General features: G+C 48.6%; 1 protein-coding gene and 1 long non-coding RNA gene across 2 annotated transcripts; both read right to left on the bottom strand.

The window, feature by feature from the left end:
- Nucleotides 1-13,276: 13,276 nt before the first annotated feature.
- On the bottom strand, nucleotides 13,277-35,122 carry LOC144888300 (nuclear receptor coactivator 3-like). The gene is made up of 3 exons (XM_078765963.1): nucleotides 35,023-35,122; nucleotides 15,081-15,170; nucleotides 13,277-13,483 (listed from the first exon to the last, which is right to left on the bottom strand). Exons 1-3 carry the CDS (start codon nucleotides 35,075-35,077, stop codon nucleotides 13,299-13,301), a joined length of 330 nt encoding a protein of 109 aa, XP_078622089.1. The 5' UTR covers nucleotides 35,078-35,122; the 3' UTR covers nucleotides 13,277-13,298.
- Nucleotides 35,123-38,362: 3,240 nt separating this feature from the next.
- LOC144888299 (uncharacterized) lies at nucleotides 38,363-69,761 on the bottom strand. Its single transcript, XR_013620893.1, has 3 exons — nucleotides 69,650-69,761; nucleotides 67,846-67,941; nucleotides 38,363-38,375 (listed from the first exon to the last, which is right to left on the bottom strand). It is a non-coding gene; the product is annotated as an uncharacterized LOC144888299 (long non-coding RNA).
- Between the last annotated feature and the right edge of the window lie 2,328 nt (nucleotides 69,762-72,089).

The following is a 72,089-nucleotide window of genomic DNA, read 5'->3' as shown; positions in this document are numbered from 1 at the left end:
CAGAGAGATTCGCTTTTACAAGAGACTGGAAGAGTTGAGCTTTTACCAGAGACAAGACGGTTGAGCTTTTACAGAGAAGAGAGAACCCGTCACACCAAGGCTCCACCAAGCTCCGTGTTGGCTCCACCAAGCTCCGTGTTGGCTCCACCAAGCTCCGTGTTGGCTCCACCAAGCTCCGTGTTGGCTCCACCAAGCTCCGTGTTGGCTCCACCAAGCTCCGTGTTGGCTCCACCAAGCGTTCACCTCCAGCCATCCACCTTCTGCCATTCCTGGCATTCCCCGCGTGAGTCAGAGTTCTGTTTGTTCTGTCCTGGGTTAATTAAGTCTGTATAAGCTAGTATTTTCCCTGTGTCACCTGCGTCTTATGTGCTTGTAAATAAACGTGACTGCTTTCTTTTTGCTTGTGTGTAAATAGTCAATAAATTCAGTCGTATTTCCAAACCTTTCTTTGCCTTCGTTTTCCTCTTTGCATTGCGTCGTTTTCGTCTTTTCCCTCATTGAGCAGCTGGGGTGCGATACGGCCAAAGTCTGGGTGAATCGGGTGAGTTTTGTTAGGTCGCGGTCTTACACCACCGCTCGGTCTATAACATCTGTCCGCGATCTATAACAATATACATATACAGGGTGAGTCAAAAGTAGCGCCCGATTTCTATTTATACATATATATATTTCTGTCAGTTGATTGATTGTTTGCCATTTGTATTACAGTGTACAAGAAGGTAGAAATAAATGAATGGCATGTTTATCTAACCATTTTTTCTTTGGAAAATTATTACGGAAGTGTACCAAGCTGTTTTACTTGCAATTTTCAAAGTGCCCTCCCTCGTGATCGATGCACAATTGCAGCCGAGCAGGCACAGAGTGGCACACACGCTTGCAGAGTTCGATATCAATTTCCTCAAACCTTGCAGTGATTTGAGCCTTCAATTCCTGAATGGTACGAGGCTTTTCACGATAAACAAGGTCTTTCATGAGCCCCCAAAGAAAGAAATCTGGAGGTGTAAGGTCTGGGGTGCATGCCGGCCACTCGATCGGACCGCGGAGGCCGATCCACTCTCCGGGAAAGTTTTCATCAAGCCACTGACGAACATGACGTCCATAATGAGGTGGAGCTCCATCTTGCTGGAAATAACAGTCCTGATCTTGTACCCTGGGCCAAAAGAAGGTTTGCAGCATATCCAGGTAAATTTCTGCAGTGACAGATCCCTCAAAGAAAAAGGGTCCAATTATCCCTCATGGAGTTATAGCTGCCCAAACTGTCACGCCAGGTAAATTTACGGCCTTCTCAACTGTCACTCTTGGGTCTCCGCAGCCCAGTAGACACAATTGTGTCTGTTAATTGTGCCGTTAAGCTTAAAACATGCCTCATCTGACCACCAAAAGTTGTCTAGCATTGTGTCCTCTTCGTCAAGTTTAGCTAAGAACTCTTCGCAAAATTGAAGACGGCGGTCGTCATATCCATCATGAAGGGCATGCAGAAAGCGTGGAATGTAAGGTTTCCAGTTTTTCTGGTGAAGGATACGGATAACATTTGATTGGCTCACTTCCAACTCTGCAGATAAACGGCGAGTTGACTTTTGCGGACTTGTTCCAGTCTCCTGATGGCTTCTTCAGCCTTAGCTACATTCGTTGCCGTTTTCGGACGACCGGACTTCTTTGCAGTGACTACTGACCCTGTTGCTTCAAATTTCTCGACAATCCAATCGTATGTTTCTTCCCTGCGGTGGGTTAATATCGAATTCCTGTGCCAAATGGTGTGCCACCATCGTTGGTTGTTCATTACATTTGTAGTAATGTTTCACGGCCGCAATGCGTTGATTCATTGAAGGTAATTCATGGTTCAATTTGGTGCAAATTCAGTAAATTTCCAACTCTCAGCAATAACCTGAAAAACAAAATAAAAATAAACAAATTAAGAAAATTAATAATTCTGCAAGACAATTATTAACAACATGACATCCCAGAAAGAATCTGACAGCCGAAAAACAGAAATCGGGCGCGGGCGCTACTTTTGATTCACCCTGTGTGTGTATATATATACAGACTTGCATTTAATATGGAATTTTTTTTTTGTGGGGTGAACTTACTTTCAAGATGTCTTAGAACCAAATGTTCATTGGAATTATGTTGAAATTATTCTAGATTTTGTTAATGTGACCTTTAAAAGAAACAAAAACCACATTTGACATTTCGAAACAAATAAATTGATCCTTGAAAGTGATGTAAACTGATATCGAACTCAATTCATGGACAGTACTGTGTTAAACTTCTGTACGTTTTGCAGAAGTATCTCTTTATTTTGCACATTAGCCAATTTTGTTTTAACAAAAACAAAAGTTAAATTACGACTGGATTACGGACAGTAAAATTACAGTTCAGTACTTCGTGTAACCCCAACGAGCATTCAGGAGAGCACGTACACGTTGAGGCATGCTGTTCACGAGATTTGCCAAGGTTTGGACAGGAATCGCTTGCCATGCAGTGACAATAGCCTGCTGCAATTCACGCACAGAGGTCGGCTGCTGGTCCAAAGTGGTCGATTTGACGCATTAATTCTGCCCACAAGACTCTATCGGATTCATATCCAGGGACGTGGCAGGCCACTCCATATGCTCTACACCACGGTCAGTAAGAAAGTGTTGGATCATGCGAGCACGATGAGGCCGTGCATTGTCATCTTGGAAGACAAAGTTTCCTCGAAAGGCTGCACGAGCAAATGAAGCAATGTTTCTTCCAGAATGGCCCTGTACTTTAACTGGTTCAGGTTTCCATTCAGAACAACCAGGTCAGTTTTGCCACCTGCATGAAAAGCAGCCCAAACGGTCACCCCACCACCTCCAGCTTGGACTCTTGGCACTATACAATCTTTGTTGTAGGCTTCATGTACTTGTCTGCACAACTCGGACGCGGCCATCTTGACGATAGACCAGAAATCTAGACTCGTCACTGAAGATCACATGATTCCAGTGTCCTGGCTGCCATTGAAGGTGCGCTCTGGCCCACTGCAATCGGCGCTGGCGGTGTTGTCTGGTCAGGCGTGGCTTTCTCAGGGGACGCCTGGCACGATAGCCTGCTTGAACCAGTCGTTGGTTGACTAGCCTTCTGGATACAGGCACATTTGTCAGTTGCTGCACTCAGCCCTAAGCCGATTAGCTGACTTGGTACGGCCATTGCGGACTAACCGGTGCAGCTGGCGATCATCCCTCCTTGTGGTTCTGTGGGGACGTCCTGGCCTCGGTATTGGAGTAGGGACACCCCTCTGAGCATTTCGTTTCAGGATCTTTGACACCTGACCTTGAGTGATGCCATACTGCCGAGCAATAGCATGCTCTTTCATGCCGTAATTTCGTAAAGCCACCACTCCATGACAAACAGCATTGCCGAGTTGACGGACCATCTCCAGAGGAAGCGGCAATAACTTTTGGAGACGTGCAGCAGTTGTTTTCCACTAATACAGAACGCAACAACCATTGTATACCCGACTGTGAAGCTAATTGTCAAATGCACCTGTCCGTACATTTTGCCATGCCACCTGTGATATAATCCTGTTGTTCTCTTCTTGCTGCGACAGACAATCAGTGACATGGTTCTTTTAACAAATAAATCACCAAAGTGTAAAAGAAACTCACCAGATTGATATACTGAGTTAAGAAAGTAAACCCAAGTCAAGAAAAAAAATATATTCCATATTAAATGCCGTCTGTATGTATATTATATATATATATATATATATATATATATATATATATATATATATATATATATATATATATATATATATATACAGTGAAACCTTGACTTACGAGTGCACCAACTTACGAGTTTTCCGAGATACGAGCCGTCGCTCGGGCGGTTTATTGCTTTGAGATGCGAGCCGAGATCTGAGTTACGAGCTTACGCCACCGCCACCAGGTGGGTTCCGGTCACGTGGTTATCTTGCCGTGCAAGCATCTCTGCCGTATATCGCTGCTGTTTTGTTTTCGCATTTTGGTTATTTTGGAGCTGACGCCACCCGCCACCAGGTGGGTTCCGGTCACGTGGTTATCTTGCCGTGCAAGCATTTCTGCCGTATATCGCTGCTGTTTTGTTTTCGCATTTTGGTTATTTTGGAGCTGACGCCACCCGCCACCAGGTGGGTTCCGGTCACGTGGTTATCTTGCCGTGCAAGCATTTCTGCCGTATATCGCTGCTGCTTTGTTTTCGCATTTTGGTTATTTTGGAAAATTTCTTAGTTTTAACCATGGGTCCTAAGAAATTGAGTGCAAGGGCAGTAGAGAAGAAGAAGAGGATGATGTGCTTGGATATAAAACACGCAATCGTCGAAAAACATGAGCGAGGTGTGCGTGTTGTCGACTTGGCGAGGCAGTACGATCGTAGCAGTACGATCGAAACATTTGAAAGGGAGGAAGAAACAAACCTCGTTGGACAGGTTTTATTGAAACGCCCTGCAAGTGAAAGCGAGGAAGTGTGGCGAAAAAGGCAAAAGTCATCTCCTCCACCTCCGCCAGCATCTTCGTCTGATCTTCAAGGTAAATACACTTAATAAAACCAGTTTATTTCTTTACATTGTGGCGGACACGGAAGCTCACTGCGTGGTGACATCATTCCGCGCACCAAGTGGGCGGGGGCCACGCCGAGGGGTAGGCGTGGCCTCAGGATATACACCGGGCGCGCAGCCGGAGCGCGCCAGTGTTACAGTGAGCTCTTGAATAAAGACTCTTACAAATTACCGCATTGTCCGCTTCCTCCTTGTTTACAAGCAGCGCGCGTAACGCCGCTTATTAGTTATTAGGTACAGTATATACGAGGTCGTGCTTGTTTATACATTATTTGTTATTTATAAAGTACATTTTTCTTATTTAAAAACACGTAACAAAAAAAATTGGTGTGGTTTTTGGCGGGCTGGAACGGATTAATAGCATTTCAATGCATTTTAATGGGGAAATTTAATTTGAGAAACGAGCAAATTGAGTTACGAGCTCGGTCACAGAACGAATTAAACTCGTAAGTCAAGGTTTCACTGTATATATATATATATATATATATATATATATATATATATATATATATATATATTTATATATATATATATATATATATATATATATATATATATATATATATATATATATATATATCTATATATATATATGTATGTATGTATGTATGTATGTATGTATGTATGTATATATATACTGAAACGCAAAAGAAACTTACCACCTTTGAAACCTTTAAATATCAACAATAACACTGCGTGTAGTAAATGTGTGAACTTATTTGTGGACAATAGTGTCCTCACTGTCAGACAAAACGGTCACGGATGGTCACTTGAACCTTCAATGGTCACTTCATAGCACAGCTGTTGAACAGCCGTTTTGACTGTCAGTGATTAGCCAAGGGGTACGGGATGATTTTAATGAGCTGCACGTGATGTCTTGATATTGGCTTGAAAAAGGCCAGTGCAAAATGGGCATTTCAATCAACATGCCACGATTGTCAAGGGATCAACGGCAGCGTGCCTGGGCATGCTGCAAGGCGGACTGAGCTACCGTGAAGTGGCACGTCGCCTTGGCTGTTCACACCAGACGATATCGGCCCTGGTGGTCAGAGACACCCTCCACAACTCTGCAGATGACAGACCTCGATCAGGGAGGCCAAGAGTCACCACTGCAAGGCAGGACAGGCAGATGGTCCGAAGTCACCTGCAGGATCGATTCCATCCAGCATCCCGCACTGCGGCAGAAACTCCGGGGCATGCAAACCCACGGATCTCCAATGATACTGCACGAAGACGACTGCATGAGTATGGTCTGACTGCCAGAAGACCATACAGAGGCCCCGTGATGACGGCTGCCCATTGCCGCAACCGACAGAGATGGTGCCAGCAGCATCAGCGGTGGACCTTGGCGCAGTGGAACGAGGTCGCTTTCAGCGATGAGTCAAGGTTCTGTGTGGACAGTCCTGATGGGCATGAGCGTGTCTGGAGAAGAACTGGCGAGCGATATGCCGATTGTTGCGTGCGTCAAGCCAACAGGTGGGGTGGCCCAAGTGTGATGGTGTGGGCCGCCATATCAGGCTGGTACAGGACGCCACTGGTGGTTGTGGATGGGAATCTTAACGCCCAGCAGTATGTGGATAACATCCTGCGACCTCGTCTGCTGCCATTCCTGCTAGACCACCCAGAACTGAGAACCTTTCAGCATGACAACGCTCGTCCCCATGCTGCTCGCTTTACCACTGCATTTCTCCAAGGCGAGAACATCAACACCATGCAGTGGCCTGCGCTCTCCCCTGACCTGAATCCCATAGAGCACCTGTGGGATGAGCTTGGGAGACGCGTAGTTGGCAGGGCCAGGACACGGGCAGAGCTGCTTCAGACATTGAGGACTGAGTGGGACAGAATCCAGCAGCAATCCATCCAAAGACTGGTAGGCAGTATATGCCGACGATGCACTGCCTGTATCCAAAACAATGGTGGCCACACACGCTATTGAAAGGGGACTGACATTGCACCCTGTGCTGTTCTGTACTGTAGAACAAACTGATGAGATGGTGTATCTTGGTCAAAAACTTGACATGTCATCAATAAAATGCCAATGTTTCAATTAGCAATTGTTGGTTTGTTTTATTTTGAACAGTTACAATTTTATTACATTTCAAACAAGTGATAAGTTTCTTTTGCGTTTTCGGTCTTTTTGAAGTTGGTCAAAATGGTCAAATTTTTCGGTCAAAATGCCCATTTTGCACTGGCCTTTTTAAAGCCAATATCAAGACATCATGTGCAGCTCATTAAAATCATCCCGTACCCCTTGGCTAATCACTGACAGTCAAAACCGCTGTTCAACAGCTGTGCTATGAAGTGACCATTGAAGGTTCAAGTGACCATCCGTGACCGTTTTGTCTGACAGTGAGGACACTATTGTCCACAAATAAGTTCACACATTTACTACACGCAGTGTTATTGTTGATATTTAAAGGTTTCAAAGGTGGTAAGTTTCTTTTGCGTTTTCGGTCTTTTTGAAGTTGGTCAAAATGGTCAAATTTTTCGGTCAAAATGCCCATTTTGCACTGGCCTTTTTAAAGCCAATATCAAGACATCACGTGCAGCTCATTAAAATCATCCCGTACCCCTTGGCTAATCACTGACAGTCAAAACGGCTGTTCAACAGCTGTGCTATGAAGTGACCATTGAAGGTTCAAGTGACCATCTGTGACCGTTTTGTCTGACAGTGAGGACACTATTGTCCACAAATAAGTTCACACATTTACTACATGCAGTGTTATTGTTGATATTTAAAGGTTTCAAAGGTGGTAAGTTTCTTTTGCGTTTCAGTATATATATATATTGTTGCGGAAATGAGGATTGTGTTTTTTTATTGTGTGTATTATTATTATTGCTTTATTCTGAGCCCTCCTTGCTCCAGTGTGTATGAAGGTCAAAAGGGCGTCCCGGTAGTTAATTCCATAAAGCATACATTGAAGGACACTATAATATCCCTGTTCAGTAGTTTATATCCTTATTATGTGTTTTAGGGTAAGGCCTTGTCTTCCATTAAAATGACACTCCATTGCACCAAGTGAAAAAGATAGATTCCCTTCATTCTTCATTCCCATTCCCACAAACCTCCATTTCCCCTTTCGTCATGGCCAAGCCTCAATCTGCCAATTACATCCCCTCCAAGTCTCCATTGCCAACTGCACTGGGCAGTTGGCCAGTTTGTTACAGCTGTGGGTTGTTTTCGCCCCAAAGCCGCCATTGAACATGTGCTCGGGTTGGGGAAGAAAGGCGTGCCCGCCCGTCGTCATCAAGGGCGGAGCCAGAGGGTCGCGCGACCAACCAGGGCCGAGTTGATGTAGGAACATGCTTTAATCATCAAAATTTATGCCATGAGCATGTTTTGATGGCATAAATTTTGATGATTAAAGCATGTTCCTACATCAACCCAATCAAATTGTTAACCGTAACCCATTCATTCATTCATTCATTCATTCACCCATTCATTCATTCTACCTTTGTATGTCATTTATATAAATATATAAATATATTATATGAATATAAATGGCATATGAATATATGCTTGTATGTTTATGTATGTATGTATCCCTATATTTGTATATACACGTGCACCGGAAATGTAACGCAAACCGTAACTGTAAGCTGCGCTTCACTTCCGTTGAACTTGGGGCCGGTGAGTGAACTTTGGCGTGGCTCTCCCTTCTGTATGCAATTTTTTACTCACATCACACATCTCACACACATCACCATACACACTTGACTGATATACATGCCTGCTGTTTTTGTAGACTCAGAAGAAGACCTTTGTTGGTCGAAAGCTTGTCGAATTAAAGATCGAAGCCCTGAAGCTACGTCCGCGTCTTATTCAATCTCCCGATTATTTATTCAATGCAAATGAGACGCCCTGCTCGTACTGTGGAGTTTCTACTATTTCTCACAGTTATATATATATCAATATATATCATATATATATATATATATATATATATATATATATATATATATATCAATATATATATCAATATATATATCAATATATATATATATATATATATATATATATATATATATATATATATATATATATATATATATATATCAATATATATATATATATATATATATATATATCAATATATATATATATCAATATATATATATATCAATATATATATATATATATATATATATATATATATATATATATATATATATATATATACTGTATATATATATATATATATACGACCCGCGATATATACGATATATATACAGACGGCATATATATATATATATATATGTATATATATGTATGTATATATATATATATATATATATATATATATATATATATATATATATATATATATATATATATATATATATATATATATATATATATACAGTGGAACCTTGACTTACGAGTTTAATTCGTTCCGTGACCGAGCTCGTAACTCAAATTGCTCGTATCTCAAATCAAATTTCCCCATTGAAATGCATTGAAATGCTATTAATCCGTTCCAGCCCGCCAAAAACCACACCATTTTTTTTTTAAATATACAGTATATATAAAAATATCTCGCGCTTTATATTTCACCTGTATGCAGCATACAAGTTGGCAGGATGGCCTGGACTGGAGGTACGCACACTTGACTCTAAAGTCTAAACTGTCCAGCCTGGGTTTGAATCCCGACCCAGCTATAACCTGTCATGGGTGAATCACAGGCAGGGTGATTCATCAATGTGTGTACCGCTAAACTGGGCGCCCCGTTTGCGTCCCATTAGTTGTTGGATGTTAAGGATCTCACCGTGTTTTCCACAAAGAGAAGGCGAGCTATCGCCGGCATTCTGAACAAGTTGTGGCCTGGCATGCTCTTCTCCTCTGCCGTTATATACGTCCTCCTCGACACCTCGCTCATGTTTTTCGACGATTGCGTGTTTTATATCCAAGCACATCATCCTCTTCTTCTTCTCAGCACTGCACTTGCCACTCACTTTCTTAGGCCCCATGGTTAAAACTAAGAAATTTTCCGAAATAACCAAAATGCGAAAAAAAAAATGCAGCGCTGTACGACAGAGATACGTACTGTACTTGCACGGCAAGATAACCACGTGACCAGAACCCACCTGGCGGCGTGAACTCGAAATAACCAAAATGCGAAGAAAAAAAATGCAGCGCTATACGACAGAGATACGTACTGTACGTGCACGGCAAGATAACCACGTGACCAGAACCCACCTGGCGGCGTGAACTCGAAATAACCAAAATGCGAAAAAAAAAATGCAGCGCTATACGACAGAGATACGTACTGTACGTGCACGGCAAGATAACCACGTGACCAGAACCCACCTGGCGGCGTAAACTCGAAATAACCAAAATGCGAAAAAAAATATGCAGCGCTATACGACAGAGATACGTACTGTACGTGCACGGCAAGATAACCACGTGACCAGAACCCACCTGGCGGCGTGAACTCGAAATAACCAAAATGCGAAAAAAAAAATGCAGCGCTATACGACAGAGATACGTACTGTACGTGCACGGCAAGATAACCACGTGACCAGAACCCACCTGGCGGCGTGAACTCGAAATAACCGAAATGCGAAAAAAAAAATGCAGCGCTATACGACAGAGATACGTACTGTACGTGCACGGCAAGATAACCACGTGACCGGGTGGCGAAAGCTCGTAACTCGGATCTCGGCTCGCATCTCAAAGCAATAAACCGCCCGAGCGACGGCTCGTATCTCGAAAAACTCGTAAGTTGGGGCACTCGTAAGTCAAGGTTCCACTGTATGTATGTATATATATATATATATATATATATATATATATATATATATATATATATATATATATATATGCCAGGGGACGGCACTCCCGTTAGCAAGGGGGGGTTAATCCCCTTGTCCTGTTAAGCTGGCCGTCTCCACCGGTCCTGGGGCTATGACGTCACTCCAGGTCAGCGCTGAATAGGGTAGTAGGCCAATTATTCCTATGACCTAATTACCAGCGCCCTCCGGTAAGCGAGGAAATGAACCCCGCCCGAGCCGCGGCTGTAATGGACACGCCGAGCGAAGCGAGCCACGACTCAGGCCGTTAACAAAAGACTAAACCCGACTATAAAGCGTTTGGCCAAATCGCGCCACAGGTATTCAATGGGAAGAAGGGACTAAAGCGATCGGGGGAAAGAAGAAGCCAAAGTAAGGAATACCAGATATTTATTAACTATATACAAAACCAAAACCAAAGAAGAAACGAAAGGTAATGTACAGTGAAGAAGATGAAGACACAGGGCAGCCTTAAGCAGTCTTATATTATTCCTCAGGACAAACAAACAGACTCACATGACAGGGAATGGCAGGCAGGAATGGCTGGAAGGAATGAGAAGGCCCAGGCAGACGGTAGGCGTCGAGGTCCGGCTCCAGGAGTCGACTCGCGTCGTGGCGGGAAATCCCTGGCAGGCAGCGAGCGCGTATCGTTGACCGCGAGCGGACATTGCATATAGCGATGGGACTGGGATGCTCCGTATATAATAAATGGCTCGTGTCAACGCTCTCTCTCTTGAACAAGATGGGGGAGATGCCAGTTCGTCGCGCACTCCAGCTCCTTCTCTTCTCATCTGTCCCTTCTCACTCGTCTCTGCCAAGAAGCAGTCCCTCGAAGCTGCTTTTATTGCCCATGTAGGAATCAAGCTGCCGGCTCTGATGACACACCTACCGGTTGGCCGACAAAGGGCTCGCTGACTCCACCTCTGATGATGCGTCGACGTGCCACACCCTGTTCTTGTGGCTCCGCCCCCTTCTTCCTCCGCTTGACCGCATGGCTTATGGCGGCGTGGTGCCAACAAAAACAGCCCAATGCAACGGCGGCGAACGCGGCTGGCAAGCGAAGTATCACAATTTGGAGAGGGAGAGCAAAATGGACGGAATGGGGCCTATCTTATTTGATTAATGCAATGCAGATTCAACTATTGGGAACAGATCCTTAACTGAAACACATAATAATGAAATAACTACAAAGAGGTCCTATGGTTCGCTACATGTTGTACATGGACTAACTAGGGTGCGATCTTTAACAAGCCAATTGATGGGGATATTTACAGGAGAACATTTATAAGGGAAACATTTACTAAAATTTACTAGTGAAGGTTCTAAAAACCGTAACAATATATATATATATATATATATATATATATATATATATATATATATATATATATATATATATATATATATATTGTTGCGGATCTGCCGCCGGCCTTCTCCCCTTATCAAGGGGGGATTAGTCCCATTGTCTTTGCCTGACCTGGCACGACCCGGGACCTATTACGTCCCTTCCGGACAGCGCTAAATAGGGCTTCAGGACCAAATTTGCTGTTACCTAAGTACTCGCGCTGCCCTGGAAGCGAGGAAATAAGCCCCGCACGAACCACGTGTGTTGGTGATACGCTGAGCGGTTGCGTACACGTGATCCGCGCCGTTATTACTTACTAGACCCGATTGGAGCGATCTTATTCGTACCACGCTTAGTCAATGGCGAAATCACAAAGATGATCGAATTGGAAAGAAAGGAAGAACAAATGGTTTAATTACTATCAGACGTATGTACAGTACAGGATGAAGAGACACAGAGCAGCTTATACAGTCTTATTCTTAATAACCAGGACAAACGGGCCCGTGTCACACACACACTCACACGGGGATTGCTGATGGGCAGGTTGATGTTCACCAGCATGTCCAGGGATGGCTCCCGTGCAGCTCTCTCTGGCCCCCGGCACATCCCTTGGAGATGGAAGTAGGTGAAAGCAGGAGCTCGCTGCGTGTCGTCTGAACGGAGCAGGTTATCACGGGGCGAATGGTAGGGAGCGGACTTTGGCGCGGCTGGCGGTTATTCACTTGCGGCTATGGCTGCGCTTACTCGCGTGGCTGGAAATGCGCTATATGCGTTACCGGCGCGTCTGGCTGCGCCCGCGTACTTGTACGGTTCAACGCCTCTTCTTCTCTCTCTCTCTGCGCAAGTCCTCAAACAAATCCTTTACGAGCAGGTCCTTTTGCCACTGCCGTGTGCACGCGAGTCCTCTTATCAAGCTCCCTCTCTGCAAGTCCAAGTCCTTTTGAGGGCTTTTCCCAGCGGGTTATATAGGCAGGCACGCCCGCGAACCTTCTGGAACTCACCAGACGTGCTTTACCACGCCCTCTCACGCCATGCCGCTAGAGCTCTGATTGGATGGTGGCTCTTACCGTCATCGCCTCTGCCGCTCCCGACCTCAACGCCGCCCCCACCTTTTTAGGCCTACCTTGTGTTAGCTTGACTAGGGGCCAGCCAAATGGGGCGCGGGATGGATTACGCCCATAGAGGTAGAATTGGAGGTGGGAGCAAAATGAATGGGGCCTACTCTCCTGTCTTTACACAACGCAGGTACTAAGAGGGGAAATGGCCTATTCTTACACATACTAAGACATAACTATACTACAAATGGGCCTATATGTTGCTCGTGTGACTAACTATGGGGGGAAAACCTTTAACCTTAAATGCCTTCAATGTGCCAATCTCAAAACCGCAGCAATATATATATATATATATATATATATATATATATATATATATATATATATATATATATATATATATATATACACACACACACACACACACAAACATATCCAGTGCTTTTAGAAAGTATTCACACCACTTGACATTGTTCACTTTTTTTTTTTTTAAAGAAATATTAACCCATAAACAACCAATGTCTCAGGTGCTGCTCAGCTCAGGTGCTGCTCAACAGCTCAGTAAAATGAAAAGCGGAACAGACCTGGCCATCGAGTGAACTGCAGAGGTGATGCCATGTGGCTGTTGTGCATTTGGATGCCGCAGTAGCCAGCTCTGTGGTTGAGGAGAGACCACGTTCTTGTCGGCCACGTGGATTGTGTACACGGGGCTTTGAGTGCCACCACCCAGGACCACTGTATGGCAGAGATGTGTGCACATGCGAATGCTGTACATGCAAAGCTGTCTGTGAACAGGATATCTCAAAGTTTTGGATGGATTCAGAATTAATTTGGTGGAGAGGTTGGGTATGTGACAAGGTCGAAATGATTTGATTTTGGTCAAGATTTGGATATCAGAATTTTTTAAAGTGATTATTCACCATTCGGAGATAAGGCCAAAAACGATGTATCGCAAACTATTTCAAAAAGCTGTGGACGTATTCTGACAAAACAAAGTGGATAAGTTGGTTAGGCGACAAGAAGAAGACAAATCGATTTTGGTTAACGTACGAATCCAGATCGGGCCTGCCAGTGATATACAAAACGTAAACTGTTCAGCCTGGCGGAGGTATACACTCTACCGAGTGCCATTCTAGTTTGTTATTTCTTGTTGCTCTTCTACGAGTCTGGTCTTTGTATCCAAAAAAGAAAAAATTGACAAAGGAGAGGCTCATTTGGCCCATCATGCTTGTGCTCCACTAAGCATCACCCCATAAATATATTCTATCAGTTTTTTCTTTCGGTTGGCAGGATGGCCAAGAGGTATGCACACTTGCCTCTCAGCTGTCTCGCCTGGGTTCGAATCTTGGACCAGTTATAAATTGTCATAAAAACGGCCCAGGTGTTTCACAGTCAGTGTGATTCACCAATGTGTGCACTGTCCCTAGGATTGACATTAAACTTGGTGTCCTGTCTGTCGGCATTAGTTGGTAAACAATAAATATCCAATGGTGTCCTTTGCGAAGAGAAGGCGCTGGTACCCTGAACAAATTCCAAATTCCTGCCCTGACCTCCCTGTGTCGGAGTGGCGACTTTCCCAGGATTGTAACCACAGCCAAGAAATTGCCTCGGCAGCCCTATGCACCTGACGGTATGAGAAGGATAATGCATTCATTGTCAAAGAAGTAATTCAAAAGCTCTGTGTGGTGGCACAGTAGCATTATTGTTTTTAAAACAAACTAGATTGCACACAGACCAGTGTTTACACCCTGGCATGCAAAGAGCAACACACGCTTGTTATGTGGCATATGAAGCTTCGAGAAAATAACCCATATTAGACACCTGATTGAGCGCACTTACCTCTGCACTGTCTGTCTTGTCAGGGTTCGATTCACGATCAGACTATTGGCGTTTCGCATGCAGGGTGAGGCATCAATGTGTGCACCTCCCTCAGATGGATATCAAACCAGGTGTCCTGGCAGTCAGCATTAGTTTGTGGATGTTAAAAATCCCACAGTTTCGATCGCGCAGTTTAGGCGAGCTATCACTGGCACCTCGAACAAATTACTAATTCCTTCCAAATATGTGGGTGGTCTGGTCTGCACAGTTAGTCCTTGACACCGGGTTACACGACTCGTCATCTCAGAGCGTGGTTTCCATGGAGGGCAGCAGCCCCTACACTATAAACAATTTTTCACAAACAGGTGTTCACATTCATAGATGACCAAGCCATCTACAGCTATGAAGGGTAACCATAATTTATTATAATCGAATCAAAAGATGCAATATCAAATAAGAACATGTGACTGGACCCTTTGCACCTATTGGCAGGCAATGTGACGAGTTTGATCACCTTTCATGTCCTGTTTGCTGCCGAATGACAGCTGTGCTGCTCTTGCGACGTCAAGAGGTCTCACCACACACATCAGGCATGTTTGTGGATCTGTGATACACATGGGGTGAGGGTGCAGAGGTTGGGGAAGGAGGGGAGGAGAGCAACAGTTATTACGAGTGTTGGCAGGATGTAGTTTAAACCTATTACGGATTGCTGACTCAGCGAAGTAAACCACAGCACCAAATTCTGAGTCGGCTCAGAAATCTCTTACTAAATCCAGTACTTATGCTTACCTAAAATTGGGTGACTGAACATAAAAACTGCTCTTGTTGTACAATGATAAAATATATATGCATATAAATACCAATAAATAAAAGCTGACCTTCTGTACTCTTGCCTCATATTCATATTTTGATCTCAAATCCAGATTTCTAGAGTATATAGCAATAATAACAAATTTGACTTCACTGTTCCAATATGTGTGTGTGTGTGTGTGTGTGTGTGTGTGTGTGTGTGTGTGTGTGTGTGTGTCAAAGTATAATATGAAAAGGCCAATATTATAATATATATATATACTAGTGGGGTCACCCGTGGGAATCCCACGGGTATGGTGTGTGACATTTGGACATCTTGATTTAGTTGCTGCACATTAAATTTTACAAAATGGTTAAAATGGTGTAATGAACACAACTTATTTATTTCACATAATATGTGACCCCCTCACTCCTCTCCACCCTCACGCCTCTCCAATACCACTCCTCCTCACACTCCTCTCCAATACCACTCCTCCTCACACTCCTCTCCAATACCTCCTCACACCCCTCTCCAATACCTCCTCACACTCCTCTCCAATACCTCCTCACACTCCTCTCCAATACCTCCTCGCACTCCTCTCCAATACCTCCTCGCACTCCTCTCCAATACCTCCTCGCACTCCTCTCCAATACCTCCTCGCACTCCTCTCCAATACCTCCTCGCACTCCTCTCCAATACCTCCTCGTACTCCTCTCCAAACCCTCCTCACACTTCTCTCCAATACCTCCTCACACTCCTCTCCAACCCCTCACACTCCTCGCCAACCCCTCACACTCCTAGCCAACCCCTCACACTCCTCGCCAACCCCTCACACTCCTCGCCAACCCCTCACACTCCTCGCCAACCCCTCACACACCTCTCCAACCATTCACACTCCTCTCCAATCCCTCACACTCCTCTCCAATCCCTCACACTCCTCTCCAATCCCTCACACTCCTCTCAAATCCCTCACACTCTTCAATTCCTCATACTCCCCTCCAATCGCGCCTCACTTGCCTCTCCAATCGCGTCTCACTCTCCTCTCCAATCGCTCCTCACTTGCCTTTCCATCACTCCTCACTCTCCAACCCTCGCTCCTCTCCAACACCTCCTCACACTCCCCTCCAATCCCTCACACTCCTCTCCAATCCCTCACACTCCTCTCCAACCCCTCACACTCCTCTCCAATCCCTCACACTCCTCTCCAATCCCTCACACTCCTCTCCAATCCCTCACACTCCTCTCCAATCCCTCATACTCCCCTCCAATCGCACCTCACTCGCCTCTCCAATCGCTCCTCACTCTCCAACCCCTCACTCCTCTCCAACACCTCCTCACACTCCTCTCCAACACCTCCTCACACTCCTCTCCAATACCTCCTCGCACTCCTCTCCAATACCTCCTCGCACTCCTCTCCAATACCTCCTCGCACTCCTCTCCAATACCTCCTCGCACTCCTCTCCAAACCCTCCTCACACTCCTCTCCAATACCTCCTCACACTCCTCGCCAACCCCTCACACTCCTCGCCAACCCCTCACACTCCTCGCCAACCCCTCACACTCCTCGCCAACCCCTCACACTCCTCGACAACCCCTCACACTCCTCGACAACCCCTCACACTCCTCGCCAACCCATCACACTCCTCTCCAACCCCTCACACACCTCTCCAACCATTCACACTCCTCTCCAATCCCTCACACTCCTCTCCAATCCCGCACACTCCTCTCCAATCCCGCACACTCCTCTCCAATCCCGCACACTCCTCTCCAATCCCGCACACTCCTCTCCAATCCCGCACACTCCTCTCCAATCCCGCACACTCCTCTCCAATCCCGCACACTCCTCTCCAATCCCGCACACTCCTCTCCAATCCCGCACACTCCTCTCCAATCCCGCACACTCCTCTCCAATCCCTCGCACTCCTCTCCAATCCCTCGCACTCCTCTCCAATCCCTCGCACTCCTCTCCAATCCCTCGCACTCCTCTCCAATCCCTCGCACTCCTCTCCAATCCCTCGCACTCCTCTCAAATCCCTCGCACTCCTCTCAAATCCCTCGCACTCCTCTCCAATCCCGCACACTCCTCTCCAATCCCGCACACTCCTCTCCAATCCCGCACACTCATCTCCAATCCCGCACACTCCTCTCCAATCCCGCACACTCCTCTCCAATCCCGCACACTCCTCTCCAATCCCGCACACTCCTCTCCAATCCCGCACACTCCTCTCCAATCCCGCACACTCCTCTCCAATCCCGCACACTCCTCTCCAATCCCGCACACTCCTCTCCAATCCCGCACACTCCTCTCCAATCCCGCACACTCCTCTCCAATCCCGCACACTCCTCTCCAATCCCACACACTCTTCTCCAATCCCGCACCCTCCTCTCCAATCCCGCACACTCCTCTCCAATCCCTCACACTCCTCTCCAATCCCTCACACTCCTCTCCTCTCAAATCCCTCACACTCGTCTTCAATTCCTCATACTCCCCTCCAATCGCTCCTCACTCGCCTCTCCAATCGCTCCTCACTCTCCAACCCCTCGCTCTTCTCCAACACCTCCTCACACTCCTCTCCAACACCTCCTCACACTCCTCTCCAATACCTCCTCGCACTCCTCTCCAATACCTCCTCGCACTCCTCTCCAATACCTCCTCGCGCTCCCCTCCAATACCTCCTCGCACTCCTCTCCAATACCTCCTCGCACTCCTCTCCAATACCTCCTCGCACTCCTCTCCAATACCTCCTCGCACTCCTCTCCAATACCTCCTCGCACTCCTCTCCAATACCTCCTCGCACTCCTCTCCAATAACTCCTCGCATTCCTCTCCAATACCTCCTCGCATTCCTCTCCAATACCTCCTCGCACTCCTCTCAAATACCTCCTCGCACTCCTCTCCAATACCTCCTCACACTCCTCTACAACCCCTCACACTCCTCGCCAACCCCTATTGCCAAACCTATTTAAAGTGTATGCGCACATAACTAATAAAAAAAAGCGAAGACATATCTCTCGTAATTTCCTGAAACATATTTTACTTGCGGATAATAATGTTGAATGAAATAAGAAAGAACGAAGATATATATGTCGTTTTTGTGCCGACTCTCATAAAACGTAAAAGTAATATATCTTAACGAAAAGAAAAAGCGAATTTTTAATATATGTCGACATTTCCCCCAACTGTTATTTTAGGTGGTGTATTTTTGTGTATCATCATGGCACGATTTTTATAAATATATCTCGGCAATTTCCCGTGCGTGCGTGAATGTTCTCAATTATTTCTGACACCGAGTCTAAAACCATCGACAAACATTAAATCAGATGGTGAATTCGATAAAATGGGCGTTTAGTTTACAGGCCTTTGAGAATTCATTTAGTTCTATAAACGGCAACTTTCATCGGATTTTCTTCCCGTTTTTTTTCAACCGAGTCTAAAACTATGTTAGCGACTGTGAAAAATGAAATGATATATCGAATTTGATTTGAAATAAAACTGGGAGAGAGAGCAAGACACCACGGGCCTACAAAACAGGCCTCAAAGCTATGCGAGTTAATAAAATGGTGGATATTTGTTTATATGAAGCCTCTCCCAGAATGGGTGGAGCTATGGGTGGAGCTACTCTACAAACCGAGTAAGCCACACCCCGGACAGACGTCCAACAGACAGAATCATCTACGGCTATTATAATATAGATATGTATATGTATAAATATATATTAATTTTTTTAAAGTTTTATGAAATAATAATAATAATTATTATTATTATTATTATTATTATTATTATTATTTTATATATCTATATATACTTCACAAACACTTCAACCAGAAAAACAAAATATATAAAAAGAGGGAGCGGAAGACAAGAGAAGGAGAAGCACACAAACACTTGAGAGCACAAAACATTTAAGAGCAGGGAGATGTGTGGGAGGGAGAGGGCTTGGGGGGAGGAGGCGTGGGAAGGGGGGGGGGGTGGGAGAAGTATCAAACACAAGGACACCAAGGACTTCCAGGACAGAAGTTGGTATTTCAAAAAAGTGGAATTGGGGTGAAATTAGCGGGGATAGAAAAGATCAATGTTTTGGATGGGGGAAGATAAGAGATGGTGGTGAACAGCTGTTTTAAAGACCTGGAGGGTGGAGTGGGATTGAAGAGAGTGAGGGAGTTTGTTCCAGAGGCGGGAGAAAAGAGGAATGAAGGAGTGAAGGTGAGCAGAGAGTCTTGATTTTGGCAGTTTAACCATAAGAGGGTTGCAGGCAGATCTTGTGCGACCTGTAGGAATATTTGCGGGACAGAGCCCAGAGAGAGCTGGGGGGGCAAGGCCAGAGAGGAGTCGGTAGAAGACGGAAAGACCACCAACCTGCCTGCGGTGAGTGAGTGAGAGGCCCTTGGAGTTAGCTTCATCGCGGGAGATTCCAATGATTCTGAATGCTTTGGTTTCAACAGCGTGAAGACGAGCTAGGTGTGAGGCAGGAGCACCAGCCCAGAGGGGAGAGCAGTATTCCATTGAGCTGTGGATGAAAGCCTTGTATGTGGTGAGGAGCTCAGGTGTGCCAAAGAAGGACTTCGCACGACGGAGGATGCCCAGTCGGCGACTGGCTTTGGAGGCCAGATTTGAAATGTGGTTTTCCCAGGAAAGATCATGGCAGATAGTGAGACCCAAAAGCTTGAGTGACGGAACTTCTTGGAGAGGATTATTCAGAAAGTGGATGGGAGGGTTGTCCAGTCGGTCTTTTTGGAGAGACATCGTAAGAGTGTGAGATTTGTCAGGATTGAAAGACATGTTCCACTTGTTTGCCCAGTCTGTGATTTTGTCCAGGTCTGCAGAGAGTGAGGAGGCTGCAGACTGCCGATCTGAGGGATGAAGAATGGAGCGACAGAGAGTAGAGTCATCAGCAAAGAGATAGAGAGAATTTTCAAGAGAGTCAGGGAGATCATTGATGAAGACCAGAAAAAGCACAGGGCCCAGAACACTGCCTTGGGGAACTCCAGCCTGAACAGGAAGAGGAGATGAGAGAAACCCATTCAGGGCCACACGTTGACTACGACTAGAGAGGAAGTCTGCCAGCCATGCGTGGAGATTTCCATGGATACCAAAAGAGGAGAGTTTGGTGAGCAGAGCGGGGTGCCAGACCGTATCGAAGGCACGTGATATGTCAAAGGAGACAGCTCTAATTTCCTGTTTGGCATTGAGGACCTCCATCCATTGTTGAGAAAGCAGAAGCAGCATGTCCAGAGTAGAGTGACCAGGTCTGAAACCAAATTGATGATCAGAGATCAAGGCATTGGAGAAGAGGAAAGATTTCATATCTGAAGCAATGATGGATTCCATGACTTTGCTGATAATTAGGAGAAGGCTGATTGGTCTGTAGTTGCTGGGATCTGTTTTTGCACCTTTTTTGTGCAAAGCGGTGATGTTGGCAGATTTCCAAGCAGATGGCAGATGACCTTGAGCAAAAGAGAGGGTGAAGAGAACAGAGGGAGGGAGTGAAAGAGCGGAAGAACAGGATTTTAGGACCCGTGGGCTGATGCCGTCAGGTCCAGTTGCAGAATCAGAGTCGAGGGTTGGCATAAACTTTTCCACCTTGTCAGGAGGAAAGGACACAGAGTCCAGGAGCAGCTGGGTACGACTGGGTACGGTGGGTACAGAGAGGGATGGGTTTGGGACACAAGATTTAGAGGCAAACACAGAGTTGAGGCATTCAGCTTTTTCACGTGCGGAGTCAGCCGTGTGGCCGTTTGAGGTGAGGGAGGGGATGGAGGGGGAACAAACACCAGAAACAGATTTGACCAGACGCCACCAGGATTTGGAAGAGGGAGACAGATAAGAGAGTTCCGTCCTGAGAACGGAGAGATATTGTTTCCTGGCTCTTCTGAGGGTGGACACACACTTGTTTCGGGCTTTGTGAAAGGAAATGAGATTTCCTTCCGTTGGATTTGCTTTCCAGGAGACGAAAGCAAATTGTTTCTGGGCAATAGCCTCACCACAAGATTCCGTGTACCATGGACGGGAGGAAGGGTATGACAACTATATAGTTGCGGTTTTTAGAATCCTCCACTTTGTAAATATCTGTAATATTCCCTTCCAAATAATAATAATAATAATAATAATTCATTTATTTTGTATAGCGCTTTTCCAGAAGCCCAAAGGCGCTTTGACAGAGTGGAAAACATAATGCATAACAATACATGAAAACAACAATTGCAAAAAGACAAGAATCAAGAAAACAAACAGCAGCGATATACGGCATATATATAAGACAAGAATCAAAAAGACAAGACAAGAATCAATAGGGAAATATTTAAAGCAAAAGGAGGGAGAAGGAGAAGAGATAGTCAGGGGTTAAATGCTGTGGGTTGAATGTTGAATGCAGCGTTGAACAGGTGGGTCTTTAGTGATGTTTTGAATGTGGTGAGTGAGGAGGAGTCTCTGATGGTGTGAGGTAGTGAGTTCCAGAGGGTGGGAGCAGCGATGGAGAAGGCCCTGTCCCCCCAGGATCTGAATTTGGTCCGGATGGAGGGGGTCAGGAGGTTGGTACCAGCAGAGCGGAGGTTGCGGGTGGGAGTGTGTCTGGAGAGGAGGTCAGCCAGGTAGGATGGGGCCAGGTTATGGAGGGCTTTGTATGTCAAGAGGAGGATTTTGTACTGGATTCTCTGGGGGATGGGGAGCCAGTGAAGCTTGTAAAGGACGGGGGTGATGTGGTCACGGGTCCGGGAATGAGTGAGTAGACGGGCAGCGGAGTTCTGAATGTATTGGAGTTTATTGGTGATTTTTGAGGGTGAACCATAGAGGAGGCTATTGCAGTAGTCCAGACGGGAGGTGATGAAGGCGTGGATGAGGGTTTCTGCAGCCGTGGAGGAGAGGGATGAGCGGAGACGGGCAATGTTTTTCAGGTGAAAGAAGGCTGACTTTGTGATCTGTTTAGTGTATTTGTCGAAGGAAAGGGTTTGGTCAAAGATGACGCCAAGATTCCGGATGTGAGGGGAGGTGGATACTGGGATACCGTCGATGTTGAGGGCAAAGTTATGGGTGGATTTTGTGAGCGTTTTTGGGCCAATGATGATTATTTCAGATTTATCACAGTTAAGCTTGAGGAAGTTGATTTGAAGCCAGGATTTTATTTCAGTGATGCAGTTTGTCAGGATAGAGTGGGTGTCGGTGGAGACGGACTTGGTGGAGATGAAAAGCTGGATGTCATCGGCGAAGCAGTGGAATTGGAGACCATGACGGCGGATTAAGTGACCGAGCGGGGACAGGTAAAGGATGAAGAGGAGGGGGCCAAGAACTGAACCTTGGGGGCCACCTTGGGGGAGGGGAGCAGTGGGGGATTTGCAGTTATTGATGGAGATGAAATGGCATCTGTCAGAGAGGTATGATTTAATCCAAGAGAGGGCAGTGCCGGTGACGTTAACGGTGGATTCAAGTCGGGTGAGGAGGATAGTGTGATCGATGGTGTCAAAGGCAGCGCTGAGGTCGAGGAGGACGAGAATGTTGAGGTTGCCAGCGTCAGAGGAGAGGAGAAGGTCGTTGGTGATTTTGAGGAGAGCAGTTTCAGTACTGTGGTTGGAGCGGAATCCGGATTGGAATGTTTCATACAAGTTATTGGCAGAGAGATGATGTTTGAGTTGAGTGGCTACAGCGCGTTCCAAAACTTTTGACAGAAAGGGTAGGTTGGAGATGGGTCTGAAGTTGTTTAGGGTGTCAGGGTTTAGACCAGGTTTTTTTAGAATGGGGGTAACAGCAGCAATTTTGAGGGAAGGTGGGACGATGCCTGTAGACAGGGAGGAGTTTATTGTTGCAATGATAAGTGGAGAGAGAGCAGGGAGGGAGGCTTTGACAAAGCTGGAGGGGATGGGGTCAAGAGTGCAGGTGGCAGTTTTCATTCCTATGAGGAGTTCAGAGAGGTCAGTAGGAGAGATTGGGGAGAACCGAGACAGGGGATGGCAGGACAAGGGGGGGCAGGTGGTTGGAGGGGGAGCGGGTGCGGCGGTGGTCAAGCTGTTGTAGATGTTGTCAATTTTGCGTTGGAAGAAAGAGAGGAAGGAGATGCAGTTGTCTACTGTGAATGACTGGGTGGTGGTGTTCAGGGGGCGGAGGAGTTTGTTTATTGTCGAGAAGAGTGCTTTTGGGTTTCCGGAGCCAGAGTGGATAATTTGAGAGTAGTAGGCAGAGCGGGCGCGGGAGAGGGCATCTTTGTAGTGTTGTATGTGGTCCTTGTAGGCTTGGGAGTGAACTGTGAGACCCGTTTTATTGCGGAGTCTTTCAAGTTGGCGAGCACGAGTTTTCATCAGGTGGAGTTCAGGGGTAAACCAGGGAGCAGAATGGGTGAAAGAAACTGTTTTGGTTTTTACAGGCGCAAGCTGGTCAATAATCCCCTGTAAATATTCCCATTTTTGTGTAAAAAGGTCAAAGGTCGCACCTTAGTTAGGCCACGAGCAACATGTAGCACACCATAGGCTTCTCCTTTCGTTATTTCATTAGTATGTGTTTCAGGTAAGGATCTGTTCCCACAAGTTGAATCTGCGTTGTATTAATTAAATAAGAGTACGCCCCCTTGTCAATTCATATTGCGGCGTAGCCTTCCTCCAAATTGTGTTCCTTGGCTTGCCAGTAGCGTTCACTGCCTGGCTCAGCCACCATTGAGCACGAGGTCAGGCTTGGAGAAGAAGGGGGCGGGGCGGCCAGAACGAGGTGTGGCCACGTCAACTCACCACCAGGGCGTGGCCGGTAAGCCCCCACCAGGCAACCAGGGCTGAGGTGAGCTCGTTAATAGGCGTGGCTCGATGAAGCGCGGCTTGATTTCTAAGCAGGTTATAAAAGCGCAAGCGCCAAGCCCTCTCAGGGAGATGCGCGAGGGGAGGCCATTGATAACGGACTGCGCCGGGGGATGCTGATTGTGAACGAACTGCGCAGGGAGCGCTCGATTGATTGTCACATTGTTGGAGCGACCTGCGCGAGGGTACCCTCTGAGACGAACGTTGGGAGAGAGAGAGTTGGCACAAAGATTACGTATGCGGCATCCCAGTCCCCCGCATAATTATAAGGTCCGGTCGTGCGCCAACGACACGCGAAGCTGCCTGCCATTCTTCACGGCGGACCCGGAGCCTGGAACCATCTGCTTGACCCTTCTCCTTCTACCTGCTATTCCCCATTCGTGTAAGTGTGTTTGTATTGTCCTGGGCGTGTGATAATATAAGACTGTTTAAGGCTGCCCTGTGTCACTGCTTCTTCTTCTTCTTGAACATCCCCTTCTTTCATTTCCTCTTCGGGTTTCTTGTAAATAATTAATAAATTATATTTGTTCTTCCTGTACTTTCGTTCATCTCATCTGATCGCTTGCGTCCTGTCCCCAATTGAATATCGGTGGCACGATATAGGAACCGCTCAGAATCGGGTTAGTCTTTCTGCTAACGGCTCGAGCTTCGGATTGCTAAACCGCTCGGCAATATTCCATCTTGTCCTTGGCTCGGGCAGAAGTAGCGCCCTGCTTTGCGGCGAGGTTGGCGAAGGTATCTGGGAACCCATTGACCAGTCACCCTGGTCAATCTCAACCCCGCAAAGGAGCGCGATATCTTCTAGGACTCGGACGGCCAGCTTAATAGACGAGGGGATTAACCCCCTCTCGGTAAGGGGATCGCCGTAATCCGAGATCCGCAATAATTGGTGTCAGGAGTGGGATTGAAGCCCGAACCAAATTTTTAATCCACCTTGAAAAATTTGGTCCAAAAATTACGAGCGGCCGAAATTTAGTATTGAACATCCAAATTGAGTCGTGCCATGGATAATCAAGGTGATCGGATGCCGGTGAAGGAGGTAAATGAGGAGTTAGAGTCGACACAGGACCCCAGGGAAGAGGTGGGAGTAATGCAGGAGGAAAGCAAAGAAGGTGCTGTAGCGGGGTTTGCAGGTGCACAAGATGGCGGCGCCTCGCACGTGGTCGCGGCAGCCGAGCCCGAGATGCCAGGATACATGTAAGCCTTCATGGCGCAATGCATGAAAGCACTAAGGGAAATAAAAAACGAAACCCGGGAAACGAAAGAAATGATGATGGGGAGAGACATAGACCGCAGGTCGAGCGGGAAAGGCGCATTTGTACACGACGAGGCAGCGCGGCTTGAGAAGCGCGGGGGAAGCGAGTTGGAGCAAAGCACAGCCGGGTGGACCGGGATAGAAATCGCGACACGGGGTGTGAAAAACCCGACGGCCGCCGAATTGGACAAGGCAAATTCGTGTGAGCCCGCGGTCGTCGAGCTGAATAAAGAAAAGGAAATTATAGCCGAAATTGGGTTGGAAGAGACGCCGGACTTAGAAAACCACTGGCAGGAGGAAGAAATGGATAATGTGCAAAGTCCGTGCTCGCATCATGATGCCGTGCTTAATCCTTATAAAGATTTGCAGGTGGTGTTGGAGCGAGGAGGAAGAAGCGCCCAGGTGAGTCGGGCTGTATATTGTGCGGGGAGATTTTGCAGGAGAGTGTTTGCCGCGAAAAGAGTTTTCGCGCGCTTGGGATCGAGACGGCACCCGGGCGCTCGTAAAAGGTCCGTGGTGCGCGTTATGAATGGCAATGGCGCGCATGTGCAAATGGCGTCGAGGCGCGAGTGTGTTACCGAGTGTGAGGGCGAACGCACGTCGGAGTGTCGGTGTGATGAATGCGACACAGAGAGTGAGAGCGATACAGAGTGTGGAAGTGGGAGTGATTGTGACGCGGAGAGTGAAATGGATGGAGAGAGTGTGCGAGAACGCACACCTGAGTTGGTTGTGGCGCGTGTGCGGGAGGGCACATCGGAGCGCGTGAGTGGGTATGTGCAGGAGTGCACACCCGTGGTGAGTGTTACGGAGTACGTAACAGAGGCGAGGTGTGTAACAGAGGAGTGTGCGCAAGAGTGTGCACGGGGAGAGAGTGCGGTGACGGAATGTGCGGAGTGCGTGAGGATGACTTGGTGTGCGAATGAGAATGTAAAAAGGAACGCGTGGTGTGAGCATGCGAGGGGAGCATCGACGTTGACCGGGGCAGCGTTTAGGCTGACGGATAGCCGACGCGAGCCCTTGGTCCGTGGTGCCCATTGTGTGCTGCGGGGACCGGCGGGGATCGGTGTCGCGTCGCTCCTGCTCGGAGCGTCGTGCACGATTCGGGCCGGGCCCCGCCCTGCACGGTCGAGTCCGCGCTTTGCCAGGCAAAGCGGGCGGCCTGGTTCGAGAGGAAGGAGGAGGGGTCGGAGCGGCGCCCCCTTGTGGTGGAGGCGCTCCACCCGGGCAAGGCTGGGCCATCGTGCTTGGGAGCGCAAGGCACCGCGCCGGGATGGTGCTTGGAGCCTTGGCCCGAGCAAACCTCCTCCCCTGAACCGAATGCCGGACGGACCCAACCTGCAGTAGACCAAACCGTATGCATTGCGCGGCTTTGCGAAGCCGAGCTTTGAAAATGCATGGGCGTACCGAGGAGGCTCAGATATAGCGGACTGTGATGATGATAGTGTAATTGTTTGGAATTGGTAGGGAATTGGCTTGAAATAACTAGTGATTCGAAATTGGGAATAGTGATGGTTGGAAATTGATACCCAGTGTCGGGGGGTGGTATCTCTACCATCCCTCACATGAGGGCAAAGGAGCTATAGTTTTATGGGGTATGGCGGTGAAAACCTAGCCAGGGAGGGCTTGGTTATTGTTAGGGAATTAGAAATGACCATAGGGACAAGAGTTAAGTAGTGACATTGTACCTGTAGAGGGGACGCAGAATAGCTTAGTATGGATGATAACGACGAGGGAGTGCATAGTATAAGGGAAGACAAGGAGCACAAGTTTCAGAAGGGAGTAGTTAGATCAGATGATGCAGTGTGTGTGTAGGAAGTGATTGAGCAGAGTATTGTGGAAGGTGTGATTGTCCATTCTATTGAATGAATGGACCTGGACGAAAGGAGGGTGCAGGTGCCACCAGGTGTGCAAGTGCCACCAGGTGTGTGGGCACAAGGTGTGCAAGTGAAAGTACAGGTGAATGAAGAATTGTTGTATGGAATAGATGATATGGAGTAAATGGAGTACGGAATGGATGGTATGGAGTATGGAACGGATGGTGTGGAGTGAGTAGTGTGGAATACGTGGAGTGGAGTGGTTGGTGCGAAAGGAGTGGATGGGGAAGGATGGACCCCTTCACGAATACCCGGGCAGGGTAGTTTAAAAGTAGGTAGAGGGAGCAGGTAAATTGTGGTTGGATATTGGCATCTGTGGTGTGAGTAGTTGCACAGGAGTGTTGTGTTGGGTGCATTAGTGGAGTAAATTGGCTGGGCGTGTGGCCTGTTAGTGAGTGTGATTGAATGGGCACTCCGCCACTGTTAGTCTGTCGGCCAGGTGAGGCGGTAGGTAGGCTCTGGGAGCCAGTAGAGTTCAATGGGGCCCGAGGATCCGGAGGACGGACCCGGGTAGCCCGACGCCAGAGAGGGCGGTAGGGGGTGAGAGCGCCAGAGGGCCTTCCCCAGATAGGTTAGGGTAAGGAGCAGGTAAGCTCGGGAGACAACTGCAGTGGCGGAGGTGTGCAGGTGAGCGGACCTGCTGGGAGCGCCACACGACCCAGCCCTGAAATTGTGCGAGGGCACAGGGAGTAGAATCGGGGGAGTGATACCCCAAATTGGTGAGCACCACAGTTTGGTCAATGGGAGTTCGGTTCTTAGAACCACATAGTGTAAGATGGCCAATGGATTGGCAGGGAAAGACCCCGGGTAGTGTAAAGTGTGTTAAAGTCATTTAGAAGGTAGTTAGGATTGTAAGTCTCTTCGCGCCATCCGCATCCACTCACCAGGGTGATAGGACTCCACACCACTGTTGTTTGCAGACATTTGGTATGAAAGACGCATCATGACGTGGGTGTGACATTGCTCATTGTTCCACCTCTTCCTCCTTATGAGGGATTGATGGTAAATTCGGAATAAAGGGATTAATGAGAAATTGGGATTGATGACGAATTTGGTATAGAGGGGAGATATGGGGAGGACAAGACGTAGCGACGGATTTGTAAATTGTGTAAATACGGGGTAAGGGCAAGGGTAGATTAGGTGACGGGGGGGTGGGGGGGATGTACGGTAGGGACGGGCTTTCTCAGCTCGCTCTCCTGCGCACATCACCTCTGCATTACCTTGTGTTGATGTGTACCCTTGAGATCTTGCCCGCTGCTTGCTTGTCCTCCTTCCCCCACTCATGGATTTGTTTCTTTTGGGCCCGGGGGGAGTGCGCAGGTGCCCGCAGTTGTGTGCCCGCACCCTCGCTGCTGCCTGCCTGGACCGGTACCACACTTATGGACCGCACGTTGTTGTGGCCGAGCACCACCATATGGACCACAGGTCTGTGGCCGAGCACCACATTCATGGACCCCACATTTTTGGGCCTGGCACCTCTGCTGGGGACCGGCCATTGTGGCCAGGGAGATCTTGCTTGCGGACCATGGTAAAGGTGGCACCTATGCCATGCAGGTGGACCACCTTTAGTTGGCCCCTGCTGGCCCTAATTTAAAAAAAAGTGGATGCGGTTTTGTGCCTTTTTTAGATTTCAAATAGGCCGCAAGGAAAGAAGTCACCCAGAACCATCGGCCCAGCAGCCATCGGCCCACCAGAGTCGGACACCATTCATTGATTATTGTGTTTTGAAATGTGCATTTTCAGCTTTTGGTGCTTTGGTGCTTTTTGAATATTGGTGCTTATTGCTGCTGGTGGTATCGGTGCAGTGCAGTGTATGCCTTTCCTCTTATCAAAACATATTTTGTTTCCCAAAAAGACAGGTCCTGGGTTCACGTTTGTAAATACCAAAGAGTGTCTTTGTAAATAATGCTCCCCACCATCAATGTTTAGTTTTGAAATTAATTCCGTGATTCGGTTATTCTGTGGGCGTGAGTCTGATAGATAGGATGCAACGCAGCAGGCGGGACATACTTAGTTGTTTTAAAAATGTCGCACTCAGGGTGAAGTTAATAGTAGGGGGTTACCACACCTGAGTGTCACACTAAGTTAAAGTTCTGTCGGGCCGGGACGGCCCTGGAGGAAATGAAGGTGCTGTGTGCGGTTTTTAGAACCCTCCACTTTGAAAATATCTGTAATATTCCCTTATAAATAATCCCCTGTAAATATTCCCATTTTTGTGTAAAAAGGTCAAAGGTCGCACCCTAGTTAGGCCACGAGCAACACGTAGCACACCATAGGCTTCTCCTTTAGTTATTTCATTAGTATGTGTTTCAGGTAAGGATCTGTTCCCAATAGTTGAATCTGCGTTGTATTAATTAAATAAGAGTAGGCCTCCTTGTCAATTCATATTGCGGCGTAGCCTTCCTCCAAATTGTGTTCCTTGGCTTGCCAGTAGCGTTCAATGCCTGGCTCAGCCGCCATTGAACACGAGGTCAGGCTTGGAGAAGAAGGGGGCGGGGCGGCCAGAACGAGGTGTGGCCACGTCAACTCACCACCAGGGCGTGGCCGGTAAGCCCCCACCAGCCAACCAGGGCTGAGGTGAGCTCATTAATAGGCGTGGCTCGATGAAGCGCGGCTTGATTTCTAAGCAGGTTATAAAAGCACAAGCGCCAAGCCCTCTCAGAGAGATGCGCGAGGGGAGGCCATTGATAACGGACTGCGCCGGGGGATGCTGATTGTGAACGAACTGCGCGGGGAGCGCTCGATTGATTGTCACGTTGTTGGAGCGACCTGCGCGAGGGGTACCCTCTGAGACGAACGTTGGGAGAGAGAGAGTTGGCACAAAGATTACATACGCGGATTCCCAGTCCCCCGCATAATTATAAGGTCCGGTCACGCGCCAACGACACGCGAAGCTGCCTGCCATTCTTCGCGGCGGACCCGGAGCCTGGAACCATCTGCTTGACCCTTCTCCTTCTACCTGCTATTCCCCATTCGTGTAAGTGTGTTTGTATTGTCCTGGGCGTGTGATAATATAAGACTGTTTGAGGCTGCCCTGTGTCACTGCTTCTTCTTCTTCTTCTTCTTCTTCTTGTATATTCCCTTCTTTCATTTCCTCTTCGGGTTTCTTGCAAATAATTAATAAATTATATTTGTTCTTCCTGTACTTTGGTTCCTCTCAGCCGATCGCTTGCCTCCTGTCCCCAATTGAATATCGGTGGCACGATATAGAAACCGCTCAGAATCGGGTTAGTCTTTCTGCTAACGGCTCGAGCTTCGGATTGCTAAACCGCTCGGCAAAATTCCATCTTGTCCGTGGCTCGGGCAGAAGTAGCGCCCTGCTTTGCGGCGAGGTTGGCGAAGGTATCTGGGAACCCATTGACCAGTCACCCTGGTCAATCTCAACCCCGCAAAGAAGCGCGATATCTTCTAGGACTCGGACGGCCAGCTTAATAGACGAGGGGATTAACCCCCCCTCGGTAAGGGGAGCGCCGTAATCCGAGATCCGCAACAATATATATATATATATATATATATTTTTTTTTTAGTTCAAAACACACCTGGTCACAAGTGTGCCGCACTGACCGGGTCCTCAGTCAAGGTCCTCAGCATCATCCCGTTTCGGCCCTTCAACCTCGATACAGTCAGCTAAGGTGGGCCAGCAGGGGCACATACACATCCACATGCAGCAACTACACCTGGATGCGTACATACCCCCACCCCCAGCCAGTGCGAACGCAGACTACAACAACAACACCTCCACATCCAGAATCCACAGCACCAAACAAACATGGTGGAACACTCAATCACCCACCTTTATACCCTTCACCACTCACCAACAAGACACACCAGATCATTCATACACACACATACACACATACACACACATTAAAAAAACAAACAAAAAAAACCCCACACACACAACCAACTTACACTGTTCGACGTGCCTCCATAAACTTCCTCCATATCCAAAATGAGCCTTTCAAGGCAACCCGGGCCACCTTGTCACAGATCCTCCTTCTTTCTGTCCCACACACCCCAAGCCGAGCAAGAAATGCAGAAAAGGATTGCCAATATACCCTCCACACCCCACCTCAAATGGCTGACACGAAACTCGCCAACCCTTCTCCCGGCACTCTGCCTCCAGCTCACTGTATTTCCTCTCTTCCTCTCGTGCACCTCCTCCATGTTCTCTTCCAAAGGTACAGACAATTCCCCTAAGATGACCTGTCTTGTTGCACCTGACCAAATGACAGTCAGGCCGCAACCTTGTCACACAGATCTCCTCTGGGAATACCAATTGTGGCTTTAGGTCTGCCACCACCTGCCAATCACAAGCATCTGACAGCCCTCTTGCTTTCCACCTCCTCCTCTTTCCACATCTTACCACTTGGCCCTCTTTGACAAACCACACCTCTCCCCCATCAGTCTCCTTCTCCACTCGTCTCTCTCTCGACCTCAGCAACTCTTGTTGCACCACCTGCACCACCTCCGCCAGCACCTGATCATGTCGCCACCTGTATTGTCCTGCTGCCAATGCAACTGAACATGCACTCAGTGCATGCTGCACCGTTCCCACACCTCCACACAAATAACATCTCTCCTCCTGCAACAACCCCCACAATCTCAAGTTTACTGGTGACGGAAGCACATCATACGTTGCACGCAACAGGAAATTCAACAATATTGGCTCCATCCTCCAAATCTCTTGCCACTTGAACATCCTTACCCGCGCACCTTCCCACCTAGTCCAAGCACCTTGCTGTGCCTGACCGACTGCTTTCACATATCTCCCCTCCTCTTCCTTGCTTCTCACCTCCCTCTCAACCATCTTCCTCCTCTCTTTCACACATGCCTTTCCCCATCGCTAATGCTTCATCCACCCCAAGCCATGCTTCCCGTGCTGGACCATCCCCATGACCTCCTCCTGTTGCAACCGCTCCTCCATCTCGACCACCTCTGCTCTTGCATTCCACTTCCGACTTCTGTTCTTCTCTGGGAGAGCATTCTTTACCACTGCATCACTTGAATCCCGCAACATCATGAACCCCCACACCCTCACCACTTTAAACTCATCGGTTAATGGTGTCAATGGAAACTGGAGTTTTCCAACCTGACCATAAAAGGCAATGTTCACCAAACAGCGTGGCACTCCCAACCACCTCCTCACAAACCCGCTCACCACAACCTCCATCCTCTCTACATGCCCAATCGCAATATCATACATCATCAATGGCCACAATACTCGTGGCATCAATCCAAACTTCAAATATCTATATATATATATATCTATATACAGTGCATTCAGAAAGTGTTCAGACCCCTTCACAATTTTCACATTTTGTTATGTTGCAGCCTTATGCTGAAATCCTTCAAATTCATTTTTTCCCTCATCAATCTATACTCAATACCCCATAATGACAAAGAGAAAACAGGATTTTAGAAAGTTTTGCAAATTTATTAAAAATAAAAATCTGAAATATCACATTGACATAAGTATTCATACCCTTTGCTATGACACTTGAAATTTAGCTCAAGTGCCTCCCATTTCTCTTGATCATCTTTGAGATGTTTCTACACCTTGATTGGAGTCCACCTGTCGTAAATTCATTTGATTGGACATGATTTGGAAAGGCACTCACCTGTCTATATAAGGTCTCACAGCTGACAATGCATAGCAGAGCAAAAACCGAGCCATGAGGTCGAAGGAACCGCCTGCAGAGCTCAGAGACAGGATTGTGTCGAGGCACAGATCTGGGGAAACCTACAAAAAAAATCTCTGCTGCATTGAAGGTTCCCAAGAGCACAGTGGCCTCCATAATTCTTAAATGGAAGAAGTTTGGAACAACCAGGACTCTTCCTAGAGCTGGCCGCCCGGCCAAACTGAGCAATTGGGGATGAAGGGCCTTGGTAAGAGAGGTGACCAAGAACCCGATGGTCACTCTGGCTGGGCTCCAGAGATCCTGTGTGGAGATGGGAGAAACTTCCAGAAGGACAACCATCACTGCAACACTCCACCGATCTGGGCTTCATGGCAGAGTGGCCAGACGGAAGCCAAACAGTTCAATCTTGGTTTCATCAGACCACAGAATCTTGTTTCTCACAGTCTGAGAGTCCTTTAGGTGCTTTTTTGCAAACTCCAAGCGGGCTTTCATGTGTCTTTCACTGAGGAGAGGCTTCCATCTGGCCACTCTGCCATAAAGCCCAGATTGGTGGGGTGTTGGCAGTGATGGTTGTCCTTCTGGAAGTTTCTCCAATCTCCACACAGGATCTCTGGAGCTCAGCCAGAGTGACCATCGGGTTCTTGGTCACCTCTCTTACCAAGGCCCTTCTCACCCGATTGCTCAGTTTGGCCGGGCAGCCAGCTCTAGGAGGAGTCCTGGTTGTTCCAAACTTCTTCCATTTAAGAATTATGGAGGCGACTGTGCTCTTGGGAAGCTTCAATGCAGCAGAAATTTTTTTGTAGGCTTCCCCAGATTTGTGCCTCGACACAATCCTGTCTCTGAGCTCTGCAGGCAGTTCCTTCGACCTCATGGCTTGGTTTTTGCTCTGATATGCATCGTCAGCTGTGAGACCTTATATAGACAGGTGTGTGCCTTTCCAAATCATGTCCAATCAAATGAATTTACGACAGGTGGACTCCAATCAAGGTGTAGAAACATCTCAAAGATGATCAAGAGAAATGGGAGGCACCTGAGCTAAATTTCAAGTGTCATAGCAAAGGGTATGAATACTTATGTCAATGTGATATTTCAGTTTTTTATTTTTCATAAATTTGCAAAACTTTCTAAAATCCTGTTTTCTCTTTGTCATTATGGGGTATTGAGTGTGGATTGATGAGGGGAAAAAATGAATTTAAACGATTTCAGCATAAGGCTGCAACATAACAAAATGTGAAAAAGTGAAGGGGTCTGAATACTTTCTGAATGCACTGTATATATATTATATATGTATAAAACATGTGATGCACAATTTGTTTCACCGATAATGCCTGATGAACCCCGGCTTTTAAAAGCTTTGTCCGACTCAACAACGAAAGCTCCTTAATTGTTCTCTACACAGTGATTCGGGACTACATACTGTTGGCCTGGGATTGGGGTCGTTTAGCTTTCAGTGGGTGTCGGAGCAATGGAGATGTGGAGGAGGATAATTGTCCTTTACGTTTATCCTTTTGTGTTGTTTTGGGGTGTGAATCCGTTGGTTCCTTTTGCTTGGCAATTCTGAAGCACGGCAAGTCACCCGCTTGGTTTCTCAAGCCCAAACCCACAACCACAAACCCCGCCCATGCACAGCAGTTTGGTTTGCAAAGGAGAAACTGGACTTGAGTCTTTAAAACTCTCCATTCTGGAAACACTCACTCTGTTCATTTATTAGCTAGTTCTGATTACAGTGTGGTAGTTGAATGGGCAGCAGCTTCTACACCCAGGTGGATACGTGAACGTCCATCTTTGACGAAGAAGGGCAACCACAACACGAGTAACAAGTGCGCTGTGGTTTCACCATCTGTAACCACACGGTTCATGTGACTGGGATCCCACATTCAAATCCAATATACTGTATTCATTTGTCCATCGTCTCCTAATATCCTTGTGATTAATGTAAAAGTAAAATGATGTCTCATAACGTTATCACCACGCCTGTGATCAATGTACAGGTTCCTCCACGACCCTTAGATTGTTGTGAAGAAGTAGACATTGATGTTCCTGGTACAGTCTCACACCACAATCACTATGGCTCATTTGGACATTTCCCTTTTGGCGTCCAGTTAGAAAAGAGCACCTCCTTACCTTCTACCTTTTCTGGCAAGGCATCGGGCCTTGGCACGGCAAAGCACTGCATCATTATGTAGGCTTGAGGCTTCTCGGGCCTATAGACATCTCTGTTATTGTCGTCCTCATGCGGAGGGTTCAGCAACATTCGGCAAGTGAAGGAACGTTCACTCGGGCTGCTTACTTCATGCTTCTGCTGCTGTACACTGCTGGGCCTCGACACGCTGTTCGCTGCTCATGCATGTAGTGGGGGAAGGGGATGGGTGGAGGGGGGAGCAGGGGATCATAAAAACAATGAAAAATATTCACATTTCAATGGCATTTTGTTCACAATAGGCAAATGTATTTTTACATAGTTCCATGCAGGACAGGGTATGGCAGGATAGCCAAGAGACAATTGATGAATGTTGAATGAAAAATTCGTGAAGACGTATCCCTTTTCACACGAACAATGGTAACACTGTAAATTAACATCGCACTACACTCACTCCACCTCCCTCCCCCACTTCTTTATTTCCCAATCACCCCTCTCTCCAGTTAAACCTGTGTCATAATCATAAACATCAGCACGAGCATGCGGTGCAGTGGTAGGCCTTGACCTGAGTGAGACAGCAGGTGCAGGTTTCTCACCCAGGGATTTCGGTAGGAGAATTCTCACAAACTTTGCGTGATCTCCGACGTGCAGAAGGCTGTACACGCTACTGCCCAGAAGGTCCTCTTGCTTGTAGCGCAGGTAGCTGCGCACGTTCTTCGAAACAAACACCATGACCCCTTCGTCATTCACCGCAAAAAAGAAGCCTCCCAAAGCCTGCTTGCAGCACGATGGAGGGGATAAAAAAACAAAACAAATGACAAGTCCAAAAAAAGTCCACAATTCCAACAAAGTCCACAATTCCAACAAAGTCCACAATTCCAACAAAGTCCACAATTCCAACAAAGTCCACAATTCCAACAAAGTCCACAATTCCAGCAAAGTCCACAATTCCAACAAAGTCCACAATTCCAGCAAAGTCCACAATTCCAACAAAGTCCACAATTCCAACAAAGTCCACAATTCCAACAAAGTCCACAATTCCAGCAAAGTCTACAATTCCAACAAAGTCCACAATTCCAGCAAAGTCCACAATTCCAACAAAGTCCATAATTCCAACAAAGTCCACAATTCCAACAAAGTCCACAATTCCAACAAAGTCCACAATTCCAACAAAGTCCACAATTCCAACAAAGTCCACAATTCCAAAAAAAGTCCATAATTCCCAAAAAAGTCCACAATTCCAAAAAAAGTCCACAATTCCAACAAAGTCCACAATTCCACCAACAAAGTCCACAATTCCAACAAAGTCCACAATGTCAACAAAGTCCACAATTCCAACAAAGTCCACAATTCCAACAAAGTCCACAATTCCAACAAAGTCCACAATTCCAACAAAGTCCACAATTCCAACAAAGTCCACAATTCCAAAAAAAGTCCACAATTCCAAAAAAAGTCCACAATTCCAAAAAAAGTCCACAATTCCAACAAAGTCCACAATTCCAACAAAGTCCACAATTCCAACAAAGTCCACAATTCCAACAAAGTCCACAATTCCAGCAAAGTCCACAATTCCAACAAAGTCCACAATTCCAACAAAGTCCACAATTCCAACAAAGTCCACAATTCCAACAAAGTCCACAATTCCAACAAATTCCAACAAAGTCCACAATTCCAAAAAAAGTCCACAATTCCACCAAAGTCCAAAAAAAAGTCCATAAGTCCAACAAAGTCCTTCCATTAGATGGTGATCGTTTGTAAATGCTCACCTCAAGGAGCTGTCTCACGAGCACCTTACTGCATCCTCGAGCCATCAGCAAGTCTTCATGTTCTCGCATCTTTTCCATAGGGAAAATGGATTTCTCTACAAAATGCAAACAGAGACATCTCCACATGCTATAGCAACCACCACTCCAATGGTCCAGTGTGTAATGTGTGTGAAAAAGTTACGCCAACACTAATCTTCAGGTCAAAAAATAATTGGGTCGAGTTGGGAAAAAATACAAGGAAACGTTGGGATTTAAGGAAATGGAAGGGCTCAAGGCAAACCAATGAATGTGTAACGTGAACAAAGTCTCAGTCTTGACAGCAATTCATGAACATAACTCTAAATAGGAAGAAAGAGGAAATGCTAACAAATAAAAAAAATAATGAGGAAGACATGATCTTATAATATACCATCAGGGGTAGCTGGCATTCCAACCCTTTTGACATTTTGAAGAAATCAATTTTATTTCTTTTTGGGGGGGGGGGGGGGTTGGGGGGACGGACCAAAAACACTTCCTTCCTTCGTGGGTAAGGAATGGGGAGGGGATCATTTAATATAACCATTCATATACCAACAAAGGCTTGAGCACTATAGGGCGATTTCTTTTCAAACCCCCAAAAACCCAACTTGAAAATTGGCCATGCAGGTATCCTCTAACTCTTTCCAAAGTTAGATCCCACACTTCAGCTCTTCTTCTATCCTATTATTTTTGTGTAACTGCCTACCTGAAGTTGTTCGATCCAACTTTACCCTCCAGGATTTCAGGCAGATGGTGCATCACCACCCCCCATCCCTACCCACAATCCTTTTTATCCCCATCAATCCTTCCAAACCCAATCGTCTTACTTGCAGGTTACTGCATTTCCTCCGCTCCTCCTCACTCCCTTCCACAGCCTCTCTCTTCGTCCATGTGTTTCTCCACTGGCACACTATCATTAGGATGCATTCTTACCCTCTGTCACCTTGTTCCACGCTGAGACTAAGTCTATGATAAAATTATAATTGCGACGTCACAGAAGCAGCACGTTCAGCAGCGAATCAGTAAGACAAGATCACGAGGTTGATTACCCCAATTTGCTCCTTTCCTATATTATCATTAAGCCAATGCCCTATAAAAACCAAACTATCCACCATTAAAAGCTGCAACCTTGAGCTCTATAACCTTCAATGAGCCATTCAACCACCAACGTTTTTCTGCAAATCCCAATTGTGCAAATGTGTTAAGTACATGTGTGTACGTACACACACACACACACACACACACACACACACACACACACACACACACACACACACACACACACACACACACACACACACACACACACACACACACACACACACACACACGTCCTCAAGAGGCGGATTTGTCTATCATCATGGTGAGACTGACCTTCCGTTTGATTTTCCTGGCTTCGTATCTGGCCAAGCACCTTTCTGAGTGCAGCCGCCTTGTTAGGTCGAAGGTTAAAGTCCCCAAGCTCCAAATTGTTGGAGGAAAGGAGTCCAGCAAACTCCTCAATATACCGGACACCCCGTTCAGAATGATGCTCCTTCAAATCGCACTCCTCACTAAACAGAAAGGCAGGCAATGATCACAACCTCCTCGAATATAATCGTCCCTAAATACAGTACTCAAACTGTCTCGAGGGCAACAGTCATCGTATGCCTCAAATTGAACATCCTTATGTGGGAATTTAGCTACAAGCAATATCACTGGTCTAGTCAATAGAACAGGCTTAGCTGATACTTATACAATAGGCCATGTTAATTGGTGAGTCTCAGCTTGATATGGATGAGACGTTGTTTGGGATAGTATGGGATTCTCCTTATGATCTTCCCATACATCTCTCTCCTTATGATCTTTCCTTCATCAATAATACAATAAACTTCCCTTCATATTTCATATTTCAGCATCCATGCTTCTTGATATTCCAGTTTGAAATAACTGCATCATTGATAGTGAATGTGGATCGAACTGGTATTCCATTGGGAATTTAGCCTACTGGTTCCATCATTACTGAGGTGTCGATGTTTTGCTAGTGTTGTCTCTCTGCACATTTCAGTATGGATTTGTAATTTGTTCAGGGTGCCAGCAATAGCTCGCCCACTCTTCGACAAGGACAACAACAACAACAACAACATGCATTTTAAAGGCCATTTTCCCTGCTATAGTGGGGCGGCTTAGCCCAAATATTCAAAAGAATTGTGCATTTTGTGAAACAAGCACCAAATTTGGCACAAATGTACATTAATATGTTGCGAACATTTTCAGATATTGGGCCACTTGAAATTCCGTAATTTTTTTTTTCAAATTTTTTCAAATTTCGTAATTTCAAATTTTTCGGGTGACACCGTCACAATTTCGGTCTTCGAGGCCGGCCGATAGGCAAAGTGTGACCGGAAGGGACGAGGTTCTCCTGACCACGTGGCCCTCGATCTGGGAAGCGAGCGGCGTTCCATTAGTGGACGCGCCCCTCACGCCCGACTTTTGGGCGGCCCCGGCAGGCCGTTTGTTTTGACGTTCCGTGACAGGCCCCGCACCCCCACCTCCGGGCCGACCGGAAGCTTGTGCTGAGTACATCATACCTGAACAACTCAGTGAGGCAGAACACAGCAGTGCACACCAGGGTGACCCCTTCAGTGCATAAACCAATTAACCTGTCCACTGCAGGGCATATAGAAATGAAGTTATTTTCTGCATATAATAATAATATAAGTTCAGTTCTATATAACAATTTCTGTTATCACCACTACCACTACAACTACCACTACTACAAGCTTTGTCTGGAATTTTGTGGACTAACAGACAAACAGACATACAGACAAGCTGGGATCAAAACATTACCTCCTTCCACCATTGAGTGTAGAGGTAAACATCATGGAAATTATATCATGCCCTAGATTTAATTCATGCTTACCCGTGTATTTGCTTCACTGGTTCACAAGGTCTTTTGCATACATGTAATTCAGACTCTCGTCTTCATTGCTGACCACACAATGTTCGCAACATATTAATGTACATTTGTGCCAAATTTGGTGCTTGTATCACAAAATGCACAATTCTTTTGAATATTTGGGCTAAGCCGCCCCACTATATCGGCCGGCCTCGAAGACCGAAATTGTGACGGTGTCACCCGAAAAATTTGAAATTACGAAATTTGAAAAAATTTGAAAAAAAAAATTACGGAATTTCAAGTGGCCCAATATCTGAAAATGTTCGCAACATATTAATGTACATTTGTGCCAAATTTGGTGCTTGTATCACAAAATGCACAACAGGTTTGCTATGCTGCTACACTACTAGAGCGGGGGTTAGCCTTGCGGTCCCCATGACAATCTTCTCCATTTTGCCCTATTTTCTGCATCTCTCTTTGTTAACCCCCTTGCCCGCATTTCTTCTTCCACCATCTTTAGCCAAGTCTTTCTCGGTCTTCCCCGTCCTCTACTTCCTTCGACATTCATTTCCATCACCCTTCTCAACCAGTCACTTTCATCCTTCCTCAACACATGACCAAACCATCTCAACCTGTTCCTCTTCACAGCATCAATCACAGGCTCTATTCCCATCATCTTTCGCAATTCATCATTTGTCTTCCTCTCTCTCAACGATACTCCGCACATCCATCGAACCATTCGCATTTCCACCCTTTCCAGCCTTCGTTGCTGCTCTACGTTCATGACCCATGTCTCGCTCCCATAAATCATAACACTTCTCACACATGCAGCATACACCTTTCCCTTCAGCTTCAACGACACTCCCCTCCTCATCAGCACGCCACTCAGTTCCCGAAACTTCTTCCATGCACATCTCACTCGAGCAACCGTTGCCGAGTCTGATCCACCTTCTCCATTCAGCATGTCTCCGAGGTAGCAAAATGTTTTCACACCTTCCAGCTTCACGCCGTCTCCAAGATCCAACTCAACATTTCCTCCATCTGCAGCTCCCTCTGTGCACACCTTACATTTGAATGTAGCTGCCACACTGGTTAATGACCCTCTCAGACCACTACATTTTTGATGAACCCACTCAGCGCACATTGTACATTGAATGGAGTTCACTCCGACACCCTTCCTCCACACAGCACAGGGCCACTTCCCAGTTCTTTCCATCTCACCACATGCTTTACCACTTGCGATCACCTTCGTCTTTCCGATATTCACCTTCAGACCTTTTGTCTCCATACATTCCTTCCACTTGTTCATCTTTTCCTTCAGTCCATCCATACTGTCCGCAATCAACACCAGATCATCTGCATACAACAACTCCCACGGTAAACCCTCCTTTACGTTCTGAGCCAGCACCTCCATCACAGCTACAAATAGTAGTGGACTTATTACCGACCCCTGATGCACTCCCACCTTCACCTCAAACTCACCACTGTTCCCGTCCTTCGTCCTTACAGCTGTCCGTGCTCATTTGTACATTGCCATCACGACTCTGATCAACCATTCCTCCACTCCTAACTTCCTCAATGCCCATGTCACTACTACACGTGGAACCTTAACGAATGCTTTCTCCAGATCAACAAACCCAAGAAATAACTTCTTCCTCTTCTCCATGTACTTCTCCTGCAACTGTCTCACAATAAAAAGCGCGTCTGTCGGTCCTCTTCCTGGCATAAATCCAAACTGCATTTCGTCAATCTTCACTTTCTTCCTTATCCTCCTCTCCAACACCCTTTCCAATACCTTCATTCCATGCTCCAATAACTTTATCGCTCGATACGAGCGACAGTCCAGAGGGTCACCTTTCCCCTTGTATGGAGGACGAGGGTACTCAATTCGCAATACACTGGAATGCGGCCTTCTTTCACCACCAGATTACAGATCTCTGTCATTCTCTTCACACCCCAACTTCCTGCTGCGTTCAACATATCTCCCACAACTCCAGTCGGCCCTCCCGCTTTTCTACTCTTCATTGCTTTTATCGCTTCCTCAACTTCCTTCTCGGTTATCTTCTCTGCCGGTCCTAAAACTGGGTTACTCTCTATGTTGCCATCCCATTCATTCTCTGCATTCAACAATATTTCCATATATCTCTTCCATCTTCTTTTAATTCCTAGACTCCCCTCTCACCCCTCCTCCTCAAAGCATCCTCCCTGCTTCTTCCTCCTTCCAACTTTCACCTTCATCTCCCCAAACCTTCTGCCTTGCTCTTCCCCCTCCTCAAATAACACCTCACTGTGCCTCACCCAATCTCCATCAAACCTTTTGTCCGCCCCATTCTTCCCTTTCTCCAAGCTATTCTGAAATCTCTGACACACCTTCAACAGTGCACCGTAGTGCACACAACACCTTCCTCCTCTTCCACATCTTACCCTACCCCTCCCCCCCTGTTCTGGACCCGATGCTCCCCCTTCCTCTTCATTAACGGTATGGACCTCAAACATCCGGGGCCTTCGCTCAAACTTGACTCACCTCTCCATACAGGTTGCTTCTGACAAACCAGATGTGATCTGCTTAACAGAAACTTTCCTCCCTCATGATGTCTCTGATGCCTTGGTATCTCTCCCAGGTTACTCCCTCCTCCGGTATGATAGACCTGAGCCTCGTCCTGGAGGTGGGGTTGCTATCTTTATAAAAAACTCTCTTCCTCACTCGCCCTCCACTGCCCTCTCTCCACCTCACCCCCAGGAATACCTTTGGCTACGGCTTCCCCTTCGCTCCCACCTTTTGTTCATATGTGTGTTGTACCGTCCACCAATCAGCGATGACTCCATCTACATCTCACTGTCTGATAATATGGACCAACTTCTATCTACCCATCCCAACTCCCTCTTCCTCTTCCTCATATGTGGTGATTTCAATTGTCACCATGCCAGTTGGCTGGGTGTGGGTACCTCTCTCACCAGCCGTGGCTCTTCAGCAAAGGACTTCTGCGACTCACTGGGACTGACACAATCTGTCAATTTCCCGACCCGGATCTCAGTCAACGGAGCATCTTCTCTTCTGGATTTGGTTATGACAAACTTCCCTGAAAATGTCTGCTGCTCCTCTTCTGCTCCAATCGGCTCATCTGATCATGTGCTTGTCAAAGTGGACATCTCTCTGATCATTCTCAGAGAGCCTCCTCAGCGTCGACGAGTCTGGCATTTCACTCAGGCCAACTGGCACGGTCTTCAAGCAGCCATCAATCATCTGGACTGGTCTCCCATCTCTACCGCCTCTGACATCAACCCATCCTGGGAATTCTTTCAAAGTAAATTGCTCTCTCTCATGCACAGATTTATACCATCTCGTCTTCAGTTGTCATACCCTTCCTCCCGTCCATGGTACACGGAATCTTGTGGTGAGGCTGTTGCCCTGAAACAACTTGCTTTCGTCTCCTGGAAAGCAAATCCAACGGAAGGAAATCTCATTTCCTTTCACAAAGCCCGAAACAAGTGTGTGTCCACCCTCAGGAGAGCCAGGAAACAATATCTCACCATTCTCAAGACCGAACTCTCTTATCTGTCTCCCTCTTCCAAATCCTGGTGGCGTCTGGTCAAATCTGTTTCTGGTGTTTGTTCCCCCTCCATCCCCTCCCTCACCTCAAACGGCTTAACGGCTGACTCCGCACGTGAAAAAGCTGAATGCCTCAACTCTGTGTTTGCCTCTAAATCTTGTGTCCCAAACCCATCCCTCTCTGTACCCACCGTACCCAGTCATACCCAGCTGCTCCTGGACTCTGTGTCCTTTCCTCCTGACAAGGTGGAAAAGTTTCTGTCAACCCTCGACTCTGATTCTGCAACTGGTCCTGACGGCATCAGCCCACGGGTCCTAAAATCATGTTCTTCTGCTCTTTCACTCCCTCTTTCTGTTCTCTTCACCCTCTCTTTTGCTCAAGGTCATCTGCCATCTGCTTGGAAATCAGCCAACATCACCGCTTTGCACAAAAAAGGTGCAAAAACAGATCCCAGCAACTACAGACCAATCAGCCTTCTCCCAATTATCAGCAAAGTCATGGAATCCATCATTGCTTCAGATATTAAATCTTTCCTCTTCTCCAATGGCTTGATCTCTGATCATCAATTTGGTTTCAGACCTGGTCACTCTACTCTGGACATGCTGCTTCTGCTTTCTCAACAATGGATGGAGGTCCTCAACGCCAAACAGGAAATTAGAGCCGTCTCCCTTGACATTTCACGTGCCTTCGATACGGTCTGGCACCCTGCTCTGCTCTCCAAACTCTCCTCCTTTGGTATCCATGGAAATCTCCACGCATGGCTGGCGGACTTCCTCTCTGGTCGTAGTCAACGTGTGGCCCTGAATGGGTTTCTCTCATCTCCTCTTCCTGTTCAGGCTGGAGTTCCCCAAGGTAGTGTTCTGGGCCCTGTGCTTTTTCTGGTCTTCATCAATGATCTCTCTGACTCTCTTGAAAATCCTCTCTATCTCTTTGCTGATGACTCTACTCTCTGTCGCTCCATTCCTCATCCCTCAGATCGGCAGTCTGCAGCCTCCTCACTCTCTGCAGACCTGGACAAAATCACAGACTGGTCAAACAAGTGGAACATGTCTTTCAATCCTGACAAATCTCACACTCTTACAATATCTCTCCGAAAGGACCGACTGGACAACCCTCCCATCTACTTTCTCAACAATCCTCTCCAAGAAGTTCTGTCGCTCAAGCTTTTGGGTCTCACTATCTGCCATGATCTTTCTTGGGAAAACCACATTTCCAAGCTGGCCTCCAAAGCCAGTCGCCGACTGGGCATCCTCCGTCGTGCGAAGTCCTTCCTTGGCACACCTGAGCTCCTCACCACATACAAGGCTTTCATCCGCAGCTCAATGGAATACTGTTCCCCCCTCTGGGCTGGTGCTCCTGCCTCACACCTTGCTCGGCTTCACGCTGTTGAGGCCAAAGCTTTCAGAATCATTGGAATCTCCTGCGATGTAGTCAACGCCGAGGGCCTTTCACTCACTCACCGCAGGCATGTTGGTGGTCTTTCTGTCTTCTACCGACTCCTCTCCGGCCTTGCTCCCCCAGCTCTCTCTGTGCTCTGTCCCCCCAATATTCCTTCAGGTCGCACAAGATCTGCCTGCAACCCTCTTATGGTTAAACTGCCAAAGTCTAGGCTCTCTGCTCACCTTCACTCTTTCATTCCCCTTTTCTCCCGCCTCTGGAACAAACTCCCCCACTCCCTTCAATCCCACTCCTCCCTCCAGGTCTTTAAAACAGCTGTTCACCACCATCTCTTATCTTCCCCCATCGAAAACCTTGATCTTTTCTACCCCCGGTAATTCACCCCAGAGTCCTTGCAGTGTTCATATGTTTTAATCCTCTCCCACCTCCCCCCAAGTCCTCCTGATGTCCCTGCTCTCAAATGTTGTGTTTGTGTCCTTCCCCCTCTTCCCCCTCTCTTTTGTGTCCTCCCCCCTCTCTCCCCATCTTGTCTGCCGCTCCCCTTGTTTTTTGTGTTTTGTGTGTCGGTTTGTCTTTTTGTGTGATTAATGTTAGCTCTTTCACGAGCCTCGATCTTGTATACAAAAAAAAAAAAAAAAAAAAAAAAATTCCATCTGGGTCCACAACGATTTGTCCCACTTCATCCTTCAAGCAACTCACCCCCGTCACATCACACCTCTCTTTCACTATCTGCTTTGCAATCCTGAGTACTGCTCTCTGACCCTCTTCCAAATCCAAGCATTCTCCGAACATTTTCCTTCATGCCTCCTGCGCCTTTGCTACCTCTTTCTTTGCAGCCTTCTTGGCTGCCTCATAAATTTCATGCTCTGCCTTCTCTGCCCCCATACCCTTTGCCTTCTGCCACTCCTTGAACTTCTTCCTCTTCTCGTCAATCTTCTTTCCAACTTCATCATCCCACCACCATGTTTCCGAGTGCCTCGGTGGTCCTTTTGTCCATCCACATACCTCACCAACGGCTCCCAACAGACTATTTTTCATTGACATCCAACCACTTTCAAGCTCAACCACATCATCCTCGACGATACTCAGCATCTCTTTTCATGCCTCCCTCACTGTCACCTCTTTCAACCTCCACACCTTCATTCTCGGTTGGTACTTCACCCGCCGAGCTCTCCTCGTACCTTTCACCCTTATGTCGCAGACAACCAAGTGGTGCTGTGGAACAGCCTCCTCCCCGGGATCGCCTTTGTGTCCCGGAGGTGCCCCCTATCTCGCCTATGCACCAGCAGGTAGTCAACGGTTGACGTCGACCCACCTGACGTGTATGTAACAAGCTTATTATCCTCTTTCTGAAACTGAGTATTACAAATCAACAAATCAGCTCCATCAGCAAACTCCAAAATCCTTTCACCTTCTCCATTTCTCACACCATATCCGTAACCCCCATGAACTCCCTCAAAACCGTCCATACTCCTTCCCACATGTCCATTTAGGTCTCCTCCTACCACAACAACTTCCTTATCTTTCACGTTTTCCATCAGCTTCTCTATTGCACACCAGAACTTGTCCTTCTCTTCATCGCTCCGACCAACCTGCGGAGCATATCCTGAGATGACGTTCACCAAGAACTTTCCAATCATCATTTTCACCATCATCAACCTTTCACTCACTCTAGTCACACTCACCACACTGTCTACAAACTCCTCAGAAAACAGGACACCAACACCATGCACGCCTTCTGGGCACCATTGCCACACAAACTTGTATTTCTGTCCCTGCCTACCTTTCACCATTCTCACACCACATCCTTTCCATCTCGTCTCCTGCACCCAACATATGTCCACTCTTCTTCTGACCAATACTTCCACCACTTCTCCTGATCTCCCTGTCATTGTCCCTACATTCCATGTCCCAAACCTCAGAAACCGATCTCCACGTCGGGCATCAGATGTTTTGTCGTCATAAATGGAGTGATTTCCACCCTTGCTTCGATCGGGTTCCCCACCTTGAGTTGTGACGAGAGGGAGTGGGGTCCCCCACGGGGTACTTCGGGCTGGACCCTGCCCATATGTAGTTGTAATTGTCATGGTTCTCTTTTTGAGGCAATATTTTTATGGCTGGATGCCCATCCTGACGCCAACCCTTTTAGTCGCCTCTTACGAGACGCAGGGATACGGTATACCTATTCTAAACCGGGGTACACACCGGTAACACATGCACACACACCTACAAAATTCATCAATTTATAGCAGAAGGAACAGCTGGGCAAGTCGTTTCACCAGTTCCTCCATCTGACCATTAGTCAATGCGAATCTGTTGAACTGTTGGACCAGGGAAGAATGCAAGGAACTGCAGAAACTTCCAAAGAACGCAGGAAATGCCGTTTCTGACGATCAAATTTTTCAAAATTTCCTGGGGGAGGACCCTCAGACCCCCCTTCACCCCCCCAGCTCTATAGTTTCATGCCCCCCCCCCCCGTCTTTAAATTCCGGGATCCACCCCTGAGCACCGCTGACAACACTGCCTAATTTAGCATGCCCCTGCCTCCAGTCATCCGAGTTCAGCCCCGCCCCTGCTACCTCCACCCAGAATGGCCCCAAGGCTTCTGAATCTAATCAGCACACCACCCCACCTCCAAGGATCCCTGTCCAGCACGCCCCCGGGCATCCGAGTCCAGCATTCCCCCCGCCACAACATACAGCGAGTCTAGCATGGCCTCTGGGCGTCCAAGTTCAGCACGCCCCCCAGGTGCCCGAGTCCAACATGTCCCCCACCCCCAAGGCATTCGAGTTCAGTGCAGCCCCTGGTGTCTGACTCCAGCTCATCCCTCACGATAGAGTTAAACATGATGCCAATATCAGACTTCAACACAGCCCCCATATATTCAAGATAACACAACGCCTATATTTTGAGTTCAACATGACCCCCATATTCAAGATCAACATGACCGTCCTATATTTGAGTGCAGCATGACACCATATATTCCAGTTCAGCATGACCCCTATATATTATAGTTCAACATGACCCCTATATATTATAGATCAACATGAACCCTATATATTATTGTTCAACGCGACCCCAATATGTAATGTTCAACATGACCCCTATATATTAATGTTCATCAGGACCCCTATATATTAATGTTCAACAGGACCCCTATATATTAATGTTCAACAGGACCCCGATATATTAATGTTCAACATGACCCCTATATATTTGAGTTCAACGTGATCCCTATACTGTATATTAGATTTCAAAGTGACCCCTATATACTAGTTCAACATGACCCCTATATTTTCAAGTTCCACATGACCCCTATATATTATAGTTAAACACAACCCCTATATATTCGAGTTCAACACGACCCCTCTATATTAGATTTCAAAGTGACCCCTATATTCTAGTTCAACATGACCCCTATATTTTCAAGTTCCATATGACCCCTATATATAAAAGTTAAACACAACCCCTATATATTCGAGTTCAACACGACCCCTCTATATTAGATTCCAAAGTGACCCCTATATTCTAGTTCAACATGACCCCTATATTTTCAAGTTCCACATGACCCCTATATATTATAGTTCAACACAACCCCTATATATTCGAGTTCAATGTGACCCCTATATATTCGAGTTCAACACGACCCCTCTATATTAGATTTCAAAGTGACCCCTATATTCTAGTTCAACATGACCCCTATATTTTCAAGTTCCACATGACCCCTATATATTATAGATAATCACAACCCCTATATATTTGAGTTCAACACGACCCCATTATATTAGATTTCAAAGTGACCCCTATATTCTACTTCAACATGACCCCTATATTTTCAAGTTCAACATGGACCCCTATATTTTCAAGTTCCACATGACCTCTATATATTCAAGCTATGGTTTTGGTATTATTGCTGATTCTGATGCTGCAAAGCCGATGAGCTTCCTGCAGTCCTGGCAGAAAATTGGATAACAATTGTTTTTTTGCATCTGCCTTGCAGGCATCTTCCCAACAAAGCGACATAACATCCATTGGAGAATAAAATAAACACGAGACATTGACTAAAGCCAAAAAAAACTAAAACATTTTCATAATCACAAGGTATCAAACAATCTTAGTCGAATTATAACATACAAGTTTGCCATGATGATTATCAACATCTATTTCTTGAAAGGCCCGAATCATCAAGGGAATTTGTTACAGTTCAATAAACACTGCTATACCTCTCTAGTAGTTTATGTGGTCTAACTCAGCATTTCCCAAACTGGGGGAAATTTCCCCCTGGGGGGAAATTTTAGGATTCCAGGGGGGAAACTTATTCCAGGGGAAATACAATATTAGCATTCGTGTAATATTGTGCTTTAGTGAATAAATCTCAAATCTTTAATTATTTTGTTCTTCGACTTTTTACTTAACATAAACATTTATAACATCGTTGGTAAATAAAAATTTATATGCAATGGCCTGGCCTGGTGTTGGCTTAGCGGTTAGGGTGCCGGCTTGGGATCCGAGGATCCTGGGTTTGAATCCCGGTCGATCGCTGAATTAACACCAGGGGGGTTGACTCAGCCTGTCATCCCTCCGAGGTCAGCAAATTGAGTACCAGCTAGCTAGGATGAATGATCCCGGTGTGTACCCCAGTTTAGAATAGGTACACCGTATCCCTGCGCATCGTAGGAGGCGACTAAGGGTTGGCGCCAGGAAGGGCATCCAGCCATAAAAACATTGCCTCAAACAGGGAACCATGATTGTCATGGGGCCTGCAAGGCTAACCCCCGCTGTAGCGGGGAACATGGCCTTAAAACAATCATTCATTCATTCATACAATATTTTTTAAAAATAAAATTCACATGTGTGAGTGTATATGTGTCTCTGTGTGTGTGTGTGTAAATTGTGTTTTGGCTACTTTTTTCCTTGTATATATATATATATATGTGTGTATATATATATATGTATGTATGTATATATATATATATATATATATATATATATATATATATATATATATATATATATATATATATATATATATGTACATACATATATATATATATATATATATATATATATATATATATATATATATATATATATATATATATATATATATACATATATACACACATACATATATATATATATATATACATATATACACACATACATATATATATATATATATATATATATATATATATATATACACATACATACATATATATATATATATATTGTTACGGTTTTTAGAACCTTCACTTTGTAAATTTGGTATTGAATTTCCTGTGTACATTTCCCCCTCTAATTGGCTGTTAATTGAAATGAGTGCACCGTAGCTAGTCCATGTACAAGCACGTAGGCCACCATAGAACCTCTCTATAGTTATTTCTTATTCTATGTTAGTTTAAGGCTCTGTTTCCCATTAATTGACACTGCATTGCACCAGATCAAATAAGATAGATCCCCTACCATATCGCCGTGGCCCCCCAAAGCGCCAGCACCGCGAACACCGTTGCATTGGGTGGGGTTATTGGCATCACCATCGCCCCTTTCAATTGCCAACTGCATTTGCCTCCATTACGCACGTGGTCAAGCCTCGGAGAAGAAGGGGGAGGAGCTACATTACGGGCGTGGCCCGCACCTCGTCATCAGAGGGTGGAGCCAGGAAAGCCCTTGCTGACCAACCAAGGATGAGTGGGTATGGCTCAAGAGGGTGGGGTTATAAAACCCATTGCATCAGCCCCCACCAGGAGAGAGGCACATAAGAGTTCACTGGAGGGACTGCTTGGTGAAAGAAGTGAAGGACGAAATCATTGAGGGAGCCAGAGAGTTGAAGGAGCCCGAATAGAGAGCTCTGGGAAGGGAGACGCTGTTCCAACCAGCCTTGCCACGACAAGCTCCGACGTGTTGCTGCGAGCATCCCGGCCGTGTGGACCCGAGTGTGGAGAGTCGGCGGCTGCTCGCTCCCGGCCCGGCCGTTCTGCAGTCCCACCTGAACCTTCCTCTCCTTCCAGCCATTCATTCCTGCCTTCATCCCCCACTCATGTAAGTCTGAATGTCATCTGTTTGTCTGTGTTGTCCCTGGGAATAAGTTAAGCTTGTATAAGTAGAATTGCACTGTGTCTTCTTATTCTTCTGTAAATTATTTTCGTATCTTTCCATCTCCTTTGGTTTCTTTGATTGTGTAAATAGTAATTGGTTAATAAATCCTGTTATTTCCTACCTTCGTCTTCTTCTTCATGCTCGTCCGGTCGTCTTTGTGATTTCCCCATTGAGTACCTGTGGCACGATTTGGCCAACGTTTAGGATCGGGTTTAGTACTGCTAATGGTTCGAGCCGCGGGCTGCTAATCCGCTCGGCAAAATAACATCTTGCCCGTTGTCTCGAACGAGGTTGCCCACCTGCCTCGTGGAGGGAGCGGGGCGGCTTCAGGAGCGGAGTCGGCCAGTGAAAATAGAAGGGGGATTAACCCTCCCCCCCCCCCCCCCAGCTAAGGGGGAGCGCCGTACTCCGTTTCCGCAACAATTAGTGTCGGGAGCGAGATTCGGACCTGAAGTGCGCTTAGCGCACTCAAAATTACGAGTGGTCAAAATTTTATTTTAACATCCTAAATTTAAATCGTGCCATGGATAATCAAGGCGACCGGATGCCGGTGGGGGTAGAGTTAGAAGGGGTAGAAGTGACCCAGGACCCCAGGGAAATGTATATGGGGGAGAGAGAGGAGGAGAGCAATGAGGATGTGGTTTCGGGGGTTGCAGTTGCACAAGATGGCGCCCTCGCGCACGAGGTTTCAGGCGCACAAAATGGCGGCTCCTCGCATGAGGTGGGGGGCGCACAAAATGGCCGCTTGCACGTGGTTGCGGCAGCCGCGCCCGCGGCACCGATGAACTGGGACCTACTCATGCTGCAAATGCAGGCCTTCATGATCAAGGCGGATGAGGAGAGGGAAAAGAACAGGGGGCTGGGAAGCCAAATTGAAGGGATGGAAAGCAGAATGAGGGACGAAGCGAGGGGTACCAGTGAACGGTTGGGCAATCAAATCGGGGAATTGAGAGACGGGTTAAGTAATATGGAAAATCAAATTGGGGAATTGAGGAATGATATGGGAAGCCAAATTGGGGGGCTAGAAGCCAAATTTGAGGGTTTAGACAATAAATTTGGGGGTTTAGACAACAAATTTGAGGGGTTAGACAACGGGATGAAAGGGGTGAAGAATGGGTTAACGGGGTTAGAAAACACCATGGAAGGCAAATTGAGAGAAATAGGGGAGCAATCCGCCCGGGAAATTAAACAGATGGGGAATCAGTTAGAGGAGGTGAAAATCGGGTTAGAACCCAAATTGGATGCCCAGAGGAATGAGTTGGAACAGATGAGGGCAGCATCTACCAAAGAGATGGGAGAAATGGGGGAGGAGATCAGACGAGGTGTGGGCGAAGAGGTCGCGGGGGTACGCAAGGAGGTAAAGCGGGGTGAGGAGCGTATGGAGAAAGGTGAGAAGAGGTGAGAAATAGTACGGCTAGGGTACAGGGAAGCATAGAAGATCTGACGAGGGGAGTAGAGCAGCTGACAGTGGGACAAAAGGAATTAGGGGAGCAAGTGGAGAAGAACACTGCGGTAATCGGGGGGTTGAAGGCGACACAGAAAGAAATAAAGAAAGAACTTATAGCGACGAAGAGGGAATGTCAGATGGTACACGAGGGGTTGACAAAGAGGTTGGACGAGGTGACAGAGGCAATGGAGACAAAATAACGGGAAGTAAGGACGCACATAGAAACGACCAAGGTGGCATTAGAGGAAGAAATTGAGGGGGCACACCGGGAAATAAAAGAGGTGAAACAAAAATTAGAGGAAGTGGAAGAGGGGGTGAGTGAAATTAAGAAGAGACGGAGGGAATCTCAGAGGGAGATAAAGGAGGAAGTGATGGAATATGTACAAGGTCTGTGCTCAAATCGTGATGATGTGCTTACAGACCAAATAAAGAGTTTGCAGGTGGCGGAGGAGGAGCGAAGACGAGGTGCCGAGGTGAGTGACGATATACTCGGAAATGTATATGGTGCGAGGGGAGATTCAGTGGGCTTGGGTGTTGGTGTAGACCCGGGTGTTCGTGAGACCAATGGTGAGGTGTATGACTGGTCCGGAGTGTATGGAAAGAGGAGGTGTGCAAGGAGGTCCGACTATGGGGAATGCGGAAGGTATTTGTGAGCCAGCGTGTGCGGCGTTGATCGGGTGTGTGCAAGAATGCACCCCCATGAGTGGTACGGAGTATGTACCGGGAGAGAGTGCGACAGGTGCACGAGAAAGGTGTGGAACAGAGGGGTGTGTGAGGAAAAGGTGCGCGCCGAGGAGTGAGTGTGCTGTCGAGAGCGAGTTGGTCGTGGCGCGTGTGCGGGGGGGGCACATTGAAGCGTGTGATGGGGAGTGTTACAGGGGATGTAACGGAAGAGTGCACACCTGTGGTGAGTGTTACGGAGGGCGTAACGGGAGAGTGTGCGCAAGAGGATGCGCCAGAAAGGTGTGTAACAGAGGAGTGCATGATTACAGAGTGCGCTGTCGAGAGTAAGGGTGAATGCGCGACCGAGTGTGGTGGTGAGAGTAGTGAGAGTGACACAGAGCACGAGTTGGTTGTGGCAGGTGAGAGAGAATGTACACCTGGAATGAAAGGATGCACACCTGGAATGGTCGAGCGCGTGTGGGAATGCACACTTGAGTTGGTAGTGAAGCATGTGATTGGGTGTGCAGATGGGTGCACACCCGTGGTTGTCACAGAGGATGTGACTGAGGAGTGGGCGCGAAGAGGTGTCTTGATGAGGTGTGCGAACGACGAGTGTGTGCCAAGGTGTGCGGTGGTCAGGTGTGTGACGAAGTCTGTGAGCGTAATGAGTGTACCTGGGGGGTGTATAAGAGAAGGTGCAATGACGGAGTGTATGGAGACACCGGGATGTGTGAAAAAGGAACGGAACACGGGGTGGGAGCGTGCAAGTGAAGCATCGACGTTAAACGGAGCAGCGGTTAGATCGACCTTTAGCCAAAGCGAGCCCTCGGTTCGTGCCGGGCTTTGGGTGCAGCGGGAACCAGCAGGGATCGTAACCACGGCGGTTTCGAAAGAACCGCCGTGCGCGATCCACGCCGGGCCTCGCTCTGAACGGTCGCGTCCGTGCTCCGCTAAGCGGAGCGGGCGGGCCGGTTCGAGGACAGGTAGGAAGGGTCGACACGGCGACCCCTTGTGGTTGCGGCGCTCCGGCCGGCCGAGATTGGGGCATCGGACGGTTCCGTGCCGAGATGGTGCGTGGAATCTCGGCCCGAGTAAGCCTCCTTCCCTGCACCGAATGCCGGACGGACCCAACCGCCGGCAATGAACCACCCGCATTCATTGCTCGGCTTCGCGAAGCCGGGCTTTGAGAATGAATTGACGCACCGAGAGGCTCAAGTGAGTAGACGTGTGAGGGTGATAGTAGTAGTGAATTTGATTGGCAAATAAAATGATTGGCAGTGATTGGCAAATTCAGATTTGCAGGAAATTGGATGGGCAAAATTTATAGTGGGAGATGCCCGATGTGCAAGGATGGTAAATCCACCATCCCTCGCAGAACGGGGCACATGAGCACTAGCTATGGGGTTTATGGCAGTGTAAGCTCGCCGAGGGAGGGTTTGGATAAAATGATAGGAATCTAGAGAAGATTGACCATAGGTAACTGGAGATTTAAGTAGCGACATTATACAGTTAGTGGGGACGTAGAGAGTAGAGTAGTTGGATTATAACGACGAGGGAGCGCAATCGTATAAGGGGCGACTGGGAAGCACAAGTTTCAGAGGGGAGTAGTTAGATCAGATGATGCCGTGTGTGTGTGTGAGTCTTAGTATTGAGCAAAGGAGGCAATGCTCGTGAATGGTGCCGTGTGTGTTGAAAGTGTACTCAGCAGCGTATTGTGAGAAGTGTGAGATGAGTGACATTGTGTTGAGTGAATGAGCTTGCATGGGGTGCAAGTGAAGAACAGGTGTGTGGAACGCTTGGTGGGTATGTCCGTGGTGCAGCCGTTGGGTGTGTCCGAGGTGCAGCCGGGGGGTGTGTCCGTGGTGCAGCCGGTGGGTGTGTCCGTGGTGCAGCCGGTGGGTGTGTCCGTGGTGCAGCCGGTGGGTGTGTCCGTGGTGCAGCCGGCGGGTGTGTCCGTGGTGCAGCCGGTGGGTGTGTCCGTGGTGCAGCCGGTTGGTGTGTCCGTGGTGCAGCCGGTGGGTGTGTCCGTGGTGCAGCCGGTGGGTGTGCCCGTGGTGCTGCCAGTGGGTGTGTCCGTGGTGCAGCAGGTGGGTGTGTCCGTGGTGCAGCCGGTGGGTGTGTCCGTGGTGCAGCCGGTGGGTGTGTCCGTGGTGCCGCCGGTGGGTGTGTCCGTGGTGCAGCCGGTGGGTGTGTCCGTGGTGCAGCCGGTGGGTGTGTCCGTGGTGCAGCCGGTGGGTGTGTCCGTGGTGCCGCCGGTGGGTGTGTCCGTGGTGCCGCCGGTGGGTGTGTCCGTGGTGCAGCCGGTGGGTGTGTCCGTGGTGCAGCCGGTGGGTGTGTCCGTGGTGCAGCCGGTGGGTGTGTCCGTGGTGCCGCCGGTGGGTGTGTCCGTGGTGCCGCCGGTGGGTGTGTCCGTGGTGCAGCCGGTGGGTGTGTCCGTGGTGCAGCCGGTGGGTGTGTCCGTGGTGCAGCCGGTGGGTGTGTCCGTGGTGCAGCCGGTGGGTGTGTCCGTGGTGCCGCCGGTGGGAGTGTCCGTGGTGCAGTCGGTGGGTGTGTCCGTGGTGCAGCCGGTGGGTGTGTCCGTGGTGCCGACGGTGGGTGTGTCCGTGGTGCCGACGGTGGGTGTGTCCGTGGTGCAGCCGGTGGGTGTGTCCGTGGTGCAGCCGGTGGGTGTGTCCGTGGTGCAGCCGGTGGGTGTGTCCGTGGTGCAGCCGGTGGGTGTGTCCGTGGTGCAGCCGGTGGGTGTGTCCGTGGTGCCGCCGGTGGGTGTGTCCGTGGTGCAGCCGGTGGGTGTGTCCGTGGTGCAGCCGGTGGGTGTGTCCGTGGTGCAGCCGGTGGGTGTGTCCGTGGTGCAGCCGGTGGGTGTGTCCGTGGCGCAGCCAGGTGGGTGTGTCCGTGGTGCAGCCGGTATGTGTGTCCGTGGTGCAGCCAGGTGGGTGTGTCCGTGGTGCAGCCAGGTGGGTGTGTCCGTGGTGCAGCCAGGTGGGTGTGTCCATGGTGCAGCCCGTGTGTGCGTCCGTGGTGCAGCCGATGGGTGCGCCCATGGTGCAGCTTGTGGGTGCCTATTGGGCTTGGTGAAATGAGGAATTGCTAGGCAATGCTCGGGAAGGATGTGTGTGTGAGCGTGGGAGAATTTGGATGCCTGAGGCAATGCTTTAGAGAGTTAGAAGTGTATTGTGAAAAGTGTGAGGTGATTGTGAGTTGTATTGAGCGTGGAAGTGTATGGAGCAGCGTATGAGGAATAATTGTGATGTGCATTGTATTGAATGAAGAAGCCTGGGAGGAAGGAGGGTGCAGGGGGCACCAGGTGTGATTGCACAGGTGGTGTGCAAGTGAACAGAGTGTATGAGTGAGTAATGGTGATTGTGTGTTGTGTTGACCGAATGGTCCTGGAGGAAGGATGGTGCAGGAAGCACCAGGTGTAGGAGTGATTGCACAGGTGTGCCAATACAGGTGAGCATGGTTGAATGAAATAAATGGAATGGAATACATGGAGTATAGAATGGATGGTGTGGAGTGAGTATGGTGGAAACTGTGGAGCAGAGTGGATGGTGCGAAGGTGTGAATGGGGGAAAGGTGAACCCCTATCACGAATACCCGGGGAGGGTAGTTTAAGAGTTAGGTAGAGGGAGTAGGTAAATTGTGGTTGGATATTGGCATCTGTGGTGCGTGGTGGAAGAATGGTGTTTGGATGGGTGCATTAGTGACGTGGAAATGGCTGGGCGTGTGGCCTGTTAGTGTGTGTAGTTAAATGGGCTGTGTGTAGTTAAACTCCGCCACTGTGAGGATGTCGGCCAGGTGAGACCGCAGGTGGGCTCTGGGAGCCGTTAGAGTTGTGGATGGGGCCCGAGGATCCGGAGGACGGACCCGGGTAGCCCAGTGCCAGAGAGGGCACCGAGTGGGGTAAGTGCCAAGGAGGGCCTTCCCCAGGTAGATAGGTTAGGTAAGGAGCAGGTAAGCTCGGAGGCAACTGCAGTGGTGGAGGTGTGCAGGTGGGTAGACCTGCTGGGAGAGCCACACGACTCAGCCCGGAAATTGTGCAAAGGCACAGGGAGTTGAATGGCCAATGGATTGGCAGGGAAAGACCCTGGGTAGTGTAAAGTGTATTAAAATCATTTAGAGGATAGTTAGGATTGAAATCTCCTCGCACCATCTACATCCACTCACCTGAGGTGACACAACTCCACACCATGCCATGTTTTTATTATTTTTGTGCAAATGTTTGGAATGTGAGACGCATCATGACGTGGGTGTGACATTGTGCTGATGTCCTATTTCTCCCTCCTTATGAGGATTGATGATGAATTGGTGATGGCAAATTTAGACAATGGGATTGTGACGAATTTGGTATAGGGGAGATATGGGGAAGACGTGACGGTAGCGACGAATTTGTAAATGTGTAGATTTTTTTTGTGTACATATGAGGTAAGGGCAAGGGTAGAGTAGGTAACAGGGGGGGGTGACGTACGGTAGGGACGGGCTTTTCTCCGCTCAGTCTCCAGGCGCACCTCACCTTGCATTACCTTTGTTGATGTGTACCCTTGTGACCTTACCCCTCGCTAACCTGCCCTCTCTGTCTTCCTTCCCCGACCCATGGATCGTGCTCTCTGGGCACTGAGGGGAGCGTGCGGGAGTCCGCCATTGTGTGCCCGAATCCCCGCAACCAGCTGCCTGCATCCACGCACCACTTATGGACCACATGTCTGTGGCTGAGCACCACTCATGGACCCCACGGGTTGGGGCATGGCCCCTCTGCTGGGACCGGCCACGATGGCCCAAGATCTTGCTTGCGGACCCGGTGAGGTGGCACCAAGCCCACAGGTGAACCACCCATAGTCGGCCCCTGTGGGCCATAAATAAAAACAGTGGACACGGTTGTGCTTTTGTTTTATTATCCACCAAATAGGCCGCAACCAAGAAGAAGAAGAAGAATGACAACATCTGGAAGAACATTGGCCAGCAGGGGGAGCCGAAGAGCAAGACCACCAACAGTTGTTTTTTTATTTATTTGAACTGTGGTGACTGTGCACTCCGGTGCGTTTTGGTGAGTGGTGCGTTATGGTGCTTTTGTGTTTTGGTGCTCTTTATTGGTGCTGGTGCGTCGATGCAGTGCATGCTGTCTCCTCCCCTCCCACAGGATTTTCTTTTTGTTTCCCCCAAAGAAAAATAACAGGTCCTGGGTTGCAGTGTAAATGCAATTAGCGTCACTTGTAAATAATGCTCCCCACCGTTCATGTGTAGTTTGAGAACAATTCCACAATTCGGTTATCCTGTGGGCATGAATCTGTCAGGCAGGGTGCAATGCAGCAGAGGGACATACTTATTTGTGTTTTAAAACGGTCGCACTCAGGGTCAGGTTAATTGTAGAGGGAATTACACCTACGTGCCACACTAAGTTAAAGTTTTGTCGGCCCGAAGCGTGCCGTGAGGAATGAGGGTGCTGTGTTACGGTTTTTAGAACCTTCACTTTGTAAATTTGGTATTAAATTCCCTGTGTACGTTTCCCCTTTTAATTGGCTGTTAATTGAAATGAGTGCACCGTAGCTAGTCCATGTACAAGCACGTAGGCCACCATATAATCTCTCTATAGTTATTTCTTATTCTATGTTAGTTTAAGGCTCTGTTTCCCATTAATTGACACTGCATTGCACCAGATCAAATAAGATAGATCCCCTACCATATCGCTGTGGCCCCCCAAAGTGCCAGCACCGCGAACACCGTTGCATTGGGTGGGGTTATTGGCATCACCATCGCCCCTTTCAATTGCCAACTGCATTTGCCTCCATTACGCACGTGGTCAAGCCTCGGAGAAGAAGGGGGAGGAGCTACATTACGGGCGTGGCCCACACCTCGTCATCAGAGGGTGGAGCCAGGAAAGCCCTTGCCGACCAACCAAGGATGAGTGGGTATGGCTCAAGAGGGTGGGGTTATAAAACCCATTGCATCAGCCCCCACCAGGAGAGAGGCGCGTAAGAGTTCAGTGGAGGGACTGCTTGGTGAAAGAAGTGAAGGACGAAATCATTGAGGGAGCCAGAGAGTTGAAGGAGCCTGAATAGAGAGCTCTGGGAAGGGAGACGCTGTTCCAACCAGCCTTGCCACGACAAGCTCCGATGTGTTGCTGCGAGCATCCCGGCCGTGTGGACCCGAGTGTGGAGAGTCGGCGGCTGCTCGCTCCTGGCCCGGCCGTTCTGCAGTCCCACCTGAACCTTCCTCTCCTTCCAGCCATTCATTCCTGCCTTCATCCCCCACTCGTGGAAGTCTGAATGTCGTCTGTTTGTCTGTGTTGTCCCTGGGAATAAGTTAAGCTTGTATAAGTAGAATTGCACTGTGTCTTCTTCTTCTTCTGTAAATTATTTTCGTATCTTTCCATCTCCTTTGGTTTCTTTGATTGTGTAAATAGTAATTGGTTAATAAATCCTGTTATTTCCTACCTTCGTCTTCTTCTTCATGCTCGTCCGGTCGTCTTTGTGATTTCCCCATTGAGTACCTGTGGCACGATTCGGCCAATGTTTAGGATCGGGTTGAGTACTGCTAATGGTTCAAGCCGCGGGCTGCTAATCCGCTCGGCAAAATAACATCTTGCCCGTGGTCTCGAACGAGGTTGCCCACCTGCCTTGTGGAGGGAGCGGGGCGGCTTCAGGAGCGGAGACGCCCAGTGCAAATAGAAGGGGGATTAACCCCCCCCCCCCCGCTAAGGGGGAGCGCCGTACTCTGTTTCCGCAACAATATATATATATATATATATTGTTACGGTACATGGTTAAAGATGGTATGTTTGCCGAGCGGAGGCTCCGCGACCGAACAGTGCTTCCCTGACTAAAACCCGATTTACCCCAAACTTTGGCCGTATCGCGCCGCAGCTGCCCAATATGGAAACCTCTAAAGCGACCGAACGAGAATGAAGAAGAAGAAGAAGTACGGAGGAATAACAGGATTTATTAAGTATTTTCACAAGCCAAAGCAACGAGAGCAGTCGGTTATATACAGAAAATGGAAGGAGCAGACACACAGTGAATTCATTAGCTTACCTATTCAAGCTTAATTAATAAACCCCAGGACAACATTAAAGACAGACGGACGATCACACTTACACGGGGAAATGCAGGCAGGAAGGAATGGCTTGGAGATGGGTGGCTTTTAGAGGCAAGGAAGGTTCAGCGGGTGCTGGGCACGGTCGGGCCAGAAGGCACCGCCGTCAAGAAGCCGAGCTTTGGTCCCAAACTGCGCGGGCGAAGTTCCTTTCTCCGTACTGCCTCGTGCGCTCCTTGCGTTGCCCCGATCCGTTTCTCCTGCAGCGCGGCACGTCTCACGGCAGCTCGGTCACATCTGCTTGTCTCCAGCGCATCTCCTGGACCCAGAACTCATCCCTCCTCTCAGCTCATCTCTTCTCGGGAGCATACCGCAGCGGGTTATATAGGCCCCGCCCTTCACCCTTTTCGAACCTTCCCCAAACGTTCTCTCTCCGCCCCCTCAAGCCAAACCCCTCGTTCTGGGTTGGATGAGCGGGGCCGACTTACTCCTCCCCTCTATGACGAGGTGGAGACCCGCCTTTCTTCTTCGGCGTTACCTCGTGCGTAATGGAGTCAACTGCTGCAAAGTGGACGGCAGATGAAAATGCAGCAAAGTGCAAACCTGGCACTTGGAAGCTGCCATGGGGCTTCGGAGGGCCTACTCTTATTTAATTCGGTGCAATAAAGAGTCAAACTAGTGGGAAACACATCCTTAGCCTAAACAGAGAATAAGGGACTAACTATTTAAAAGGATATATCGTGTTGAAGGAGCCGGGGCTCCCACGTCGATCGGAAGAATGGACGCGACAAAAAGCTAGAATTCATCTGAGTTGCTTTAATGAAATCAAACACTCAGGCACTCTGAAAAACCGTTTATCAGTCAGCAATATATATCTATTCCGCCAGGGGGTTTGCCCAGGCCCGGCGCCAGGGGGCGTGGCCCAGCGTCCTGGCTGCGGCCTGGCAAGTTGAGCGCGGGCCTGGGCGTCCTGGACGAGCCCGGCATGGTGATCGCTCCGCGTCCTTGATAGGTGCAAGGCGATTGTGAAAACTCAGCGGCAGCCGCTACACACGTCCCCCCAGAATCGACTTGCACCGGCAGGGTCAATTTGAGGGGGGTCCTGATGACCCGGCCGAAGCGACCCCTGGCGGGTCGTGGGAGGGGGTCCGGTGAGGTGGTGGGCGGTCGAGTGGGGGGCACCGTGGACGGGGGACGGCCTCGCCGCGGCGGAAGGGCCACCCGTGGTGGGTGGTCGACGTCCACGTGCGCCGGCTTGAGGCGGTCCACAGCAATCCGGTCCGACCTGCCGCCGATGTCGATGACGAACGACTTGTCGTCCCGTCGCAGCACCCGGAAGGGCCCGTCGTACGGCGGCTGGAGTGGCCACCGATGTGCGTCGTGACGCACAAAAACATACTCCGCTGTGCGGAGTGCTGGGGGGACGTAGGACTGGGGGTCACCGTGGTGGGATGTTGGCACGGGGGCAAACCGTCGGGCGGCCTCCTGGAGGTCCGAGCGCTGGTGAGCTGCGGACCAGGGACTGGTAGCGTCGGGCACAAATTCGCCCGGGACGCGTAGCACCTGGCCATAGACAAGCTCGGCGGTGGATGCCTGGAGGTCCTCCTTGGGGGCCGTGCGAAGGCCCAAAAGGACCCACGGCAGCCGGTCGGCCCACCCGACGTCTTGAAGGCCGGCCATGAGCGCGGCCTTCATGGAGCGGTGGAATCGCTCGCACAACCCGTTTGCTTGGGGGTGGTAGGCCGTAGTACGGTGGAGCTTGATCCCCAGGTTGCGGGCGACCGCGCCCCACAGCTCGGAGGTGAACTGTGGACCGCGGTCTGACGAGATGTCCGCCGGTGCGCCGAAGCGGGCGACCCAGGTGGCGATGAAAGCCTGCGCCACGTCGGCGGTGGTGGTGGAGACGAGGGGAACGGCCTCCGGCCACCTGGTGGTCCTGTCCACCATGGTGAGCAGGTGTGTGAACCCCCGTGACGGGGGGAGGGGTCCACCAGATCCACGTTGACGTGGTCGAAACGTCGTTCGGGCACGGTGAAAGGTGCCAGCGGGGCCTGGGTGTGTCGGTGGACCTTGGCCCGTTGGCAGGCCGTGCAGGCGCTGGTCCAATCGCGGACGTCCCGACGAAGGCCGTGCCAGACGAAACGCGCCGACACCAGCTTCTGGGAAGCTTTCCGGCCCGGGTGGGAAAGGCCGTGGAGGGAGGCGAAGATGCGGCGTTGCCAGGCGACGGGCACGATGGGGCGAGGCTGGCCTTGGGAGACGTTGCAGAGCAGGACAGTGTCCGCGCAGGGGATGTCGGCCAGGCGGAGGCCCGTGTCCGCCGCCCGGAGGGCTTGCACCGTGGTGTCGGTGGTTTGGTCCGCCGCCATAAGCGCAAAATCCACGCCCAGGTGGACCGCGTTCGCGCTGGCCCGGGAAAGACAGTCGGCCACGGCGTTGTTTTTGCCGGCGACGTGCCGGATGTCCGTGGTAAACTCCGACACGGCGGAGAGGTGGCGCTGTTGGCGGGCCGACCATGGCTCCGTGACCTTGGCCATGGCGTAAACCAACGGCTTGTGGTCGACGAACGCCGTGAAAGGTCGGCCCTCCAGGAGGTGGCGGAAATGGCGGACGGCCAGGTGTAGACCGAGGAGCTCCCGGTCAAACGTGCTGTATTTGAGCTCGTTCGGCCGGAGCTGCCGGCTGAAAAAAGTGAGTGGCTGCCAAACCCCGTTCACCCATTGCTCATGTACGGCGCCCACCGCGTAGTCGGAGGCATCCGTGGTGAGGGCGATGGGAGCGTTGAGCACCGGGTGAGCGAGCAGTGTTGCGTCGGCGAGGGCCCGCTTTGAGCCTTGGAAGGCCGCATCCATTGCTGCGGACCAGGCGATGTCGTGCTTGGCCGGCATGCCCCGGAGGGCTTCGTAGAGGGGCCGCATGAGCTGAGCAGCGCGGGGCACGAAGCGGTGATAAAAATTCACCATTCCCAGGAATTCCTGCAGGGCCTTTATGGTGCGGGGACGCGGGAACGTGGTGATGGCCTCGACCTTGGTTGGCAGCGGCACGGCCCCGTTCTTGGTGATGTGATGGCCCAAAAAATCAACGGCCGTCGTGCCGAAGTGGCATTTGGCCGGGTTGACGATGAGGCCGTGCTCGCTGAGGCGCTCGAACAGCGTCCGGAGGTGGAGGAGGTGCTCGGCCCGGGACGTGCTGGCGACGAGGATGTCGTCCAGGTAAACGAAAAGGAACGGCAGGTCACGCAGCACGCCGTCCATCAAGCGCTGGAACGCCTGAGCCGCGTTCTTGAGACCAAACGGCATCCGCAAGAATTCGAATAAGCCGAACGGCGTGATGACTGCCGTTTTAGGGACGTCGGCCGCCCTGACAGGTACCTGGTGATATCCCCGTATGAGGTCAATTTTCGAAAAAATGACCCGTCCCGCCAGACGGGCGGAGAAGTCTTGGATATGCGGGATCGGGTACCTGTCGGGGGTGGTAGCGTCATTGAGACGGCGGTAGTCGCCACACGGGCGCCATCCACCCCCCGGCTTTGGCACGATGTGCAGTGGCGAGGCCCACGCGCTATCGGAGCGCCGCACGATGCCGAGGTGCTCCAACGCGTCGAATTCGGCCTTCGCTACGGCGAGCTTGGCTGGGTCGAGGCGGCGGGCCCTGGCGTAGACCGGCGGGCCCGTGGTTGGTATGTGGTGCTCGATCCCATGCCGTACTGCGACGGCCGAAAACGTCGGCCGCGTGAGGGCCGGGAACTCCGTGAGCAGGCGAGCAAACTCGTTCGCCGCCGGGACGGCGCATGCCAGCTCGGTCGGCGCAGAGCTGCTCAATGTGCATACCAGGGAGCTGAAGGTTTCAGCGTTGATTAAACGACGCCGTTGGACGTCCACCAGCAGTCCGTGTGCGCAGAGGAAGTCGGCGCCTAGCAGAGCCACGGGCACGTTGGCGGTTACAAACGTCCAAGCAAAGCGTTGGCCGCCGAAGCAGAGGGTGACGTTGCGCGGGCCGAAGGTGCGGATAGTCGATCCGTTGGCCGCAACTAAGGAGGGGCCGCAAACCGCGGATTGCCTGTCCTGGTCAGAGGCGGGTATGACGCTCAGTTGGGCGCCGGTGTCGCACAGGAAGCGCCGTCCGGACGCTTTATCCGTGATGAACAGTAAGTTGCCCGTGTGGCCGGCGCTCATGGCTGGTAATGAACGCCGGCCCGGCCGTTTCCCGGCCTGCCGAAGGTGCACGGGGGTCGGCATGTCCGGGCCTTCTGTCCGAACCTGGCATGATAGTAACACCACGCTTGGTCAGGTGGAGGCCTCGGTCGTCGTGCCGGAGGTGGTCGGCTCGGTAGAGCGGCCGCCAATGGCGTCGGCAGTTCGGCCGTCGACCGTGCCGGGTGCTCGGGCGCCCTGGGTGTTGCGTCGGACGGCGGTGGGTCCCATGTCGCCGCTACGATGCGCTGTCCTGCGGCGGAGATCTTGTCGGCTTCTCTGGCAAGGGCCCGGGGATCTGTGATCGTCGTGCTTGCCAGGGCGAGGCGTACCGGGTTAGGCAGCTGACGGAAGAACAGCTCCCGGAACAGGAATGCCGGAGAGTGCTCGCCGAGCAGTGAAAGCATGTAGTCCATGCGCTCGGAAGGGCGCGTGTCGCCGAGCTCAGGCAGATCGAGCAGGCGCCGTGCGCGTTCCGCCGATGGGAGGGCGAAAGCATCGAGGAGCAGCTTCTTAATCGCGCCGTATTTGTCAGCGGCTGGCGGGCTTTCGAGGAGGCTCAGGGCGCGGGCCGCGGTAACCGACCCGAGCGCAGCTACCACATGGTGGAAGCGGGTGTCGTCGGCCGTGATGCCTCGCAGGGCGAACAGGGACTCCGCCTGTGCGAACCAAACCGCCGCGTGAGCCTCCCAGAAGGTAGGCAGTTTAAGGGCGACTGCCGTGTCCATGTCGATAGGTCACCAATGAAGGAGCCGGGGCTCCCACGTCGATCGGAAGAATGGACGCGACAAAAAGCTAGAATTCATCTGAGTTGCTTTAATGAAATCAAACACTCAGGCACTTTGAAAAACCGTTTATCAGTCAGCAATATATATCTATTCCGCCAGGGGGTTTGCCCAGGCCCGGCGCCAGGGGGCGTGGCCCAGCGTCCTGGCTGCGGCCTGGCAAGTTGAGCGCGGGCCTGGGCGTCCTGGACGAGCCCGGCATGGTGATCGCTCCGCGTCCTTGATAGGTGCAAGGCGATTGTGAAAACTCAGCGGCAGTCGCTACAGTGTCCTGTGTGTAGGTTTATGGAATTAACTAAGAGGACGAGCTGCGACCATTCTTTACATTATGAGGGTCAGTTACACACAACAAAACCATACTTTTCACATTCGTTACACTTTCTCAAGATTGTTACACTTCTCAAATCCGTTACAATATATATATATATATATATATATATATATATATATATATATATACAGTGGAACCTCGACTTACGAGTGCCCCAACTTACGAGTTTTTCGAGATACGAGCCGTCACTCTGGCAGTTTATTGCTTTGAGATGCGAGCCGAGATCCGAGTTACGAGCTTTCGCCACCCGGTCACGTGGTTATCTTGCCGTGCACGTACAGTATCTCTGTCGTAGTATAGCGCTGCATTTTAGATTTCGCATTTCGGTTATTTTGAGTTTACGCCGCCAGGTGGGCTCCGGTCACGTGGTTATCTTGCCGTGCACGTACAGTATCTCTGTCGTATAGCGCTAATGATATATAACGCCGCCGATAATGATATGATAATTTATGATAATCTATGCAGCACGACGTGGTCCTCACGTCACACAAGGCGCCTTTGCCGGCGCAAAACGGCTCTCTCAGGGTCAAACTCGGTATCGTTTTGAGCGCACGGTTCAGACCTTCAAGAAAAAGTTTATTTTGTAAAAATCGAGCCACGCGTTCAAAAGATATGACCGGTTTTGTTCGCCGGCACGTCGGCGCTCGAATCGAATCGAGTTAAAACGAACACTGCCGTTGTCGGGTCCGTCTGAGACAACCACCGGGCCTAGAACGCTGGGACCGGTCTCGTTGGATAGGCCTGGATCAGATCTCGAAACGCTGGAAGCTGCACCTCTCTGTGATAATCTTCTGGACCATGACAATAGATCGTGCGACACGTGGTTATCATGCCGTGCAAGTACAGTATCTCTGCCGTCAACTTGTTCAGAGTGCCGGCGATAGCTCGCCTTCTCTTTGTGGAAAACACGGTGAGATCCTTAACATCCAACAACTAATGGGACGCAAACGGGGCGCCCAGTTTAGCGGTACACCCATTGATGAATCACCCTGCCTGTGATTCACCCATGACAGGTTATAGCTGGGTCGGGATTCAAACCCAGGCTGGACAGTTTAGACTTTAGAGTCAAGTGTGCGTACCTCCAGTCCAGGCCATCCTGCCAACTTGTATGCTGCATACAGGTGAAATATAAAGCGCGAGATATTTTTATATATACTGTATATTTAAAAAAAAAATTGGTGTGGTTTTTGGCGGGCTGGAACGGATTAATAGCATTTCAATGGGGAAATTTGATTTGAGATACGAGCAATTTGACTTACGAGCTCGGTCACGGAACGGATTAAACTCGTAAGTCAAGGTTCCACTGTATATATATATATATATATATATATATATATATATATATATATATATATTGTTACGGACACGACTTATTAGGATGTTATGATGGGCCGAGCGGAATGGCCGCCGTGTTCGCACAGTTTACCCGATTCCACTCGAATGTTGACTAAGTCGCGCTATGCTAAATCAATGATGGAAAGGACACAACGGCTGGGTTAAATGACACGACACCAGGGGTACAGTTCTCAAGACCTCCGGAGGAGGATATAATATTGGTTATGCAGAACGGTTAGATTACACGGCAAGAGGTAAAGCACAGCAAGATGGGCACTTAGACACAGTCTTATCTTATCCCCGACAGACAACAGACAAACGGGACAAGACTGACTTACACAGGGATTGATGGCAAGGAAGGGCAGGCATTCGATGGCTCAAGGTGCACCTTGGCTCAGGGGCAGAATCGACCCGGTCCGGTCCCGAGATGCCGGGAGGTATTTCTCAGCGCTAGGAGGTGGCGTCCTTTCTTCTTCGTAGCTGAGGCGCATCTGACGTCACCTCCGTCTTCCTGCGCATGTCCCGCGGGGAGTGACATGCCCTCGGCTCGTTAGCTCCGCCCCAGATGGAATCGGTCCGCTGCTTCTTATTGGGTGCGGGGGGTTACCGGGCTCCGCCCTTGACGAGGAGCTGACAGTGAGCCCCTGCGTGGTAACCCCGTCGGAGCACATGGTCAATGGCGGCTAACCAAGCCGGAGTGAGGACGCGCACTCCCCGCGCCGCCGCCGCTGTTGTTGTAGTTGTTGTTGTGGTTGTATGAGGAAGAGATGCGGGGAGGTATTGGGAGGTCCTAAACTTACTAATGGTGCCATACAATCACATTCTGGTGCAACGAAGAGTCAGAATTAATGGAAACGAGTCCTTAACTGACATAGACTAAGAATAACTAGCAAGATGTCCGAAAGTTGTCTACGTGAGATGCGGTGGACCTGGGCACGACATTTAATGGGGGAAAAAGGGGAAGGTCGGGGCTACAGAGTGTTGTTTACAGACAATGGGACTAGGGAATGGGGGATTGGGGATAGTTGGGGAGTATTGGGGAAATAGGGGAATATTTACAAGCGGATATGGATGGAGGCCAAATCCCATATCCGCAACAATATATATATATATATATATGGGGGGGGGGGAGGGGTGGGGGGAAATCCAGACGGTTGAACTGGTTGAAGGGGGAAACGACAGAAAAAAGGTTGGGAAGTGCTGGTCTAACTGGATTATTACCAATTAAAGATCAATGACGGGAAGGCAAACGGTTGTCAGAATCCCATACACCAAAGTCAACAGCCCCTGACTCAAAACTAACAGAAACATTCTTACCTCGGTTGCTCTGCTGGTGATGAGGCCCTGCGTTTACACCCTCTGTCATCCTTCAGCCTCAAGGAACTCTCAGCTGGTGAGCTCATGCTTGCTTTGCTGTAGGAGTAAAGAGAGGATGTTGAGGAAGGAACCAGGTGTGTGTGTGTGTGGAGAGAGAGAGAGAGAGAGAGAGAGAGAGAGAGAGAGATAGAGATAGAGATAGAGATAGAGATAGAGATAGAGATAGAGAGAGAGAGAGAGAGAGAGAGAGAGAGAGAGAGAGAGAGAGAGAGAGAGAGAGAGAGAGAGAGAGAAAGAAATTACACAATGGGGCCTAAAATCAACAACCTTCAACTTCAACCGGATGAATTGCTTCATCGTGTAATACACAAGATAACTAAAGCAAAACTGTGTGCATAAAAAGCTTACAAAATACAATCAGAATACAACAGCTGATGGGTTAGTGAGCATTCCAGGCGATGGTCACAGCATGCAGTGGAACTCTTGGGACAACTTGGAGGACATTTAAGTTTGGCTGGTGATGCAACTGTCCTACTTCCACAATTGTGGTGTGTGTACATTCTTATATTTGAAAAAGAATACGATATCAGATAGGTATTTGAGTCATGGTATTATAAGAAAAGCCATTGAATATTTAAAAGTACACATTGAAAGCAAGCAGTAGCCGACTTGGCAAAGCTTTCCCAGCATACCCCACTTGTCTCCATGACTTGGCTTCAAACATCAGTGCAAATGTTGCCATGCAACAACTGCATGTTTCCAAGGAAACAAACGAATTCAGTCTTATAGAAAAAAATATTTATCTGTGAAATGAACCCATTGCAGCATCAAGTCAAGTCACAAAATAAGATGACCGTGTGGCAAGCAGGTAGTGCAGTCACCACTGATAATGAGGGTCAAAACAATACGGCTTTGTAACAACGTGATTGTACGAGAGTTAAAAGATTTAGGTCAATGGATGGTGATGCACTGTTCTCATTCCTACTCTTCAACCTCCCACGCCCTTCCCTCCACCCCTCAGCCCCCCTTTGCCACTCTCCCTAAGTGAATTGATTGAATGTAGTGATGATTCAGCACAGGCATGATGGGCCAAATGGCCTCCTCCTCACATCAAAGCTCATTATGCATACACACACAAGGGAATTTGGCACAGGAGGAGGCCATTCTGCTCATCATGCCTGCGCTGCAACAATCCCAGTATCGCCACCCATCCACACACAAGCCAATATTCCCATAGCCCTCCACCTCCAATGCATCCAGTCATCTATCTAAATCCCATTTAGACTTATACACCCCCTCCACTACCACTACCTTTCCAGATAGACCATTCCATGCATTAACCACTCTCTGACTGAAAGACCCCTGCCCTAAACTATCCCTAACTCTCGTTTTCTTTATCCTCAAGCTATTGTCCCCGGTCCTAATATGGCCCACTCTGCTGAAAGACTCGCCACTTCAACTATCTTGTCCAGACCCTTCATTATCTTCAACATCTGCCACATCCCCCGCAATCGTCTCCATTCCAATGCATAAAGTCCTGTCTCCTTCAAACATTCCTCAAAGCTTCATCTAGCTATGCCCGTAATCAATCTCGTAGCTCGACGTTGTACCCTCACTATGGCAGCTATATCCCATCTCAGATGTTACTAAACCTGAACATAATATTCTCCATGATTCATAGCAGAGTTACAAATGGAAGTTAATACAAGATTCATGTAAGAATTACACAATACTGTAAAACACTTACAAAGGAGGTGGCTGCAGTGTGCGAATAGAGCGAGGCAATTCCCGAGTAAAATCTGACCTTCCCAAGAGCGCGCAGCTCATCTTCAGTACCCAGAGGGAAGCACATGCCAGCGACAGGACAGCACCATGTCGAGATACTGGAACAGGAGCAGGTGATGTTGCCAGTCGAAAATTCCACGGAGACTCTACAGCACAAGCAGGTAAAATACAAATGTCGGGAGGTAATCAAACTATTCAGCGTACCTTGGCAACGTAGAGCTTGTGGGAACATGGCTGCAAGAACAGGTGGGTCAACAAATCTTGGGTACAAAAATAAATAAACAAAACCGATCAATCGGCTTTATGGGGATTGAATAAATACTACTTATTAAGCCTTTCAATACACACTGTGGCTTCAACCACAAAACCACTTTATCTCTGTGCTGACACATCCAAAAGTTGAATGAGAATAAATGGAATCACTTACATTGTCTTGCTCTGAGAAAAAGCAAAATTGAGAAAGTACGACTTTTGTAACATCTCACCGAGGAAGAGTCACCTCCAGGCCTCGATACGAGGCAGGTAAATACCTACCCTAGAACTGCTTTTCGCTTTTCATGCCAATCCGTAATGAAGGTAGCATACCCTTCACAGATAGTGCGGCATACTCATCGCAGAATTCTTATTCTGCCACAAAGATGTTCACATGCTGGTGGATCATTGAGCAACAATGGTGGTTAAACAGTTGTCTGTAGGTGACATTGCTACGCATAGATTGAGCTGAAGAGTGCAAATGCTCAGGGCAAATACCAACGAAACCTGCGTCAGTCACATTTGTCTTACTACCTACGTCATCTCCTTCAAGAGGATGCAAAACTGCAAGGTTGCAGTTTGCAACAAGCATCATACGTCAAACAAGGGGAATGCCTACATGTTTTTTAAAGTCTATTTCACTGAGTACTTGTAAGAATCCTCAATCAAGCAGGTTTATGCAATCTTTTAAACCCTCACGTTTATGTAAATTTCCCAAGACAAAGAAAAGGCCTGCATTCATTTTACAAATGTTAAGTTTTATCAAAAAAAAGGTTGACAAAGGTGTGCCAAGCACCGTAGGAAACAGCAAAGGTATGCTAAACACTTATCTCTGCGTTGAGATCACGCCCCCCCCCCCCCCCATCCAAAGCCCTGATCTTTTCTACCCCGTTAACCCTCACCACCACCTCCAACCCCACCTCCTTCCAAATTTCCAGTTTTCCCTTCCTAAGAGTTTACTTTTGTATCCATTTTGAACCCCATATATCCTCCCCCTACCCATAATTCTTCCCCACACATTGTTTATCCAAGTCTCCCTCTCTTTTATCCTTCAACCCTGTTGTTGGTGTCCTTCCTCCTCTACTGTTCTTTTTGTTGTTCCGTCCTTTTTCCGTTCAGTGTTCTAGCTCTTCCACGAACATAGACTCTATATGCAAAGAAAAGAAAAAAACACTGTGGGAAGGAAAGGTGTCACCCACCATGGGAAGGAAAGGTGTGATAACCACCATCAGAAGGAAAGCTGTGATAACCACTGTGGGAAGCAAAGTCGCGCTGACGTTTTGGCCATTAACCCTTCATCACAGCATAAAAGCCCCAAAAAAGTTTTGCTCTGACAAAGAGCTAATGTCCAAAACATGAGCTGTGACTTTGCTTCTTTTTCCTCCTTCCTCGTAGCATCAGTTTATAGCCAATAGCCATGGTAAGAGGCAGTTCTACTGAGGACCTTTCTTCTATGGGAGTGGGTCAGAGATATGCACTTGTCTGTCACATACAAATAAGGTATAGAAAGAAGAAGAAGATGGAGAGCTATGAGCCAACACAATATTTAGAGAAGCTTTTTCTCTTGAGAATAACCAATTATGCATCTCTTGAACTACAACCATTAAGTTTCCTATTTATGATGATGTCTCGTTCACCTCTTGCTGAGAGCTCATGTCTCATAGACATCATCCTGACTCAAATATAATCTCTCATTGTAGAGGATGGCCTGAAAGTCAATTTTCCCCTGAAAAGGTTCTCGCACCTTCCTCCCTCCTCTCTCACCCACAATGGTATGCGACACCACTATTCACTGGCGCTGGAGTCAGCAGAAAGTTAGACGGCATGGCAGACACAAGTTGTTAGTGTCGAAGAACGCTTGGTTGCTTGTGTTTGGGTGCATGAAATGGCAGACACAGGTCAAATAATTGCTCAAGTGTGGACAGTCTTCACGGAACACTGTAGAAAACATTCTCGACCAAAGCAGCCATTAAAGTGGGGAGGGAAAACGGGTTTTGAAACAGGAAGTGTAAAGGACAAGAAGCGCAGGGAAGACCGTAAACAGGAAACACGTGTGGTGCTGTGTTGGCGCCAGTTGACTGGTCACCGAGAAAGTCAACAAGAAAGAGAACCAGTGAACGCAGACGACTATGCAAGCTCGTATGAAAAAAAAATTCAGTTGAAACCCTGGCATCTATCATTTGTGAAGGAACCATGTGATGTCAACA

The sequence above is a fragment of the Myxine glutinosa genome, chromosome 11, assembly GCF_964187855.1.
Source record: "Myxine glutinosa chromosome 11, kmMyxGlut1.1, whole genome shotgun sequence".
In the NCBI taxonomy this organism is placed as follows: domain Eukaryota; kingdom Metazoa; phylum Chordata; class Myxini; order Myxiniformes; family Myxinidae; genus Myxine; species Myxine glutinosa.
This window is presented reverse-complemented; position numbering and strand designations above follow the sequence as displayed.

Coding starts and splice junctions, on each gene's coding strand:
- LOC144888300 (XM_078765963.1), bottom strand. CDS start 35,077: ATGATGCAGTGCTTTGCCGTGCCAAGGCCCGATGCCTTGCCAGAAAAG. Junction 15,171..35,022: donor CTTGCCAGAAAAGGTAGAAG/GTAAGGAGGTGC, acceptor TGTGTATCACAG/ATCCACAAACATGCCTGATG. Junction 13,484..15,080: donor CAGCAAACAGGACATGAAAG/GTGATCAAACTC, acceptor TCTGCCATACAG/TGGTCCTGGGTGGTGGCACT.